General features: G+C 34.9%; 1 protein-coding gene and 1 pseudogene across 1 annotated transcript; one reads left to right on the top strand and one right to left on the bottom strand.

Annotated features, from left to right (window-relative positions):
• Positions 1-28,519: 28,519 nt before the first annotated feature.
• LOC113294062 (NAC domain-containing protein 68-like) lies at positions 28,520-29,834 on the top strand. The gene is made up of 3 exons (XM_026542487.1): positions 28,520-28,841; positions 29,090-29,780; positions 29,822-29,834. The coding sequence occupies exons 1-3, from the start codon at positions 28,520-28,522 to the stop codon at positions 29,832-29,834; spliced, it is 1,026 nt and encodes a 341-aa protein (XP_026398272.1).
• A 501-nt stretch (positions 29,835-30,335) lies between these two features.
• Positions 30,336-35,163, bottom strand: LOC113294061 (annotated as a pseudogene).
• Between the last annotated feature and the right edge of the window lie 36,926 nt (positions 35,164-72,089).

Below are 72,089 nucleotides of genomic sequence, written 5' to 3'. Positions count from 1 at the left end.
ACATCCTATTATATTATAGGTGGGATACTTCATTTTTCCACTAAGTTAGAGTATCCAACCTAACTGTCATGGTCTCAATCAAAACATCTACTGAAAGGTGTGTATGAGTGTCTTAGGCTCTGTGGTTGCTGGAAAATGCGAAGGAGCGAACTGGACCATGGTGTGGTTGCTGCTGGATATGGATCATATAATAATATGGTGGTCCATATTGGTCTTGTGAGAAACTCATTGGAAAAAAAACAAAAATGTAAATGTACAAATTTCCTCAAACACAATTATATATCATTTTTTAGATTAATAGAGCCGAATTAATTATCTTCGTATGTATTGAGGCTCACATTCACTGTAACACAATTACGTGCAACATTGAATTATCTCCGAGTCTGGGTCTGATTTAAGTACAAAATACGTAAAAGGCTTGCTTCCTCAATGTCTTTGTTCTTTTGTAACGCATGGAAGCTAATACTCAGTAGTGTCTTAAACATGAGTTACAACAGAAATGACATCCCTTGATCGCAAATAGTTGGCACCACTTTTGCTTATTATGATCTTTAGTAGTGTAGTGAGAAAAATGACATCTCTTAATCGAAAATTTCAAATGCAGTAGATATCTTTAATCTACAAGAGCTAGCTAAGATGCTTCTTTTACTAGGAGTACTACATACTACACCTCAGTTCCTTTGCATTTTAAATTACTCTTCCCCGAATATGAAATCTATTTTGAACTTTGAACGGATGAGCATATTGCATACTCTTTCAACGAATAAAAATTAAATTTTAAAATCAAAGTAATTATTTACTGATCATTCAAGCATAATACGCTTTGAGCCATTTGTCGTTGATTATGCATCCTTCCACTCCTCTATAAATAGCCAAGACATGGCGTGATCAAAATGTAAGAATTTCAATATGTTATCAAAAATCATGCAAATGCTTTTATGTGGCAGCTCAATTGAAGTTTGGACCATTCAACACCACAAATTTAAAGCAAAATTTTTTAATGCAGGCTTCTGTATTAGTAGTAGCCTAAAGCTGCCCCAAATTATATATTGCGCCAACAAAGGTATAATTTCTGAATTGTTGGGATATATTAACTATGTTGATTATTGTTTTTCTGTATAAAGATGAAGTAAGATAAAGTAATTGGTTTATTTTCTTGTGATAGATTTCCAAGTACCATCTATTTTTACTTGGTTGGAGGACTGGAAATGATTTCTTCTCTCCTCTATGTGACCCTCACACTAATAGGGCATTATATGATGGGATATGAATTTACTAATGGTTCCGGAAGAAATAACGCAGATCCTACTAACTAATTAAAAAGGTGGTTGAAAAAACTAATTAAAAAATTGGATTTTTTATGGCGTTGCAGTTTGGGTTGCACGAACACTGCATTTTCTGCGTTGTGTCCACGTCCGACTCGCCTCGGACACGGGATGCGTGTGGGACGCTGATACGACGCGTGTCCGACTCAACAATGTGCACGTCCGGTTTGGACGCACTGATCACTTGGGTTTGAAGTTTTTTTTTTTGTCATTTTCATTTAAAATTTCTTCCTTTATTTTTACTATTATTAACTAAATAAAGAAATACAAATATTGAGATCAATCATTTAGGTCTTTATTAGGATTTTGTAATTGAAAATGGCATCACCTACACCTGTGGTTGGGCATGTGTTTTTTTTAAGAATGCATTTTGGTTGTGCCTTGTGTTTGATAGTGATTGATTGTTTGACCTTCGGTGTGTATAAAAAAGCGATCTCTTTTTTTTTTTTGAAATTTATACACATGTAGCATGATTTTAATTTTTAGGATCGAAAAACTTGACTTCATTTACAGAAAAATTGGATTTTTTGACGCAAAAATAATCATTAGATAACAATCTATTTTACCTACCGATTATATTCTGCAATTTTGGTTTCAATCAATTTTTTGATTTCAAACAATCAAATCCTAATTTTGGATCACAACTACTATCATTAATCGGTTTTGTTTGTCTAACTCGAGTTTTCTTTTTTAATGATCTGAATTTCAACTTTAAGATTAATGAATTTTGAGTGTTAATTTTAAATAATTAATCCTAATATTTGTTTGGTTTTAAGAAAAATCAAAACGATGAATTTCTTTTCCAGTCGGTACAATAAAAAAGGAGAAGAGGAATGCTATGATTACAAAAATAAAGGATATAACTTTAAATTTAGTATAAAGAAAAAGGAGAATATTACAATTCATATTTTTAAGTAGCCATTTGTTTAAAGGGTGGGTATAAAAAAATCGTCCTTAAAATGTATTTAGGTCCCTTAAAAATGCCAGGTTTATAACAAGACCATTAACTATCAAATACATGTATATCGAATCAAACCCCATTAATTTCATTGTAATCCTATATATGTTAGCAATTTACACGGTTCTTCTTTTCTAGGATGTTTATTAAATGGGTCTCACAATGTAAAGGAACATCCCCACCATAAAGATCACACAATTGGTTAATATCATTCATGTGATTTTGGATTGTGTCCACGCCTGTATTGCCTATATATTGCAGCTCAAAAAATCAAAAGGTTATTAAGAAAACTTTGCAAATATTCTTTTGAAGTTTTGTTCGATATGGCGGTGCTTAGGACTGTTGATAGTAAGGCTGTGTTTTATAATAAAGAAAGAAAACACCATGAAATAAGTTTTCCGAGAGAGGCAAGGAAAAGCTCTCTATTAAATTAAGTTTAAAACATATTTCAGACCACGCTTTTTTCTACAATAAATTTTTGACCAAACGACGGAAAAATACGTTGTTTCCATGGAAATAATGACCGATTCCAAGAAATTAACTCCTATCAATCAGTGGCTAGGATGAAATCCATCGATGGAGAATATTCATTTGCAATGTTTACTCGATTTTGATATCACTTTTTCCTTGACTAAATGTATTACATTTGGCGATGAAAAAGAGGATGTCTAAAAATGTTAAGAAGAAGTTCATTTTCATTGCATTGTCTCTTAAATTTGTTTTAGCCTTTTTTTGGTTCATTTGATTTTGATACACACCAACCTAGATATTTGGCTATTGATTTGTTGTTTATAAGAGAAGTTCGTTAATCATTTTTTAAATATTTTTCATAACAAGTTGTTGATATCTCATAAGCAAGAAGCAGACCCGTGCATCGCACGAGTGATAAACTAGTATATTCAAATGTGTGATTATTGGAAATGTGTGATTATTGGAATTTTTCAAGTTGATGCTGGTGGTGAGTGAAGTTAGAAATTCATCGTGAATACAGGATATGGGTGTGGGTGACGGGAACAGTTAAGGTAGAATTGGCTGTATAGGGTCAGCTTCACCTTAATTAAAAAGTCAAAGTAACAGTTTATATAACAGTCTCCGTTAGTCGACGACCCAAACGCATCAAATACATGTTCTACGATCCAGATTCTAATTAGACAATAAAGTTACGAGTCTTTTACAAAATATCTCTAGATTTTTTATCAGGTCTGAATGTATTCAAATAAGAAGATTTATCTCAATTGGGAGAATGGATTCTTATTGTTGTGATAAACGATAATTTTAACAGAAGTTGCTGATTTTTCTGTCTAATGATTGATGAGTGCCAAATATTGTATATATTTGTCCCTTTTTGTTGGCATTTAACTCATCTTTTGATCATTAATTCTACATTTTATCCCATATTCTGTATTTTCATTGTTTTCAAGAATAAATATTTTTCTTACTTAATTTTGCATTTTTAGGTAATAAATAAAGTCTGGATGACTTGCGGAGCAGAAAAGTAGTGAAAAGCCGGGAGAAATCACGCAAGGAAGCCGCGAAGAATGGTGCGCACAACCTCATTTTCTACACACAAAAACGCCTCTGTTTTCAGCCATCAGATCAGTTCTCAGAAGCATCCGATGGTCGCTCCTTCATAGATCATCAAAATCTGAAGTCTCTGCCAAGCACCACAGCGCTGAAATTCCAAGCCTTCAGATTAGATGGTAGTTGAATCCAACGGTCGCTCCCTTGATGTTCATCAAATCCCGATACTTCCGCCTTACACTACAACACCTAACCCCATCTAGAGCCGTTAACTTCGTTGTATCAAAAAATCTGACGGTCGCTACCAGCCTCTTCAGGAGGAACCATCCGATCCACCTACCAACTTCACATCCCACGGCCCATCTCGTGAAACATCATCTCTTGATGAAACCGACTCACACCAGAACATCCCATACCCTAAAAAACCCATCGAGAACTACCCATTCCATTTCTCTCCTTCTCTTTCTTTTCCTTCTCCTTCACCCGACAGTTGCAGAGCTCTGCAACTCGAGCTCCTTCCTCTCTTCCTTGTCGCAACAGCCACCACACCACACCGTACATCACCACCCCATCCCAAGTTTCTCCCTTGTCTCGTTTTTAGCATCAAACTAGGTGCTACAAGCTAGAACAGTGAGAAGCTAGGGTTACACAATCGAAAGAGGGGACAAAACTTGAAGAGACAGGAGCAGAAGAAGAAGATAAAGCGTGGGTTAGACGCAAATCAACAGAAATCAGTGAGTAATTTTGGGAATTTGAGAAAACCCTAATTTCAATTTAGGGTTTCGAAAATTTAGGGTTTGTTGTAAACTATAAATATGGATGTTGTTGCTACTGTTAGGGGTGTTCTTGGACTAGCCAAGTAACCACCCAATTTGGGTTAGGTTTAAATCTTTAGGGTTTAGTTTAATTTTAATGTTCAATTTCAGTTACAAATGAATCACTGTTAATGTTTATATTTGTTGTTTAAATGTCTGTTAGTATACTGTTTAGGGTAATGAATCATGTTAGTGCCATGTTTAGCTCAACTGTTGTTTTTAATTCATTGTCAAGAAGTGATGGAATGCTAGGTTAGAGCTTTGAAGCATTGATTTGATTGAGTAATGGAAGAAATCAGTGCTCATAGCAAGCTGATTATCTTGCCATTCCATTTTTGTATGCTTAACTCTCTTGCATTGTTGTGATTGAGCAATGGGAGGAATTAGTGCTCATAGCAAGCTAATTCTCCTCCCATTCCATTGGTATGCCTAGAGCCACTGCTACTACTTGCATTGTTATCACTGTTAGTTTCACCATCTTCCCTGCCTTAGGCTAATTGCCTTTGTGTCACTCTCACTTTGTTCCATTTTGTTCACTGTTTTGTTACTCATTACCTTGTTTACACTGTTTTCTTCACTGCCTTGTGCTGCTGCTACTTCTTTTCTTGTTACTTCCCTTGGCTTGCTGCAACTCTGTTGCTGTGCACTTGCCTCTGCCTTGCTGTGCACTTGCCTCTGCCTTGCTGTTCTTGCTGCTACTACTTGCATTGCCTTGTGCTGCAGCTGCCTTTTCCTCCCTTCTCCTGCATCTGAGTTTCTGCAGCTGTTGCTGCCACTCCACTTCCCTTGCAGCTGTCTGCTACCCTGCTGCTGCTGCTTCCTCTCCAATTCTCAATTCACAGTCACTGTTAGCCCAAGGCCCAAAAGACCAAAAGCCCAGGTTTAATCCCAAGCTCAGTTCACTACACTGAGCCCAAGCCTAAGTTCAAGGCAAAGCCTAGTTCACTGCTAGGACAAAAGGTCAAGCCCAGTCCATTATAACTGTTAGTTCAAAAACTCTGAGCCCAAAGCATCAGTTCACATTACAGAGCCCAATTCATTCAAAGGGCATTCAAACCCATTAGTACTCAAAGCCCAATCTAAGCCAAAAGGCTTCATAGCCCAATAGCAACTTGAACCCAAAATAGCTAGAACATTCCAAAACACACCCAGTCTCTGTGGATCGACCCGTACTTGCACGAGCTACAACTGACGACCGTGCACTTGCGGTATTACTGTAGGCCCGCGTTTTATTACGCTTAATTTTATACACGTTCCCGGGCCCACCAAGTTTTTGGCGCCTTTGCCGGGGATAATTTTTAGGACCTTTTAGAAGCCTACCAATGATGCCGTAGGCTTGTAGCCTACACAAAGACAATTGTTTCCATACAGGTTAAAATAGGTTTCCCTACAGGATAAAGTAGGCTCAAAGTGTGTAGGAACAGCACATATGGGAAAGTATAAGGCGTGCCGTGGGTTGTGGTATATGTTCTGTTCAGTTATGGTTCTTTTCTTAAGTCCTTTTTGATGTTCGAACCCCTAGAACTTTGATTGTACAATCTTTAGTTTGATCAAGATGTAAATCTGAGAGATCTTTATGTCTACTGAAGTACGAAGTTGCGTTAAACAGCGTTAAACACAAAGATAATTTAAACATAAAAATAATTTGGTTGGGAAAGCCAAAGTACATGGTGAAATAACAACCTGAAACCATTGAAAGCTCCCTTTGTGGGCGACGGAAAAACTCAGAATGCAACAGGTGCTTGTTAGTTATTGAAGACTAATTATTATTTTCTAAAGTTAGCCGTGGTTATTTAGGGAAGGGGTTTCCTAAAACGGCTAGAATTCTTGGTGGCCAAGTTTGTAACCTATATAGATAGGTAATTAGGCCTTGTAGAGTTGTATTGTGTAGAAAACGATTAAGAGATCGGTGAGAGATTTCTTGTATAGATTTTAGGGCTAAAGCTAGGGTTTCGTGGTGAGAGCATATTGGTGAGGAACAAGAGACAAGGTTATCTTCTCGGGTAATTGTTAAGGTGTAACCAAGGGGTAGCTGGGATTCACACGACGTTGTAATCGTTTTTCTTCATAGTGGATTTGAGTTGGTGAGGCTCAAAGTGGACGTAGACAATATATACACGTTGTATGTATTGGTCGAACCACTATAAATCTTGTGTCTTGTGAGTTGATTTATCTTTCTCGTATTTTCATAGTTGCCTGTGCTTGGTTTACTTATTATTCATCATAATATCTCAAGATCCGTTATTCCGCGGTTGTCAGTGATTCCCTAAGAAAATCCTGACAACTGGTATCATTGCTCGGGTTAGAGATTTAGGGTTTATCGTAGTACGATTGGAGTGGGAGTTATGGGTGATAATAACGAAAGTACGGTATCTAGAGTTAAAGGTTTTAATGGGAAGAACTTTGCGTTTTGGAAGTCTCAGATGGAAGACTACCTATATGAGAAAGACCTTGCTGATCCATTAGGTCAAGTTACGAAAAAGGGAGCACGCAAAGACGATGAATGGACAACTCTTGATCGCAAGTGTGTATCCGTTATCCGTAGATGTCTAACGGAGGAAGTCTACAATAATGTACAAGAGAAAACTAGTACGAAGGATCTTATGGATAAACTCGAAAAGTTGTATCAAATGTCATCAGCCTCGGGGAAGATTATGTTGTGTGAACAACTATTCAATCTGAAGATGCAAGAAGGCGAAACGATTTCAGCACATCTTGGGAAGTTTAAATAGATTATTTCTCATCTTTCAAAAGTTAGTATTACTTTTGATGATGAAGTTCAAGCTTTACGGTTGTTGTCGTCATTACCAGAGAGTTGGGAGACTGCAAGGACAACCATTAGCAATTCCGTAGGGAGCGAGAAGTTCAAGGTTGATGATGTGCAGCAAAGGTTGACCGCAGACGAGGAAATAATAATAAAACGAGGTTATGGTTGTAGTACTTCAAGCTCGGCCTTAAGTTTGCAGGAAGAAGATAGAGGAAGGAAATCAAATAGGAGAAACCAAAACAAATCTAGATGGAAGTCTAGAGGGAGATCTCAATCTCGGCCCAGAGGTGTTGTTGAGTGTTGGGCGTGTAAGAAAGTAGGACACTACAAGCGCGATTGTCCGGAAAACGAAGGTGCAAATAATGGTGGAAACAAAGGTAATCAAGAGGAGGTCAACGTAGTTGCAGCTGCGGAACCAGTGAAGGTCCTTTTTGATAACAAAAAGGTGATTACGGAAGGTTTTCTACTACTCTCTGAGGACAAGCAAGATGAATCTTGGATTATAGACTCGGGAGCTTCTTTCCATGAAACGGGTGATAAGAGTATTATGATCTCTTATAAAGAAGGATATTATGGAAAAGTATTCTTAGGTGACGGTGAATCATGCGACACCATTGGTTTGGGTGATGTGATCTTTAAAGTCAACGGTTCGACATGGAAATTGAAGGATGTACGACACGTTCCAAATTTGAAGAAGAACTTGGTGTATGTGGGCCAAGTTTGTGATGATAACTGTGAAGTTGTGATTACAAAGATAATTTAAATATAAAGATAATTTGATTGGGAAAGACAAAGTACATGGTGAAATAACAACCTGAAACCATTGATAGCTCCCTTTGTGGGCGACGGAATAACTCAGAATGTAACAGGTGCTTGTTAGTTATTGAAGACTAATTATTATTTTCTAAAGTTAGCCGTGGTTATTTAGGGAAGGGGTTTCCTAAAACGTCTAGAATTCTTGGTGTCCAAGTTTGTAACCTATATAGATAGGTAATTAGGCCTTGTAGAGTTGCATTGTGTAGAAAACGATTAAGAGATCGGTGAGAGATTTCTTGTATAGCTTTTAGGTCTAAAGCTAGGGTTTTGTGGTGAGAGCATATTGGTGAGGAAAAAGAGACAAGGTTATCGTCTCGGGTAAATTTTAAGGTGTAACCAAGGGTTTGCTGGGATTCACACGACGTTGTAATCGTTTTTCTTCATAGTGGATTTAAGTTTGTGCGGCTCAAAGTGGACGTAGACAATATATACACGTTGTATGTATTGGTCGAACCACTATAAACCTTGTGTCTTGTGAGTTGATTTATCTTTCTCGTATTTTCATAGTTGCTTGTGCTTGGTTTACTTATTATTCATCATAATATCTCAAGATTCGTTATTCCACGGTTGTCAGTGATTCCCTAAGAAAATCCTGACAACTGGTATCAGAGCTCGGGTTAGAGCTTTAGGGTTTATCGTAGTACGATTGGAGTGGGAGTTATGGGTGATAATAACGAAAGTACGGCAGCTAGAGTTAAAGTTTTTAATGGTAAGAACTTTGCGTTTTGGAACTCTCTGATGGAATACTACATATATATGAAAGACCTTGCTGATCCATTGGGTGGAGTTACGAAAAAGGGAGCATGCAAAGACGATGAATGGACAACTCTTGATCGAAAGTGTGTAGCCGTTATCCGTAGATGTATAACGGAGGAAGTATACAATAATGTACAAGAGAAAACTAGTACGAAGGATCTTAAGGATAAATTCGAAAAGTTGTATCAAAAGTCATCAACCTCGGGGAAGATTATGTTGTGTGAACAACTATTCAATCTGAAGATGCAAGAAGGCGAAGCGATTTCAGCACATCTTGGTAGTTTAAATCGATTATTTCTCATCTTTCAAAAGTTAGTATTACTTTTGATGATGAAGTTCAAGCTTTACGGTTGTTGTCGTCATTACCAGAGAGTTGGGAGACTGCAAGGACAACCGTTAGCAATTCCGGAGGGAGCGAGAAGTTGATGCTTGATGATGTACAACAAAGGTTGATCGCTGAAGAGGAAAGAAGAATAGAACGAGGTTATGGTTCTAGTACTTCAAGCTCGGTCTTAAGTTTGCGGGAAGAAGATAAAGGAATGAGCTCAAATAGGAGAAACAACAACAAATCTAGATGGAAGTCTAGAGGGAGATCTCAATCTCGTCCTAGAGGTGTTGTTGAATGTTGGGCGTGTAAGAAAGTAGGACACTACAAGCGCGATTGTCTGGAAAACGAAGGTGCAAATAATGGTGGAAACAAAGGTAATCAAGAAGAGTCAACGTAGTTGCAGCTGCGGAACTGGTGAAGGTCCTTTTTGATAACAAGAAGGTGATTACGGAAGGTTTTCTACTACTCTCTGAGGACAAGCAAGATGAATCTTGGATTATAGACTCGAGAGCTTCTTTCCATGAAACGGGTGATAAGAGTATTATGATCTCTTATAAAGAAGGATATTATGGAAAATTATTCTTAGGTGACGGTGAATCATGCGACATCATTGGTTTGGGTGATGTGATCTTGAAAGTCAACGGTTCGACATGGAAATTGAAGGATGTACGACACGTTCAAAATTTGAAGAAGAACTTGTTGTCTGTGGGCCAAGTTTGTGATGATGACTGTGAAGTTGTGATTACAAAACACAATTGGAAAGTGAAGAAAGGAGCTATGGTATTATCTCGTGGAGTTAGAGTCAGTAATATATACTGGACTTCAAATAGAACTACTTTTGTAGTGGCTAGTAGTGGTGAAGACACTAACTTATGACATAGAAGATTAGGGAACATGAAGATTATATGTTAGGTAGGATATCTACCTAAGGTTGATCGCTGAAGAGGAAAGAAGAATAGAAAAAGGTTATGGTTCTAGTACTTCAAGCTCGGCCTTAAGTTTGCCGTAAGAAGATAGAGGCAGTAGTTCAAATAGGAGGAAAAACAACAAATCTAGATGGAAGTCTAGAGGGAAGTCTAGAGGGAGATCTCAATCTCGGCCTAGAGATGTTGTTGAGTGTTGGGCGTGTAAGAAAGTAGGACACTACAAGCACGATTTTCCGGAAAACGAAGGTGCAAATAATGGTGGAAACAAAGGTAATCAAGAAGAGTCAACGTAGTTGCAGCTGCGGAACTGGTGAAGGTCCTTTTTGATAACAAGAAGGTGATTACGGAAGGTTTTCTACTACTCTCTGAGGACAAGCAAGATGAGTCTTGGATTATAGACTCGGGAGCTTCTTTCCATGAAACGGGTGATAAGAGTATTATGATCTCTTATAAAGAAGGATACTATGGCCAAGTATTCTTAGGTGACGGTGAATCATGCGACATCATTGGTTTGGGTGATGTGATCTTGAAAGTCAACGGTTCGACATGGAAATTGAAGGATGTACGACACGTTCCAAATTTGAAGAAGAACTTGGTTTCTGTGGGCCAAGTTTTTGATGATGACTGTGAAGTTGTGCTTACAAAACACAATTGGAAAGTGAAGAAAGGAGCTATGGTATTAGCTCGTGGAGTTAGAGTCGGTAATATATGCCGGACTTCAGATGGAACTACTTTTGCAGTGGCTAGTAGTGGTGAAGACACTAACTTATTGCATAGAAGATTAAGGCACATGAGTGAGAAGAACATGAAGATTCTATGTTCGGGAGGATATCTACTTAAGGTGAAGTCTGTTGATATGAGTTTTTGTGAAAATTGTGTTCTTGGAAAGCAAAAACGGGTTAGTTTCAGCAGAGGCGGCAGAGCCTTGAGAAGTGAGAAACTTGATTTGGTTCATACTGATGTATGGGGACCAATTGATGTTTCATCTCACAGTGAGTTCCAATATTATGTCACCTTTATTGATGATCACTCAAGGAATGTGTGGCTTTACTTCATGAAGAATAAGTTCGAGGTGTACGAATTGTTTAAGAAGTGGAAATATTTGGTTGAAACATAAACTGGTCTGAAGTTGAAGTGTCTAAGGTCACATAACGGTGGTGAGTATGACAAAACAGAATTCTTACAGTTATGTGCTACAAATGGAATTCGTTTGGAGAGGACAGTTCCAAGGACGCCATAGGAGAATGGAGTAGCAGAACATCTGAATTGGACATTGAATGCACGTGCTAGGTGCATGAGGTTGCAGTCTGGTTTTCCCGAGACCTTCTGGGCACATGCAACAAAGACAGATGCTTATCTAATTAATAGAACACCTAGTAGTCCATTAGATATGAAGATACCAGAGGAGGTTTGTACCGGAAAAAAGGTAAATCTTTCATATTTGGAATTTTTGGTTGTGTTGGTTATGTTCACCTTATTCCCAGTGAGAGGTCTAACATAGGTGCTCAAGCAAAGAAGTGTATATTTCTTGGTTACGGAAATGACGCTTTTGGGTATAAACTTTGGGACTACAAGGGTCAAAAAGTGATTAGAAGTAGAGACGTCACTTTTAATGAGAATGAGATGTACAAGGATGGGAATAAGACACAAGTTGAAGATGTCGGATCAAGCAACTTTGATAAGGAGTTATATATCGATATTGATGATGTTTCTGGAAAAAGTGTGGTACAAGAAGAGCACGATGTTGCTGATTGCGGAGAAGTACAAGAAGGGACTTCTGCTGCAGAGGGAGTTACTCCTATAGTTCCACAAGAAGTACGAAGATCATCAAGAACTCCAAAACCAAACCCAAGGTATGCCCTGAATTATCTATTACTTATGGATGGAGGTGAACCTGAAGATATTAAAGAAGCACTAGCGGCTAATGATTCAGGGAAGTGGCAACTTGCTATGGAAGTTGAGATGAATTCACTTGAGGAAAATGTCACTTGGGTGTTAGTAAAATTACCAAGAGGTAAGAAGGCGTTGCATAACAAGTGCGCTTATCGGATGAAGTCTGAAGAAAATGAAGAAATTCGCTACAAGGCGAGGTTGGTTGTGAAAGGTTTCCAGCAAAAACCTGGTGTTGACACTAGTAGAAAAGTGACATTCACTAACAATTCAAGCTTTTATAAGGTAACAGTTCATAAATCACCTGTTACTAAATGTAAGGTTGTTAAATAATGGTAACAGTTTTTGTAAGAACTGTTACATGGTATAATCTAGGTTATACACTATAACAGTTTTTATAAAAAGTGTTACTATATACCCGTGTTACTGTAACAGATTTAATATGTTACCATATTTGACATTACCGTCACATTTATTTAGACCAACTGTTACTATATACCCATGCTACTGTAACACATGTAAACTAATACTGTTACAGAAATAATACAGTAACAGGTTTTAACTGTCACCGAACATCATTTTTTTACTAGTGTGATTACAACGAGATATTTTATCCAGTTGTGAAGATGACTACTATTCGAGTAGTGTTAAGTCTAGTGGCTTCTGAAGATCTCTACCTTGAATAGTTGGATGTAAAGACAGATTTTCTTCATGGTGACATAGATGAAGAAATTTACATGAAGCAGCCAGGATTCATAGTAAAAGGCAAGGAAGAGATGGTGTGCAAGCTAAAGAAGAGTTTGTATGGTTTAAAACAAGCCCCGAGACAGTGGTACAAGAAGTTTGATAAATTCATGCATAGAGGTGGTTACTCACGGTGTAATGCAGATCATTGGTGTTACTTCAAAAGGTGCGGTTTTGACTACATCATATTATTACTGTATGTGGATGATATGTTGGTTGCCGGAACATCTCTACAAGAAGTTGAGAATTTGAAGAAACAATTAGCAAGTGAGTTTGCTATGAAAGATCTTTGTGAAGTAAAGCAGATTCTTGGTATGAGGATCATAAGAGACAAAGCTAAGGGTGTACTTATGCTTAGTCAGGCTGAATATATTGAACAAGTGTTGAAAAGGTTCAAAATGGAGAATGCTAAACCAGTTATCCACTTGGAAGTCAAATTCGTCTTTCAAGTATGCAGTGTGGGAAGACAGATGAAGAAAAGGAGTACATGGCTAACGTACCATATTCTTCGGTTTTTGGGAGTCTAATGTATGCTATGGTGTGCACGAGACCGGATATTGCATATGCAGTGGGAGTAGTGAGTAGATATGCAAGCGACCCAAGAAAATAACATTGGGAAGCTGTGAAATGGATTCTCAGGTATTTGAGAGGTAACACAAACGTACCATTGTGTTACGGAAGAGGTGGTTCTATCTTGAGGGGTTATGTGGATGCAGACTTCGCAGGTGATGTAGATAAAAGGCGAAGTACGACCGGTTATGTTTATACTATGGGGTCAGCTGCAGTGAGTTGGAACCAACGGTTACAGAAGTTGGTAACATTGTCTACTACGGAAGCGGAGTAATTAGCAGTAACAGAAGCGATCAAGGAGATGATTTGGTTACGAGGTTTGTTAGATGAGTTGGGAAAAGAACAACGAGATAGTTTTCTGTTTGGCGACAGTCAAAGAGCTACACATTTATCCAAGAACTCTGCCTATCATGCTAGGACGGAGCATATAGATATTCGTTATCATTTCATTAGGGATCTCTTAGAAGAATGGGAGTTTAATCTCGATAATATTCTTGATTCGAAGAATCCGACGGATATGTTTACCAAGGGAGTTACATCAGACAAGCTAAATCTCTGCAAGAATTTAGTTAGTCTCTCAGAATGAGGATCTGGGATGGGAGCCGCACTGACATGAAAATGTTTTAGCACCGTCAATCCAAAGTCGAAGAAAAGGAGAATTGAATCTTATAAATGAGTCTTCAAAGTGGGAGATTGTTAGTTATTGAAGACTAATTATTATTTCCTAAAGTTAGCCATGGTTATTTAGGGAAGGGGTTTCCTAAAACGTCTAGAATTCTTGGTGTCCAAGTTTGTAACCTATATAGATAGGTAATTAGGCCTTGTAGAGTTGTATTGTGTAGAAAACGATTAAGAGATCGGTGAGAGATTTCTTGTATAGCTTTTAGGGCTAAAGATAGGGTTTAGTGGTGAGAGTATATTGGTGAGGAACAAGAGACAAGGTTATCGTCTCGGGTAATTGCTAAGGTGTAACCAAGGGTTTGCTGGGATTCACACGACGTTGTAATCGTTTTTCTTCATAGTAGATTTGAGTTGGTGCGGCTCAAAGTGGACGTACACAATATATACACGTTGTATGTATTGGTCGAACCACTACAAATCTTGTGTCTTGTGAATTGATTTATCTTTCTCGTATTTTCATAGTTGCTTGTACTTGATTTACTTATTATTCATCATAATATCTCAAGATCCGTTATCTCGCGGTTGTCAGTGATTTCTAAGAAAATCGTGACAGTTCTGTGAGCTTCATCTCTAACAGTTACTCTAGAATCACTTTGACCCATCTCAGAAGCATTAGTAACTGCTTCAGTTGCTATTGATTGTTCCTCATAACCCAAGAGAGACGGCATTCTCAAAGTCATCAATAATATTTGAAGTATTTATGTATACCACAAAAGAGTCCCCGGGCATTTTAATAAACTGCTTTAAATTTAAGTTGGAAAGCTTTCTAAAATGCTTGATCAGACGATCTGTTGTGGTACCATAATATTTGGCATATAATATGTCAATCTCTGCCTTAATTAGTGATGGAAATTCGCCGAATACAAAGTCTCCCATTTGATTTTCTTCGTACCTGATGGTCGACAGATTAGCTGCACAAAGTTTCACTGTCCTAAAATTACAGGAATCAATGTACAACTTCTTCAGTGCAAGATTTTCAATGACTACAACTCGAGACGCCAAATAAGTACAGCTTATCAAACTCAGCTCTTCAAGGATGCGACAGTTAGGAAGTAGTTTGTTGGCGATTCTATCCACATAATTAATATTCCTTAGCTTAAATAATTTGAGCCTTGGAAAAGAAACCATATTTGGAACACTGGGACTTGCCCGGTCTAATTTCAAACATCGTCAACGAATCACAGGTAAAAAATGATGGAGGGAGTTTGAAGAATGTTTGGGATCCCACTTCTGAAAGAAAAAGTTCTTTAACTCTACGCTTTATAAGAATACTGATCCATTTATATACTTCGTAGTCATTAATACTGTCATCCAAACTGAGACAGAATTTTTGGATATTAGGCTTCTCATGAAGACATAATACGGTGTCCAAAAAATCCGTAAACCTTGTGGCTTCCAGCTCTTTGTTTTCTATAGTATTCACTCGCCAGTTACCAAAATCAAGAATAGGGATAGAATAGACTACGTACTTCCATCTTTTGGATAAAACGCAGGTAGACATGACACATTTAATTGGAAGGAAAGAAAAAAATGTAATGAATTAGTTCACCAGGTAAATTACTTATCTTATGCTCTCCCACGCCCACATTGCTGTTGCGCAAAATTTTGTGTTTCTTCTTGCTTTTCAGCATCATGATTCCAAATGATCTTTCCTGAGAATAAAATTGAGAGTCAGTATGAAAGAAGCTGACCATTAAGTTTCCCGGGAAAAAAATCAAACACGAAGAGAACAATCTATGCTACTTATTTTCGATCAAACAGTTGAGTTCTTGAAACAGAAAAATCAAAGAAAACAAAGGGTAAACATGGAAAAATGCTGTCAGTTGTAGGGTGAGCACACATCACTAGAACAAACTTCAATACAGCTACTTTTGCTCTATGCATATGATGTGCGTAGATGTATGTAGCAACCGCGCCATTCTCAAGTTATCAGCGGGGAAATTTTTGTCATAGGGCAACCACTACAATTTTTGTCTTCGAGCCAAGTCATGAACACTGGATAATGGCAGTCTCGGAAACTTATAACAAAGAGCTATTTATCAAAAATACCGTACGTAGTTGGAACAATAGAAATCCAATTTAGGTGGGTAACTAGTAAGTAGTAACTCCATTAATCTCTAAATTCAAGACTCGAAAATTAATCTCATGTACACCAAACCAAACCTAAGCATAACAAACTTAACAAAATTAATTTCATGATTTCAACAAATTAAAGAAACAAGCTTAATTCATCAGAAAAACAAACTTAAAAAGATAGAAGTAATATGAGTATGTACGGCCAACTAAAACTGGTTTGCAGCTGAAACCCTAACGACTAAGTTATCAAGATATAGCTATAGATTTCTTAAAATCTCATGTAATTAAATTATCATGACTGAAAAGTAGACGAACCCGATTGCCAACGTACGTCTTCCTCGTTCTGGTTCCTTTCATGGAAATCACCATAGTACGGCCCTTCTCTCCCTCGACAGAAAGAAGCAAAGAACAATCCTTATCGAGAGAACCAGTCCCACCAAGACTAGGGATGGTCATGGGACGGTGATCTTGTATCCCAGTCACTGCCCCGTTCAAAAAAAAAAAACCCATATCCTCCCCATTACCCGCTTGATCTGGGACGGGGCGGGTATGGGAAATACCCGTACAGGGCGAGTTTTTTACGGGTTACTCATAACATTAAGCTCAAATATGATGAGTTAATTTAATAATCAATACCTAAGTTCAACCAATAATAATAATAATAATTTAAAATTTCAAACTCATAAATTTCATCGTAAAACAAGCAAACAAAAAAAAATTGGTTTATAAACGAGCATCACTCATTTTAGTTCTTAATTATTTCTTATCAAGTATCTTTCTTATAATATAATATAATTTCTTAGTTTAAATATAATATAAATAATTAATGATATCTTATACTTTTATCTTTTCTTTTCTTTTATAATATAATATAATATAATATCTTAGTTTAAATATAATATAAATAATTAATAAAAATATAAAATCCTAAAATGGGAACGTACGGTGCGGGTATGGGGCGGGGACCTAGAATCCCATCCCCGTCCCATCCCCGCTTCACTAATTTCGGGTATTATCCATACCCAACCCCAACCTCGTTTGTACGGGTAAAACCCTACCCAATAAAGACGGATATCCACGGGGATGAATTTGGTTGGGATAAATGGCCATCCCTAACCAAGACGCAACATATCACAAGAGGAGAAGCATACATATATATATATGTCCGTAAGTCGGCCACATAAAAAAAATCTGTTCTCCAAGTCGGCTGGGTTGATGGCTGGATACCACGTAATGGACTGGACTACAACTTTTGGCCCGGGATAAGTGTTCCTGTGTCCCGGTGTCTGGTGTGTCCCGGTGTCTGGTGATATCTCTGCCTCTATATTGGTTACAAGTATCCCGGTGTTTCGACCCAGTAAATAAATGCACTCGTCTTTTTGGGAACGGGAAATTAGACTAACGCCCAATATAAATAGTATTATTATACTTGTTGTATTATTATACTTATTGTTGGACTTAAAATATTTTTTAGTTTATGTGAGATCAAAAATTATCCTAAATTATAAAAAATCGCTACACAACTCATTATGCATCCTATTTTTTTAGGGGTATAATTGTTAAAGAAACTTAAATATAACATATGCGAAAAAAAAGCTTTGGAAGTTTACAAATCTTATCTCGTTGTAAAATTTTTAAAGAGATTTACACAACGAGTACAGACAACAATATCAAATTTTTGTTTTTCACGAACAAATCGGAGGTGATCATTTAGGAAAAAATTTCAAAAACTGACTACATATTCGTTATGCAGTCTCCAATAAAGATGCATAACACACACTACACCAAAACCAGGATTTTGTAACAGTGCAACCTGTCACAGTTTATTTTTCAGTCACAGATACACCTGTGATAAGTCCTGCAACAGTTATAACTGTTATTAAATTTTGTATTCGTGATAATAATTAGGAATATTAAATTCTTTTATTAGTCACAATAATATTTGTTGACAATTTTACAGACAATCACAATTATAATTCAAAGTGATGATTCCATCCAAATATTTCACCACATCTAAAACAACCCCAAAATTATAACACTTTGAATTTTACTTGTCACTAATTTTCCCACATTTGTACAAACTAACAATTATATTTCATTTCTATAAATCAAAATACATTTTCCTTTTTCTTTTTAAGTTTCTTAATATTAGAAAACAGGATTAAGACCAGGTCAACAATTCATGACTTTATAGAAATTTGACTTTGACATATCCGCTTCTTCCGAAGACGGTGAAAATTATCAGATAACCTTTACTAGAATTAGCGCAATAAAAATTTCGAAGATTGTGAATATTACCCTTATCGGAAATAAGTAAAGTAAATATTACAGACTGTTAAAATGACTATATTACCCTTAATAGAAAAAAGTGCAACAAAATATTATACAGACTTTGAAAATGACCAGACTATCCTTATCAGAAATAAGTATAGGAAATATTACACATTTTGAAAATGACCATATTACCCTAACTGTTATAATGACCATATTATCCTTACTAGAAATAAGTGCAATAAATATCATGGAGACTATGAAAATGACTATATTACCCTTACAAGAAATAAGTGCAATAAATATCATGGAGACTATGAAAATGACCAAACTACCGTAATCAGAAATAAGTAAAGTAAATATTACATACTATGAAAATGACTATTTTACCCTTATTGGAAATAAGTGTAATAAATATTCTGGAGACTATGAAAATGAGCAAACTACCCTTATGAGAAATAAGTAAAGTAAATATTATAGACTGTGAAAATGACCATATTACCCTTACTGGAAATAAATGCAATAAATATCTTGGAGACTATGAAAATCACCAATCTACCCTTATCAAAAATAAGTAAAGTAAATATTACAGACTGAAAATGACCATATTATCCTTACTGGAAATAAGTGCAATAAATATCATGGAGACTATGAAAATGACCAAACTACCGTAATCAGAAATAAGTAAAGTAAATATTACATACTATGAAAATGACTATTTTACCCTTATTGGAAATAAGTGTAATAAATATTCTGGAGACTATGAAAATGAGCAAACTACCCTTATGAGAAATAAGTAAAGTAAATATTATAGACTGTGAAAATGACCATATTATCCTTACTGGAAATAAGTGCAATAAATATCATGGAGACTATGAAAATTACCAAACTACCCTTATCAAAAATAAGTAAAGTAAATATTACAGACTAGGAAAATGACCACTTTACCCTTATTGGAAACATATGCAATAAATATTATGGAGTCTTTGAAAATGATCAGACCACCCTTATTGGAAATATGTGAAGTAAAAACTACAGACTGTGAAAAATGACCATATTACCCTTTTTGGAAATTAGTGCAATAAATTATTGAGAGTGTGAAAATGACCAGATTACCCTTATTAAAAATAAGTAAAGTTAATATTTCAGACTATGAAAATGACCATATTACCCTTACTAGAAATTAATGCAATAAATATCATCGAGACTATAAAATGACCAAATTTCCCTTATCAAAAATAAGTCAAGTAAATATTATAGTCTGTGAAAATGACCATTGTACCCTTATTGGAAATAAGGTTAATAAACGTAATGGAGACTGTGATAAGGGTAAAATGGTCATTTTCACAGTCTATAATATTTACTTAACTTATTTTCGATAAGGGTAGTCTGGTCATTTTCTTTGTCACCATGTATTTATTGCACTAATTTCTAGTAAGGGTAATTTGGTCATTAAACTGTCAGTGATATTTACTTTAATTATTTCCGATAAGTGTAATCAGGTTATTTTAACAGTCTCCATAACATTTACTGCACTTCTTTCTCCTAAGGGTAAAATGGTCATTTTCACCTATTGTAATATTTGCTTTACTCATATCCGAAAATGGTGGTCTGATCATTTTCAAAGTCTCCATAATATTTATTGCACTTATTTCTAGTAAGGGTAGTATGATCATTTTCACTGTCCATAATATTCACTTTACTTATTTCCGATAAGGATAGTATGGTCATTTTTACAGTATCCACAATATTTATTGCACTTATTTCCAATAAGGGTAAAATAATCATTTTTACAGTCTGTAATATTTACTTTGCTTATTTTTGATAAGGGTAGTCTGGTCATTTTCACAGTCTCCATAATATTTATTTCACTAATTTCTAGTAAGGGTAGTATAATCATTTTCATTGTCTGTGTGGTATTTATTGCACTTATTTCCAATAAGGGTAGTTTGGTCATTTTGACAGTCTCGATAACATTTATTGCACTTAATTTCCAATAAAGGTAAAATGGTCATTTAAGCAGACTGTAATATTTACTTTACTCATATCCGATAAGGGTGGTCTGGTGATTTTCACAGTCTCCATAATATTTACTGCACTTATTTCCAGTAAGGGTAGTATGGTCATTTTCACTGTCTGTAATATTCACTTTACTTATTTCTGATAAGGATGGTCTGTTCATTTTGACAGTCTCCATAATATTTATTGCACTTATTTCCAGTAAGAGTAAAGTAGTCATTTTCACAGTCTTTAATATTTATTTTACTTATTTTTGATAAGGGTAGTCTGGTCATTTTCACAGTCTCCATAATATTTATTTCACTAATTTCCAGTAAGGGTAGTATAGTCATTTTCACCGTCTGTGAGATATTTTTTGCACTTATTTCCAATACGGGTAGTTTGGTCATTTTGACAGCCTCCATAATATTTACTGCACTTCCAGTAAGAGTAAAATAGTCATTTTCAGAGTCTATAATATTTACTTTACTTATTTTCGATAAGGGTATTTTGGTCATTTTCACTGTCTCTGTGATATTTATTGACTTATTTCTAGTAAGGGTAATATGGTCATTTTCACAATCTGTATTTACTTTACTTATTTCCCTTAAGGATAGTATGGTCATTTTAACTATCTCCATGATATTTATTGCACTAATTCCTTGTAAGGGTACTATGGTCATTTTCACTGTCTGTGTGATATTTATTGCACTTATTTTCAAGTAAGAGTAATATGGTCACTTTCATAATCTATAATATTTATTTCACTTATTTCCGATAAGGGTAGTATGGTCATTTTCACTATCCCCATGATATTTATTGCACTAATTCCTAGTAGGGGCAATATGGTCATTTTCACTGTTTGTGTGATATTTATTGCACTTATTTCTAGTAAGGGTAATATGGTCATTTTCACAATCTGTAATATTTATTTCACTTATTTCCGATAAGGGTAGTATGGTCATTTTTACTATTTCTGATATATTTTGTCGTCAGTTCATCCGAACGAAAAACTCAGGTCTAACTCTAGCAATCTTTGAACCTGTGATGTTCGAATCTGATATATTTCGTCTTCAGTTCATCCGAACGAGAAACTCAGGTCTAACTCTAGCAATCTTTGAACATGTGATGTTCGAATATGATATATGTCGTCTTCAGTTCATCCGAACGAGAAACTCAGGTCTAACTCTAGTAATCTGATATATTTCGTCTTCAGTTCATCCGAACGAGAAACTCAGGTCTAACTCTAGCAATCTTTAAACCTGTGATGTTCGAATCTGATATATTTCGTCTTCAGTTCATTCGAATGAGAAACTCAGGTCTAACTCTAGCAATCTTTAAACCTGTGATGTTCGAATCTGATATATTTCGTCTTCAGTTTATCCGAACGAGAAAATCAGGTCTAACTCTAGTAATCTTTGAACCTGTGATGACCAAAACTGATATATTTCATCTTCAGTTCATCCGAATGAGAAACTCAGGTCTAACTCTAGCAATCTTTAAACCGGTGATGTTCGAATCTGATATATTTCGTCTTCAGTTCATCCGAATGAGAAACTCAGGTCTAACTCTAGCAATCTTTGAACCTGTGATGTTCGAATCTGATATATTTCGTCTTCAGTTCATCCGAACGAGAAAATCAGGTCTAACTCTAGTAATCTTTGAACCTGTGATGACCAAAACTGATATATTTCATCTCCAGTTCATCCGAATGAGAAACTCAGGTCTAACTCTAGTAATCTTCAAACCTATGAAGTTGGAATCGAATAAATTTCATCTCAGTTCATCTGAATGAGAAACTCAGGTCTAACTCTAGTAATCTTCGAATCTGGGATGTTAGAATCTAATAAATTTCATCTTCAGTTCATCCGATGAGAAACTCAGGTCTAACTCTAGTAATCTTCGAATCTGGGATGTTCGAATCTGATAAATTTCATATTCAGTTCATCCGAACGAGAAACTCAAGTCTAATTCTAGTAATCTTTGAACCTATGATGTTAGATTCTGATATATTTCGTCTTCAGTTCATCCGAACGAGAAACTCGGGTCTAACTCTAGTAATCTTTGAACTCGGGATGTCTAAAACTGATATATTTCATCTTTAGTTCATCTGAATGAGAAAATCAGGTCTAACTCTAGTAATCTTCAAACCTGGGATGTTGGAATCAGATAAATTTCATCTTCAGTTCATCCGAATGGGAAACTCAGGTCTAACTGTAGTAATCTTCGAACCTGGAATGTTGGAATCTAAGAAATTTCATCTTCAGTTCATCTGATGAGAAACTCAGGTCTATCTCTAGTAATCTTCGAACCTGGGATGTTGGAGTCTGATAAATTTCATCTTCAGTTCATCCGAATGAGAAACCCAGGTATAACTCTAGTATCCTTCGAATCTGGGATGTTGGAATCGGATAAAATTCATCATCAGTTCATCCGAATGGGAAACCCAGGTCTAATTCTAGTAATCTTCGAACCTGGGATGTTGGAATCAGATAAAATTCATCTTCAGTTCATCCGAATGAGAAACCCAGGTCTAACTCTGGTAATCTTCGAATCTGGGATGTTGGAATCAGATAAATTTCATCTTCAGTTCATGCGAATGAGAAATTCAGGTATAACTGTAGTAATTTACGAACGTGGGATGTTGGAATCTGATAAATTTCATCTTCAGTTCATCCGATGAGAAACTCAGGTCTAACTCTAGTAATCTTCGAACCTGGGATGTTGGAGTCGGATAAATTTCATCCTCAGTTTATCCGAATGAGAAACCCAGGTCTAATTCTAGTAATCTTCGAACCTGGGATGTTGGAATCTGATAACTTTCATCTTCAGTTCATCTGAATGAGAAACTCAGGTCTAGAGAGCATAATTGTTATATGATTATCCAGAAATATTAAGAAATTGAGAACCAAGAAATTGTCAATAGTAAAACTGTAACTTTATAGAGAAATATTGATTTATCGTGTCAACTCTTTTCTTTTGTAAAGGGTAATGATTTCATTTTTTTTTTTGATGAAATAGGTTTTTTCAGCCGTAAATGTTATCTTTGTGCGTCAGAAATGTGTTATGTCGGTGTCCAATGCGCATCTGACAAAAAGACGACAGTAATACTGACATGTCAATGCTTCACAGAAAAACAATTAATTATATTTAAGGGTGTCCAACGTGCCGGCAGGCTTGTAGTTCTTACTTCCCGTTAAGTTTAACCGTCCAGGTCGGACCGGGCAGGAAAAAAAAACAAAAAAAATAAATGCGATGGATGCTTAAAGAAAAGTGTCAATTTTCATAAACTATAAAAACCGTTAGATGTATCTGTGTTTGCATTCAATAGCGTAGCCTGTTTTCATAATTGTACTCATCCCAGATACAACATCACAAGAGGAAGATATAGCATCAGGTTCAAGTTCCACAACAAATATCATAAAGAGTCGCAAGTAAAGTTCAGGTACATCATCATGAATATGAATTTGATGTGTGACTTCAGGTACATATATAAAGACTTGGCTAGGGAATCTTGGTTATAGCGAGATTCTTGTAGTTAAGAGAGAAAACTGTAGCGAATTTTACTGTGCCTTCTCCTTATGTGTGTTTGGTTGTCATGTGCAGATTCATGTTCTTGAAACTCCAGATGGACCTATTTTCGAGAGTAATGCCATAGTACGCTATGCTGAGGCTCCGCTCTTCTGTAAACACCTTAGGGATGATTGTTTTGCAAACATGTTTGCAACTCATTAATTTATTTTATTTTCTTCAGTTGCAACCCTCTCCTTGGTTCGTCCTTGATTGAATATGTAAGGCATTTTTGTTATTGTTTCACTGGCTTATTCTTTCTTCTCTTGTATTTATTTTTCTGTTTCCTTTCGATGATTGATATGCTCTTAATTCAGTTTATTGTTTCCTTTCTTCTCTTGTATTTATTTTTCGCCTTTGGAGGTCGATTCTAATATATCGCGTGGGATGTATCCACAATTGGGTTATATGTCATTTGTGCCGCAGGTTGGTTGAAATCCCTTCCGAGTTTTCCCTTTTTTTTCCAGTTAGATCTTGTTTGTTCCTATTTGACTGGATAAACTTATATGCAAATTTTATTCCTATTGCGATTGCAACTTGTCGTGCACTATCTTGTAACCTATCAGAATGTCAAACAATATCTGTCATATATAGGTCAAGTTGAATGGTTTTATTTGCGAACACTGATACATATATGAGCCCTATCCTGTGAATGACAATTGCTTAAGAAAGAATTGAATTCACTTGATTGCATGCAATATATTATATAACTTCTACTGTTTTCAGACCGAAATGTCCATGAAACTTGATTTGTATGTACATCTGTTGAAGTATTTTGTTTATGGAATATCAGTGTTATTTCCTGAACATCTGCATCACCTTGATATTTTTGGTTTTGTTTTAGAACCATGTCTAAATTTACTTGTACGTTAATGTACATAAATGATAAACTAGAGATAAAATGGATTATACTAGACCTAGCTTGGACCTAACTATTCTTTTATGTAAATGAATTTGATTTAGGTTGCACCTGACTTCTGGCAAGGTTGGTTCTTGTACAATGCAGTTTTTTACCGAGTCGATCAAGGCGAGTGTTCTTTGCGTTACTTTTTAACTTTGTCAGCTTAGGATTATGTGTTTCACATTTACTCTGTTCAAGGACTTAGAAAAATGTTTGTAACTTGCTCTCCATTGTTTTGTTTCTTCTACAGGAATTATCATGCCAATATCTAGAGAGGAATTAGTGCACAGACCAGGGATAGATGATTCCTTGAGCCATTCTCTGTCGAATAGATGTATATTACAGTGGCGACTTGTGTTGATGGTTTGTGGTCAGGCTGTGCTTCCGAAATGTAAGTTCTCCTTCACTTTTTCTTTCTTCAACTGTTAACTTCTTGCAATTGTAGTCCTTTTATATTATTTGGGTCTGTCTAGCTACGACACCTTAGGTTTTATGTGCCTTTTGTTGTTCATTGTTGCAAGTTTTGTTGATTCTTTTTATTCTTTTCTTGTGAAGATTCCTGGATGTGAAGAGTTGCAGCTGGAATAAGCTACTGATAGGATGACAAGTTCAAATTTCTTGTATGGTATTTGCTGCACTTTTCTGCTATAACCATATATTGTCATCTAACATCTCATCTTGAACAATGTCTATTTATTTATTTTGCTTATGCAACTTTCTGTCAACCTTTATACAGTAATGCTCATGTGTGAGAGTACTGAATGAGATTGAACTGTAACTTTTACAATGAAATTGAATACTATATTTTTTTATTTATTTTTATTTTTGTGTTTGGTTGAAGACTGTATGGATAGTTTTGAGGACTGAGAATGTATAAATGGTGTTTCAATTATTATTTTTTTGTATTGCAGGCCTGTAAACGGAATTCCAGGTCATGGTGACCTGTATTGCAGGCCTGTAAACCGGAAGCCCAGGTCCATGATAATGACCTGGACTATCCATTTTTTTTAAACGTTACTGAAGTTTTGTCACATTTTGAACTATAACAACAAATGTAAGGAAAAGATACACGTGTCATCATATCAGTTGTAGCAAATGAGAGTAACAATCCAAATGTTACAATAATCGTGAAGAGTCGTCCAGTGAATTGTTATAAATACGGAGTAACAGTTAAAACAGTTAAGATAAATGTAACAAATATGACACGTGTCGCAATCGTAAAATTAGTTCAATTATTATTGGAACGCTTTTTATATGTGACTGTATCTGGGTATTGTCACAGATAAAACTACCAAACACCATCAAATTTATTAATAATGGCCTATTTATAACAGGTTATAACCGTTACAAATTTAATAAGTAACAGGTATATCCTGTGACAAAATCCTGAAAATGGTGTAGTGACACTATGCGTACACCACAAAATATGTATAACACGCACTAAAACGTTGTATATGGCTGCCATTTTCTCTACTGCATAATAAGTCATGCATTTATAACAAGTTAATTTTATATGTAGCTATTTTTTTGGTTGATTTTAGTGCGTACAAATAAAAATTGATGCATAAGGCATTATGCAGCCATATTTTCGGATGCATAGCAGTTTATACATCCATTTTCAATGCATAAAAGATTATGAACAATTTTCAATTTCACAGCTAATAAAAAGTTAAGATGTCGGATAATGCATAATCCATTTTCTCGACTACATGACATGTTATGCAGTCATAACAACATCTTCTTCTGCTTCTTTGTTTTCTTATCCTTGAACTCCTATTGGCCATAAAAACATCATCTTCTTGTTATTTACCATCTTCCATGTAACTCTAATCAAAAATTCAAAACGCCACACATGCATCCATACACCCACCAGGACCATTACCTTTCTTCGAACCTAACTTCATAATTAAAGTATCAAATAAATAGGTTTCATTCTCAATAACCCCAGGGAAACCAAATCGAAAACCCAACAACATCATAGTAGATTCACGCAAAAAAGATGGAATTAGACCTAGAAAACCATCGAATCAGCTCTACTCATGGAAAATTAAAATAAGATCATAGAATTAAAACCTAAAAATCATATCACTTTGATTCTTATTCCAAAAATCTTATTAATTAATGATAACATGATTATCCTTGATTAATTTCACCATGTTCAAAAGAGTAATCATATAAAAGGAGAAGACGAAGGAAAAAGAAAAAGAAAAAGAAAACGAGGAAAAAAAACGAAGAAATAATTTTAGAAAATATGGATGTAAGGAAAAATTTCATCCAGAAAATGAGCGTGCGCGTGAAGGTTTCTTCCCGTGGGTTTCACGGTGAAAAAAATCTAACAAATGAATTTAACAGTAGTTTTTATTTTTTGGAATATACCCATACTGTCAACATTTCCACCGATCTTGGTTAGGTCCTACTACAATTTACTTATCATTGGTAATTTATAAAACGAGTACACGGTTTTGGGATAGCTTTTCTGGTGGTCCAAAAAGAAAAACTGTGTACTTATTTACCTTCTCTTGTCTCCGTATTGACTGTGTATATTATTTTACAGGTTTGTCGAGCTCGATTCATAATCGTTTCACCATTTTCAGATTTGCTATATCATTCCCAAGTATTATGGTAGACTCCAGTGTTAGGACATAAACATTTAAACATTTTTTAATGGACTATATTGTTAGTGTTTATCAAAGTATAGACACTGAGAAGCACATGTCGTTTTCACACCTATTCTTAATTCCCAACTAGTTACGATCTTATGTGTATTATGTATGGAACAGTAAAGATCCACCAACTTGAAAAATTATAGTTACAGGGTCCACCTAGGGTATTCTAGTTTATAAATTTATTCATAGAAACTCCATTCTACTCTCTAAAGCCGACAAATCAATCTCATGTCCAAGATGGTACTTACATTCTGTCGAAATAGAAGAAAAAAAAGCACGTAAGCATAAACTTCATGCATTCGAACTGATAATTAACTAAAAAAGGATTAATATAAATTTATACGGAAAGCTAAAACTGGTTTGTATCTAAAACCCTGACGACAAAGTTATGAAGAAACAGCGGTATATCTCTTAAAAACTCCTGTAATTGCATTAACATGACTGAAAAGCAGAGTAACCCGATAGACGTCTTTCTGTTTCCGGTTTGATTACCGGATATCACCGTGGGTCGCCCCTCCTCTTCCTCACCGGAGAGGAGAGAAAATATCACATAGCTATATATTATTTGTCGGCCCAATTAGTCACAACATAGCACCAATGGTAATGGATTGGACTTATATAGTTTTGGCCCGCGGTAAGTGTTCCTTTGTCCTGCTTATTTCTGCGCGTCAAAAGGGAAACAATAAGAAAGAATCTTACCGGAAAGCTTACACAACAAAAACGGTTTGTTAGCTATTATCTTATCCCAGGAGGAAACTAATTAGTATCCTAGAAGGAATACATAATTGCAAGGGTATGTGACTGTATAAATACGAACCTGAGAGGCTCGGTACATGTGATTAATTGTGAGTGCTTGGGAGATCAGTACGTAAGTTTTTTTTTTTGTTCTTTTTGGTTCTTGGTTCTTTCAGTTTATTAGTCACCAGCAGAGAAAGAAAACATGACTGAATTACAAGCACCAATTGGTTATCGTTTCAAGCCAAGCGATGAAGTGATCATACAATACTATTTGATTCCTAAGATCGAAGGTAAACCCCTTCCAAGTAAACATATTTACGAGACTGGGGAAATTTATGGGAAAGAATCACACGACTTGGAAAATACGTTCCAACAAGGTAAAGAATGGTATAAACAATTTGCGTCTTATGATGAAAATTCCGATGATTCGTTGTATTTCTTTACTAAGTTGACGAAAAAGTGGGACAACGGTAGTCGGATAAGTAGAACCGCCGGAGATGGAACGTGGACAGCCAACAATGCAGGTAGTGCATCATAACTTTTGTCAACAATTTGAAATCTTGATAATAAATAGTATTCTTTTTGGTATTGATTCTTGGTCATAATTTTGTGCATGCATGCAAAATTAAATTATAGACAGAGTGCGGCTTTAGTTTTTTATGCATTGACCCTATTTGAAATAAGCCAGTCTTTTTGAAAACAAAGAGTATATATAAATTATACAATTCTTGTTTAATTATACTAATGAAAATTTGGAAATTTTGTGTTACAGGTAGACCAATCTATACAGACGTATCATATACAGTAAAGTATAGGACTTATTCATTCACTGATAATTCTGTTACGGGTCACAAAAGGAAGAAGGAAACAGTTGCGTCTGATGGAAATACCTTTACCTGGAACATGGACGAGTACTCAATCCTAAAAGGTGAACAAAAGTTAGATTATGCGATTGTTAAGATCAGAAGGAAAAGAAGCAATAACGGAGGATCAACATCGTCATCATCAAAACAAGCGTCCTCATCATCTAAGAAAGTAAAGTCATGTAATTATGAGGTTATCAATGACGCTCTAGCTTGTCAAGATGGTTTCGAAGTTCATAACACGGCAACTGAAGGTCAACATTATGCAAATACGAGTTATCATCCCACATTGGACAATGTCGCGGGGTTCCAATACTGCCAGAATTCAAGTATTTCCTTCGGTAATGTAGTACCATCTCCTGAATATAATCATCTGCAGTATCAACCATATGCATCCCCATCCACAACAAAATCAAGTAATAATACTGGTCTCCCAGGATTTTGGTTGAATAACTGTGTATTTAATGAACAAGCCGCAGCATTCCAAGGTTTTTCTTCTAAATCAGTTCTCCAAGATGACGTGTTGGAAACTCAGCAGCAACCGCAGGCATGGGGTGATCCTATGAACAAAAATATCCCAAATTATTATCAAGGTCCACCGTTTGTTTATGATACTTGTTATCAGTACCCGTTACCATCAGGTTGCCAACATGAGACAGAAAACAATATGGATTTATCGGCTAACTCACTGGAAGCAGCTGTTGAACCAGTGGCAGCTGATGGTTCCATAGCCAATGGAGGGGATAATGCTTCTGCTCAAGATCAAGAGGGTACTAATGACACACTAATGCCCAATTCTGATGAAGCTGTGCATCCTCAAAATAATTTGTGGGGAGTTTCTGACGAAGAACTTATGTCTGATTTAATAAATGGTTCCGAAGAAAACTTGTTGAAGCTTGAAGATATATTTTTTCCTGATCTTAGAGGACTGTTTTGAAATTTGGGAAATAATATTTGATGTGCTTCTGATTGAATTGAATTGAATGAAGATATATAAATTTTGGGAAATAATATTTGATGTACTTCTGATTGAATTGAATTAAGTACTTAAGCAAACAAATCTACTGCAATTACGAGTATCAAATAAAAATACAAGAAAAAAGATAAAATTTATAGCTAGAACATTTGATACATCAATGACTAAGCTTTAAGTTTCTATTTTCTATTCATCAAAGTAGCTTTTTGCCAAGTAAAAATACCAGTTCCATAAGTAGACCGGGCTATGTCAATGAATAATGGGAACTGTAAAAATCCAAATAAAGCAACAGGTACAGTCGCCAGCAAAGTCACGGGAATGGAAACCCAAGTAACCCTATTCTGCAGAACAATAACAAGAGTTGCTGCAAAAACAGCCATCATAGCTGCTATAGAAATGAAAAGGGACGCGAGACCGATAATCAACTTTTTTGGTAAAGATTTTAAGAAATCCTGTTCTGCATAACGTGCTGTTAATATTGCAAAGAACATCAATATGGATGTGCATGACGCGAAGAGCGAAATTGCATCTGATACTATAAAGATGGTGAAAGCTGTTGTTTTCAGGAAGAAAGGGGTTCCTGTACTTTCAACATTTCCACCGGTACTGTAAAGGCCGCTGCAAACATTACTGTGGCAATAAGAGCTGAAACAAGCATACATGCATTTGCTGTTTCTTTCATCCATGCTTCTCCGTCTTTCTTCAAGGCTTTATGTTCTTTCGTAAACAATTGTGCAGGTGTTATACACTCTTTGTTAACAAACTCTGTAAATTTTGATTGCACAATCTTTTCAACCTCCTGCATTTTAGTTTGATCGAGAGAAAATAAGTCAAAGATCGAACACGCAAATAATTTGTTTGGAAACGTGAAAGTAACCAAGTGCAGTAACAACCTGAAACCATTGTAGCTCCCTTTGCATTTGGAGAGCTGCACCGGATATTTTATCTAATTGGGAGGGCGATGGCAAAATTCCAGCAAAATGTAACAAGTTGTTTTGAGATTCATCCAAAGCAGTTACTCTAGAATGTCTTTGGCCTATCGAAGATATGAAATTAAAGATATTTACTTGGCGAGACATAACAGCTTGGTGATACAAGGTCCTTTTGCTTGAAGATATGGAATAGACCAAAGAAATATTTCCATCAAGAAGCTCCATGAAAACTTCGATATTCCCATTAGTTGCGGTTAGATGGATTGCGTCATCTATTTTTCCATCTTTGAGTTCTTCAACAGTCAGGAGACCGATAGCTGAGCAAACAACTTTTAGTAGTATAAGGACCTGAGCATGTTTTAGCTTTCTCTTTTGCACGTCCTTTACACCTGGAACTACACATAAACCTGAAAAGAAATGATTAAGGTGGGAAGCAACTTTCAGTAGTAACTACTTAACCAACTCATTAACAAAGAAAAACGACGCCGGAGCAAATCAAAATTTTGATGCATAAAGGATAAAAAGATGGTATAAAGAGAGAGGTAACCAACAGGATGAGTACAAGTGTTGCAGCCAGGATCCAACACGACTTCCACTTAGGGCCCCTCGTTTGATCATATGAATGATTTCTTCAGAAATGCCTCTGCTGCAGGACCGTATTGAGGATCGTACTATGGGTATGGGGATTATTATTTCAGGGGACGATTTCACATCAGTGCTTAATTCTCCAGAAATACTTTTGGAGGACCGTATTCTGGGGGACGATATTCCGGCAGATACCCAATCATGCTGCATTTGGATGTAATCTATAAGGAAGGCCACAATTGCCTCAAAAATGACAGAAAGATGGACAAGACTGAAAAATTGATGGGGCCAAAGAAGGTAACACAGGGTCTAATGCCTGAAGCTCCGGGCCACAATTACACTGTCTACCATGGTTTTGCCTTCTCATAATGGTTCTCATAATGGTTCAAAAGTAGAGACGGCAAGCAGGTTTAGTTAACATTGAGCATCAACAGCAGATGTTGGTCAAAGCAAAAGGGATGGCATGAAAGAGTGAGGCTACAATCATCGTTTTAGAAGGCTTATTGATAGTTACACTAGCAGATTTCATATTTTTTAATAATTATTGTCAGTTAGGCAATTATTGTTACATAATATCGATTTTCCAAATGTATTCTTCGCTGAAAGGGTTGGATAACTTGGATTCACACATGTGACGGAAGATATTGCAGGATTAGCTCATGCACATCAAAAGTGGCAATGGAATTTAGAGTTTCATGCATATGTGTTCTAAATGCAGATCTAGAGTTCTAATTTGAAAGGAAATCAACCTAGAATTTTAGATAACCATACTAGAATTATATACTTCAAACTAACAGAGAAAAGCACATATATGTGGCTACAGACAAATGCTTACATCACTTTAGACAACTAGCACTATTTAGATTCAGAGTCAAAAACAAAGCCATTTATGCGACCAGGTTGTATCCCTAAAACAAATTACCAAAAATCTCTGCAGATAAACAGATTTATACATGCAATAACAGTGGATATGAATATATTTCTGGAATAAACCCCTTACTTTCATTTAATTAATCTAGGGTGGACTTTTCTTGTAAGTTTTGGATGTTCAGACATGTAATCAGTTCACGAAAAATAGGAAATAATGATAACAGAGCAGTACAAGATACAAGAGCTTGTGCAATATAATTTGCACAGAAACCTGGTTGGAAGAGAAATTTATACGATCTAAGCTCAAGAGTCCTAAGAAGATTGATCAAACTCTTGCCAGATATCATAACTTTTATGTGAATCGGATCCAACAATTAACTATACATATGTCATTATGTAGGCAAGCATGCAATTAAACATTGCGATACATTTTGTTCAATTCCAAAGACAAAAACGTCCCAGAAGTAATGTATAAATCAACGTTAAAACACTACTTATCTAACAGTAATTACCAGTTTATAAGTGTGTATGCAGGGATGTCATCCTCATAGATCTACTTCCACGTGTTGGTCGAACTCTCGCCACGACATCATTGTTCTTCTGTCAATCAGATTCAATAATTAACTATACATTGTCATGCATTTTGTTTAATTCCAAGGCAGAAAGGTTCAGAAAGTACACGTACAACTCAAAGTTAAACACTACGAATCTAACAGGAGTTATCATATAGTCTAAAATGAAGCTCAACGAAGTTTACCAGTTTACCAGTGTGAATGCAGGGATCTCGCCCTGGTACGGCTGCTTCTGTTAGTAATTTGATTGAGTAGGTTTGATAGTTTGGATTGATTTTGTTTGAAATGGAGATGGGGAAAGTATTTCCTCTCTATCTCTTTGATTCCATTAACATAAAGTTTCTTACATTCTCTTTCCTCCCAAGTAGAGAGATACATGTGGATCTCCTTTGTCCATTCATTTTCTACGCTAAAACAAATGCATTCATAAATGCATGATAGATATGTCTTGTACACAAGACTTGTTCACAAGACTAAAGTAACCTTAATTCTAAGATGCATGTTAAGTAAAGCTTGTACTCAACACCTGTGCACAAGAACATTACATTAACTCTTAACAACCTCCTCCTTAATGTGATGTTCTCCAACTCATAGTAGCTCATGGAAATTTTGAAATTTACCTTTGGGAAGTGCCTTGGTGAATATGTCCGTAAATTGGTCTTCCGTCTTGCAATACTTGAGTTCTATTTCACCATCTTCAACCGCTTCTCGAATGAAATGGTACTTGAGTTTAATGTGTCTTGTTGTACAATGCTCTACCGAATTTTTGGATATAGCAATTGCCGATTTGTTGCGACAAAAAATTACGGTGCTTTCTTCTTGCTTCTCTTAAATGTCTTCCATGATTCTTCTTAGCCATACAACATGAGATGTAGCTATTGATGCCGAAATGTACTCCGCTTCCACCGTGGATTGAGCTACGGTTTCTTGCTTCTTCGATGCCCATGTGAATATACCCGAACCAAGATAAAAAGCATAACCTGATGTACTCTTCATGTCATCAATACACCCTCCCAAGTCTCTATCACAATAGCCAACTAATTTGAAATCCAAATTTCTTGAATACATGAATCCAAAATTCATGGTTCCTTGTATGTACCTTAACAACCTCTTTTCCGCGCCAAGATGTAAATGACTAGGTGAACTCATGAACCTAGAAAGCATACTTGAAGCAAACATGATGTCGGGTTTTGTATGTGTAAGGTACAACAAGTTTCAATAAGACCTCTATAATAAGTCTCATCAACTTTTCTTCCTCTATCATCCTTCTTGAGTTTCTCATTCACTACAAGTGGTGTAGATGTGTGGTTACAACCAAGCATACCAAATTTCTTCAACACCTTTTCGGCATACTTGCTTTGGGATTTGAACAATCCAGCTTCACTTTGATGAACTTAAATATAAAGGAAGTACTTGAGCAAACCCATGTCACTCATCTCATATTTCATCATCATTTCTCTCTTGAATTGCTCAATCATATGAGCATCATTACCCGTAAAGATAAGATCATCAACATACAAGGAAACGATGAGAATAGAAGTACCTTTTGTCTTCACATATAGTATAGGCTCACTCTTGATTTTGTTGAAGTTTTTCCTTTTGAAGTATCTATATATATCACTATACTAAGATCTTGGTGCTTGCTTTAGACCATACAAAGCTTTCTTCAACTTGTATACTTTGTCTTCTTCTACTTCCACCACAAAATCTTGTGGTTGTTCTACATAGACCTCTACCTGGAGTTCTCCATTCAAAAATTCCGATTTGGTATCAAGTTGACAAAGTAACCTACCTCTTTAGGAAGCCATAGCAATCACGGCTCTAATGGTGTCAAGACGAGCAGCCGGTGAAAACATTTTACTGTAGTCGATACCGGGTTATTGTGAGTAGCCCTTTGCCAGCAACCTTTCTTTGTATCTTTCAACCGTTCCATCCGCATTGTGCTTAACCTTGTAGATCCACTTCACACCAAAAACTTCTTTGTCACTTGGCCTTGCTACCTTCTCCCATGTATCGTTCTCGTCAATGACAAAAACTTCTTCTTCCATAGCTTTTATCCAAACCGTTTCTTTTGATGCTTCTTCAAAATTTTACGGTTCAACCACACAATAGTTGCATCTTTCATACGGTTCACTCAACCTTCGCAACTTCTTTGGTGCCGACGGTGGTGATGTTTATGCACTAGTACTTGGAGACATGCTTGGAGATGCTCCTTTTCTTGTATTTGGTGGTGTTTGAGGTAGTTCTTCCTCATCTTCTTCACCTTCTTTAACTTCATTTGTTTCTTAATTTTCTTGCTCTTCATCAACAATAATGGTTCTGTTCTCAATTTTACCTTCTTCCCAATTCCATGAAGCTCATTCATCAAACAACACATCACGACTTGTAATCATTGTGCTGTTCTTCAAGCTATACAACCTATAACCTATTGATTGGAGGCTATAGACAAGAAATATACACTTCTCACTTAATTCATCAATCTTTGTTCTCTTCACCTTTGGAATTTGAGAATAACACACCCTACCAAAAACTTTGAGATATCTTACCGATGGCTTTCTCGCACTTCATGCTTCAAAAGGAGTTTTATCCTAGATGGCTTTTGTTGGACACCTATTCATCAAGTAGACGGCGGTGTTGAAGTCTTCAACACAAAAAACTTTAGGCATACCCTTGTCATGAAGCATGGACTTCGCCATCTATATCACGGTTTGGTTATTTCTCTCGGAAACACCATTTTGTTGAGGAGTATAACCCACGGTTAGTTGCCTTTCCAAGCCTTCATCTTCACAAAATTTATCACACTCTTTGTTGTTGTATGCTTTGCCTCTATCACTTCTCAAAACTTTGATGTAGTGACCACTTTGCTTTTCTACAAGGCTCTTGAACTTTTTGAAGATGCTAAAAACTTCAGACTTTTGTCTCATGAAGTACACCCAAGTCATACGAATAAGATCATCAATGAATAAGATAAAGTATCTATTACCTCCATGAGTTAATGTCTTCATTGGTCCCCACACATCGGTACGTACAAAACCAAGAAGTTTTTTTGATCTCCATGCTACACCTTTTGGGAATGGTTGGCGATGTTGCTTCCCAAGTGCACAACCTTCACATACTCCATCTTTGTGGTTGATATGTTGTGGAAGTCCTTGCACCATGTTCTTGTTGGAAAGCACCTTGAGACCATTGAAATTCAAATGCCCAAGTCTTTTATGCCATAACCATGTTTCATCAATGGTTTCCATCCTCAATGCAACAGTCTTGTCCTTTTCAAAGATAATTGGAAAGCTTCTATTTTTCTCCATCTTGATACTCTTTATGAGTTGTATCTTGTTGTTGTGCTTCTTGTCATAAATGGTGCAATATTCATCTTCAAAATGAACCGCATACCCAAGATTCACAAGTTTCCCAACACTAAGAAAATTTTGTGCCAAATCCGGAACATATAACACATCTCTAATGTATTTTGCTCCATTGATAGTTTACACGCAAATTGTACCTCTTCCGTTAGCTTGAACCATGTTTCCATCCACCATCTTCACTAGAGAGTTTATGGATGTATCCATGTCAACAAACAAGCTCTTCACACCAGACATATGAGTTGTACAACCACTATCTACAAACCACACTTCACTCTTAGAAGTCTGCATAGCACTTTGGCAAGCATAAAACAAATTTTTTTTTTCTTATTTCTTCGGATCTACCGACATGTCCATACTTCTTACAATGATGACATTGGGGTTTTCCTTTGTTCCAACAATTCTTCTCCAAATGATCATTTTTCTTGCAAAAATTGCATCTTGGTACTTGAGAGGATTCACTCTTTGTGTAGTTTTTGGAATTTTCTCCTCCTTTCTTCAATTTTCCCTTTCCTTTGAAGTTAGATGAAGCATCACCCTTGTACTCATTTTTCTTCATTGCTGAATTTTTTGAGTTCAAGTTCAATTTTGATTGAAAAGCACTTTCAATTGATTTTTCCGAGTGCCTCGACACCCTTTGTTCATACACCTTCAAAGAAGCCCATAATTCTTGTGACTTTAATGTAGATAAATCTTTAGTCTCTTCCAAGACCGCCACAATGGGTTCAAATTTTTCCGGCAAGCAAATCAATATCTTCTCAAAAATTCTTCTTTCTTCCATCTTCTCACTACACATCAACATATTATTAACAATTTCAACAACTCTTGAAGAAAATTCATTCATTCAAGCATTCATTCTCATTCATTTTAAGATTCTCAAAATCCCTTCTATAAGAATGTAATTTTAACTCTCTTACCTTCTTATTACCACCATATTCCTTTTGAAGAATATCCCAAGCTTCTTTAGCTTTAGGAAAATGAATTACTCTTGGAAGAATAGTGTCTCCAACTCCTTGTTGGATGTACATGGATGCTTTAGCATTTTTCTTCCTACTATCCTTAAGTAAATTCTTTTGGTCTTAATCTAGAGTTGATGTATCTTCAATTTCATCATACCCACTTTCTACAATCTCTCACACATCTTGTGACATGAACAAGGTCTTCATTTTGATGTCCCAAAAATCATAATTTTCTTTATGGAAAAGAGGTATTGATGGTTGTTGAATGTATAAACTTTAATTGCTAGTACTTGCCATTGATTTGATTGATGATTGATTGAAGAAATTGTTGTTTTTTTTTTGGATCTAGTTTTTGAGAATTTTAAATGTTGCTGATTTTTGAGATTTAATGGATAGGAATCGATTTTTCTTCACTCTCCAAGATCAGATTCACTTGATCAATGCTCTGAGACCAATTGTTAGTAATTTGATTGAATATTTTTGATAGTTTGGGTTGATTTTGTTTGAAATGGAGACTGGGAAAGTATTTCCTGTCTATCTATTTGATTCCATTAACATGAAGTTTCATATATTCTCTTTCCTCACTTGGTCAATATATGACCCAAGTAGAGAGATACATGTGGACCTCCTTTGTCCATTCATTTTCTATACTAAAACAGATGCATTCATAAATGCATGATAGATATGTCTTGTACACAAGACTTGTTCATAAGACTAAAGTAACCTGAATTCTAAGATGCATGTTAATTAAAGCTTGTACTCAACACTTGTGCACAAGAACATTACATTAACTCTTAACATCTTCAAAGGTTGGTCATGGCTCTCTCTATCTCCTTAATCTCAATCAGCTCCATTATCTTCATGTCTTCTTCCCCTAGTTCTTTCAATGATACTAAGGTGTTCTTGTGGGGGAATACTCGATGAATGTGTTTCTTAAAATCCACAAGCATTTTCAAGGTTGAAGTTTTTGGGTCGTAAATGTTGAGAGAACTGTGACGGTAGGTTAAAAGATTGTCCGCCTTAGTAACGGCAAAAAAACTTCTTTTATCAGCTCTAAACTCTTTACTCCAACCCAATGACTGATTTTGCTTTCGATCTTTCATCCCTTGATTATCATTCTTGCTTTTCAATATCCATATGTCATAACATCTTTTTAATGTAAGTATGTCAGAAAATGTGGCTCCTTCAAAAACTTGACCAACAACTTTACCAGCAGAAAGAAACAAAAACCCATCTAAAATCCCTATCCCCTCATAGAACCAATTACCCTTCCAATGGCAAAGGAGGTAGTGATAGACGTTCATAAAACTTTTCCTCTGCCAAATCAAAGGTAATGATCATATTTTAATCTGTGTCAAACTAATAAATAACTCCATTGGAAAAAACACCTATTCCCCACCCTTCTTCTTGGGATTCAAAATTGAAATTCCCAGTATTTCTCCAACCATTTCCACTACCTAGAGTGTATATGGACTTCTAGAAACTTGGTCTTATTCTTCAACATTATGCTTAAAACATTGTATTCATTGGTCGAAGAAATGTAACCAAATCCTATGGCATAACCATTATCAACATCACAACCTGTCTTAAAATATATGGAAGCATGAGAAACTCCTTGGTGATTGGGTTACAAATTTAAGCTTGTGATTGTACAGGTGACAATCGATCAAAACAGATTAAACCATTAGACGAACCAATAATGTCAATACTCCTAGTCGGAAGGATGAAATTAAACATTCTAATTCTCAGAATCGGTGCTGTTGTTGACTCAAGATTCTTGTTACATTCAAAATAATACAGATGATTTTTCACAACTAAAGCAATAAAACCCAACATACCAGAATCGTGATTGAGATGATGTAGGTGCCACTTGGATAATAATGGATGCTGAGAAATGACATTTCTTCAATTTGTGCAAATTAATTTGCAATCGAGCACATATTCAGGTAGCAAACGAGTCAAAATGTCTAATGTAATTTCTTCCTGTAGATTCTTGAAATACTCCACGGGTGAAGAAAAATGGATTCACATAGGGTTTAGAAAATCAATCTAGGGTTCTTGAAACAGGGAGAGATAGAATTGGGGATTTTGCCTGCATACTAAATGAGTAAATGTTGCTTAGAAAGACGGATTCATAGAGGATTGTGGCTTAGATTGAAAGAGATCTAGGGTTTATGGAACAGAAGAGATGGAATGGGGGATTTCGCCTGCATTTCTGGCTACTAAATGAGTAAAGTGGGAATGAAATAGATTCTTAGAGAGGGATACGTTTGTTTTTATTCAGGAAATAAAGAAAAACCCGAATATTGTGGGAACCGAACCAAAACAGTTTTGCTTTTATTATTGGTGTTTATTTTTTTTCTTTTTCATTTTGAAGCAAGTTGGTTCACATTTCTGTTCCTTTTTAATTTTGAAGCAGCTTGGCTTAGAAAGGGAAGAAATTTAGCTCTCGCAGTGCTAGATCAATTATGATCTAGCACCATCCATGCTAACCATTTGGAATTGTTTGACGTCACCAAACAATACTTTAATCATAGTTTAAACCATAGTAATCTCCACGTAAACTACACTCACTTCCTCTTATCCAGGCTCACAAAAATGTCATAACTCTATCATTTTGTGTTTCTTTTCTTTCGCTGTAGATTCCATTTCTTCCGACTCTTCCATAACTTTGACCAATAAAAAATTTGGTCCACCACCACCAATTGCATATAAACCGTCACATAAATCACCAATTTCAATCGGAGTTATTGGATCTTCACCTTCATACCGAGCAACAATCAAGGGATTTGAAGATTCTGGTAATTTATGTTCAAGACCAATCACACTTTTTATACATCAATTCAAAATCATTACAGCCCCACATCTTGGGTTTTAAGAACTCCACCCTTCACAGTACTTCTGTGATGCCAAGGAAGTTAAAATTAAAAACCGTCACCACACACAAAATTCCCACATAAAACGAAAAAAAAAAAAAATGTTGGAACACAACATTAGAATCCGTTTCTCACTGACACTTTTCTTCTCAATCCAAACCCAACAATCCCGGGAAAGAACAAACAAATCAAATCCAGGTTACCCAAAATCACAACAAAAAAATATTCAAATTCGGGTTTCAAGTATGAAGTATCAATTAATGTCTATAATCAATGTTATAAAAAAATGTGGTGTTTGTCTTTGTGATGAAAGAGCAAAGAGTGGACAGGATTTAGCCGGAAGGGCCATCCGGCGGCCCAGGTAATCCGTATGGAGTTTGACTTTGACGGTCAGGAAATTTTGGTATGGGTGGAAGAAATTCGGGACGGGTGACGATCTGAGGCTATTTGGGCCATATGAAAGGTGATTTTATCTTTCCACTCTCATTTTTTCCTTTTGATCGAATTATCTCTGCGATCCCTTTGCTTCTCCATGAAACCCTAGATTTTTGCTTCTTTGTTCTGAGTTTTGATCGTTGGTTGTTGATGTTTTCAGTATTAGAATCAGTCTGGGTTCCAAACAACAATCAGATTCTCACTTCGATCCATTTTCTCTTCCGAACTCTGTAAGTGGTACCACCATCCAGACCCATCACCGCACCTTTCCTCTTCTTTTTCAATCTACATATATTCACAGCTCTTTCATCGAAGGAGAGAAAACAGGAAGGTGATTCCCCGAACTTTCAATCAAATCTCTCAAATCCCTTGGTCTCACTTTAAGACTAGGGTTTAAGTGTTTTTGCAACTATTGTTGTTCACTTTGGAAGGCACATAGGAAATAATGCACTACAGAAACATGATTAAACTTAATAGGGTAAAGCTGATAAATATATTGAGATATTCTTGATTGAATTGAATTCTACTTTTTTTTAGTAGGGTAAAGTTGATGAATGTAATGAGAGATTCTGGATTGATGTTTTAACTTAATGTTGAATCCCTGATTGTTCAATAGGTCCAAATATCTGCGCTACAGAAACATGAAAGGTTTACTGCTTTCCCTGGCTTTCTTATAATTATAGAAGATGTTTTGTAAATTTCTGTCTTGGATTGCGTCTTCTTTTGAGTTACGAAGCATTACAATGACAGAAAAGTTGGTTGTCTTTTAGGAACAATGGAACATAACTTTAAAACTCCGATGTCTGCAGGAACAGTTAAAGCACGCATCCATGTCGTCAAGTCTTTGTGAAGCTGGAAGATAGTGCTTCTAGATTAAGGTAAAAATGTGGAATATTGTTGAAGTATTTTTCTTTAAATATGAACTCAAACTATTTTTGAAGTTAATACGGGTTTCACTAGATCGATATCGCGAGAGATTCGATAAGCAAGTATGTCTATGCACGTCCACATATACAATTAACGAGAATAACACTGTTACCAAATCGTTTTCATTCTCAGCTCTTACGTATGCAATTGGCAGGCAAGTACACTCCCACAAAATTTTCTATTGGGTTAACGAAATGTGGGATGGGTATTCTGGACCGTCCACGAGATGGATAGATGGAGGTTCCATTTTATGGGTGTTTCGTTTTTTTCCTTTAATAGAGATCTCTAGGAACACGCACTCTCTTCCCCTCTCTGAAAACACCTAAAGCGAACAATACCGATCCATGTGATTTCTGAATCTTACTGTTTATCGCTTCTTCTTTTTGGCACTGATGGTTTAGTTTTTAGTATGTTTAATCTCTAGGGTTTTTTCTAAATCTTTTCAAAATAATTGCAACAACAAACAAGAAATCCTTCTTAAAAGATGATGATCTAGAGAAATGTATCGGACCCTTACGATATCTATGTTAAGCATTCCATCTCGGCTGCTAAAGACACGCAACTGAACCAGCTACCGAACCGTGGATAGAGCTAATGACCGAGTATTATGTGACTATCCTTATGGATTTTTTGTTAGCTTTATTATAGCATCTGATGTTTTTGAATAAGTTGAATAAGTTGTAACAAACTCTGTAATCACTTATATAAATATCAGCGCAACTCCACAGGTTCAAGTGTGGAAGTATTCTACCAAATATGTTATCTAGCTTGGTATCAGAGAAGGCTATTTGCGACGAGTCTTTGACCACGCCTTTACTCCGCGTCACCCGATTTAATTATTCACGTGTTATACCCAATGAGGCTACACGTGAGGGGACGTGTTGAGATTATTAGTCCCACATTATTGGGAATTCTAAGATCCCGCGGTTTATAATTCTTAGGGCCTCTCCACCCATAGCCAATTGGTTTTGAGTTGGACGTCCGTATTCTAACATGGTATCAGAGCAGGCTATTTGCGACGAGTCATTGACCACGCATTTAATTCCAAGTCACCCGATTTATTTTCCACGTGTTAGACCCAACGAGGCTACACGTGAGGGGGCGTGTTGAGATTATTAGTCCCACATTGTTGGGAAATCTAAGATCCTGCGGTTTATAACTCTATGGGCCTCTCCACTCATTGTCAATTGGTTTTGAGTTGGATGCCCGTATTCTAACATGGTATCATGAACCTCATATCAAAACAAATCTGTTGTCAGTAAGTCAGTTTTGTAAGGACAATAATGTGTTCTTTGAGTTTCATAAATCTCATTTTCTTGTGAAGGACAAGCTCTCGGGGATCACTCTGCTACGAGGACTGAATAAGAATTGGTTGTACATTTTTGAAGGAGTTGACATGCTAGATCGTTCAGTAAAACCACAGGCACACATTTCATCTTCCTTACCAGTATGGCACCAAAGATTACGGCATCCAATGCTAAGAACTGTTTCTCAAATTTGTTCTCAAAACTCACTTTCAGTTTCCAGTAAAAAGTTCAACTTCTGTCACTCTTGACATCTTAGTAAGAACAAGAGGTTGTCATTTTCCTTAAGTATAACTGTTTATGACAAACCTTTGAGTTTGGTTGTGTCAGATATTTGGGTATCCCCTATAATATCTAAGTCTGGTTTTAGATATTATCTTCTCATAATAGATGTGTTTTCTCATTACACTTGGGTGTTTCTACTTATACAACAATCTGATGCTTACCAGACTTTTATTCAGTTTGATAAACTAGTTGAAAATCTAACAGAACACAAGATAAAAGTTTTCCAAAGTGATAATGCATTAGAATTCAAGAAACTTACATCATATCTCAATGAATCTGGTATTCAACATAGATTCTCATGTCTTCATACCTGTCCACAAAATGGCTTAGCTGAACGTCGAATTCGACATGTCACTGAGTCTGGTTTATCGTTGTTGTTTCATGTTCATATGCCTAAACGTTTTTGGGCTGATGCTTTTACTACGGCTTGCTATCTGATTAACAGATTACCAAAATATGCTGCTGAATCTAAAACTCCGTTAGAACTTCTTTTTGGCATCAAACCAGACTATAAATTCCTTCGTGTTTTCGGGTGCTTAGCCTATCCCTGTCTACGTCAGTATAATACCACAAAACTCGAACCCAGATCGCTTCCATGTGTCTTGTTAGGGTATAGTACTGAGCACAAGGGTTATCTGTGTCTTCATCGAGAAACAAATAGGCTATATATCTCGCGTCATGTACGTTTTGAAGAAGGTACCTTCCCATTTCAGTATCTCAAGCAGAAGGATCCGAGGCTTTCACAAGGTAATATTACATCCAGTACTAGTGTCTTGCTATCTCCACCTTTCACTTGTACTACAGTTACAACATCTGAAGAGGCTTTCGCACATCCTACATCGGTGCACATGCAGTCAGATCAACAGTCTACACCAACTGCATCTTCAACACAGAACTCAGTGTCACATCCATATTTATCAGAAGATGTTAGTACTGCTAACTCTGCAACTTCATCTGTGTCAACAGCTGTGCAACATGGTGTTGTTGTTGCTCCTGCAGTCCAACCAGATACTGTGAAGCATTCGATGGTAACAAGATCAAGGGATGGAATAGTGAAACCCATTAACATACTGTGTTTAACAGCCTCTAAACACCCTCTTCCTAATGCAACATTCGTGGAACCTACTTGCTATAGTATGGATTCAAAAATTCCTAAGTGGAAGGCAACAATGAATGTTCAAATAAATGCGCTGATTCGCAATGGAACCTATTATCTTGTTAAATACGAGAAAGGTATGAACATGGTTGGTTGTAAATGGGTGTATTGGATTAAGCATAATCTTGATGACAACATTGACAAGTGAAAGGCTCGATTGGTAGCAAAGGGCTATAACCAACAAGAAGGTCTTGACTATGGTGAGACTTTTAGCCCAATTATTATACCCTCCACAATTCGATTGGTTCTGTTAATTGTTGTTATGAATCACTGGGATATCAAACAACTTGATGTGGAGAATGCATTTATCCATGGTCAGTTGGAAGAAGAAGTTTACATGCTGCAGCCGGATGGTTATGTAGATCCGGACCATCCAAATCATGTGTGCAAGCTGCATAAGTCGCTTTATGGACTGAAACAGGTGCCGGGGGATTGGTTTTCTAAGCTCAGTAACTATTTGCTACAACTAGGGTTTAAAGGCTCCATTGCAGATAGCTCTCTTTTTATTTTGCAGAGTAAATCATCCATCACATACGTGCTGATTTATGTGGATGACATTATTGTCACGGATTCAGATCCAACTCAAATTAAACAACTTATATCGGATCTGGGAGCAGTTTTTGCTTTAAAAGATATGTGAGATTTGAGTTTCTTCTTGGGTATTGAGGTATTGCGCCAAGACAAGCAGCTTGTTTTAACTCAAAGGAAATATGTCACTGATCTTGTGAAGCAAACAAAGCTTGATGGGGTGAAGCCTGTTTTCACACCACTTGCTCCTAATGCAAAAATACATAAGATTGGATCACAGAAATTTGAAGAACGTCTTTATACCGCAGTGTCGTTGGCGCACTGCAATACCTACATCTCACAAGGTAGGATATATATGTTGTTGTTAACAAGGTCTGTCAATATATGCATGACCCTTATGTTGAACACTGGGAATTAGTCAAGAGGATTCTGCGCTACCTTAAAACCACAGTTGATTATGGATTGCATCTAAGGTGTTATACCGATATTTCCCTCCAAGCATACTTAGATGCTGATTGGGATGGAAGTTTGGATGACCGGCGTTCCACAAGTGGCTACTGCATTTACTTTGGAGGCAACTTAATCTCTTGGAGCGCTCGCAAGCAGAAAAAGTGTCCAAGTCAAGTACTGAGGCAGAGTATCATGGAGTTGCCATTGCGACATCTGAGCTAATATGGATTCAGTCTTTGCTGAAGGATTTAGAAGTGGCTCATTCTACTCCTATGATATGGTGTAGTAATCTAGGAGCCACATATCTCACTGCGAATCCGGTGTTTCATGCTCGGACGAAGCATATCGAAATAGATTATCACTTTGTCAGAGAACTGGTTGCTGACAAGACACTGCAATTGAAATTTATTAGCTCAAAGGATCAACTAGCGGATATCTTCACAAAAGGCTTGGCTGCACCGAGGTTCCAAGGTATACGTAACAAGTTGCACGTTCATCAGATGAAGTACAACTTGAGGGGAGGTGTTAAGCATTCCACATCAGCTGCTAAAGACAAGCAACTGAACCATCTATCGAACCGTGGATAGAGCTAATGACCGAGTATTCTGTGAATATCCTTACGGATCTTTTGTTAGCTTTATTATAGCATCTGATGTTTTGAATAAGTTGTAACAACCTGTGTAATCACTTATATAAATATCAACGCAACTCCACAGGTTCAAGTGTGGAGTATTCTACCAAATATCTTTTCTAACTATCTAAGTATATGATTTGTTGTGATATCAATTTGGGGTATTGGGTTTAGGAAAAATTAGTGTTTTTTTTTCTTTTAATTATTTTTTTACAAATTGGGGGCGAATTCTAGGGTTTTGTACCTTTCTGTCTCAGCCTTCAACTGTTGTTGGAGATGATGCTACTTCTACTCCTCCACCCTCGGCACCTACAGCTGTTGTTGAAGAATATGTTCGAAGTGCTGGGTTATCTGTCATCTGCAAGTCCTTATCTCATTCGGAGGTATTCATATACTGCTGTGTTTATAGTAAGTGGATTCACGGATTCATATTACCTTTGTTTTTAGCTTAATTGAGTTTGCATTGCCTTTATTAGTTCCTTGCACATGCTACTGGAGGCTTATTGTTTGCGAACAACATTCGATAATTATTTAGTACATTTTAGTTGTTTAGCCTAAATTTGTTAAGAGCATGTTTCTTTTAGATTTGGAAAGCATGTTTCCTAGACGTAGCGGTAGCTTGATGATTGTTACGTTAATGGATCAGAATGCCTATTTCTTAGGTGCTTTGCAGGAAACACTCATTATCAATTAAGTTTATTGGAGATGGGTCTGGGAGTGGGGACATGATGAGGCTCTCTGAGAACAATATTTAGTAGTTATGCATTTGATCTACCTTTAATCCTGCTCAGATTTAGGTAGATTTGTGCATTCATAGAAAAAACATATAAATTTCCAAGGTTTTAATATTTTATTCTTCCAATACAGAGACGACAGGTTAGAGATTGGAGTTTGGTCCCCGTGCATACTTTTGGATGAGCTGTCTAAGATAGGATCTCTCAAACACCTCTACACCAATCAGAGGACACAAATGAGAAGATTACTTCCCAATGATTTTCAGGTTGGTTATCTGTCTCAATTTTTGGTTGTTAAACATGTGATTCAACTATTAGTTGGGGTTGCTTCATATAGACTCTGAGTTAATTTAGTCTACGTAGTTTAAGTTAGGGGGAAGTCATTCGATGTCTCAGAGTTTATTATCCGAATGTGGGTTTGTAACTCTAAGCAATATGCACGACACACGTATATGGTAATTGGGGTGTTCCTGGGATTCAATATCGAAGGAAATAGAAGACCTCTTTTAAGCTTGATTTACTCTTCTTAAGGTTGTGCAGGAATTACTCTATTTATCCTCTAGCATTACTGCAATTTGTTCTTTTATATCTTTAATTATTTACTCTTGATGTTGTCGTGTTGTTTCTGCAAAACAACCATGTGTCTCGCTTAGACTCAGCTCAGGATAACTTGCACCCAGGAGTTAATAGTTGCCTTAGCACTACTACCACATCACATGGAGTCACAAATTGAACAAATAATATGGCACGAGTAATGATAATTGTTTATCGAGTGACGGTATTTTATGCTAATTCCTAATATTATTGGTATTCTAATTTTAAATGTGTGTGGATTTTAAGATCAGAATAGTTAATAGTTGCTTGGTTTTTTGTCTTATTTCATATGTGGATTTTGAAACTATTGGTAGTTTGCCTACAAAGTTAGGTTTATCTTTAGTATATTGGTGGAAGAAGGAATAATTGTCGATATAAGTAGACATTGTCAACATTATATGTATGACCAGATGTGTGAATATAAGAAGATATTTCCCATGTGAATCAAGACAAGTAATAATATGGAGCTTGAAATTAAGTTTCACAAGTGGGTGTTGTTGTAAACCACTGAAAAGTTTGTTAACCGAATAGAAAAATGATGCCCCCTATCAACATGTATTACACTTTAACTGAATGTAGCAATGAGAGGATACTACTGCATTTTGCAGACATACATAAGTCATTGTTGTTTCTTAAGCTCTTAGACAAACGATTGATTGTATGTAGGCATCAAACTTTCTCTACTGTCGCTAGAACATTCAGAGAACAACACTCAATATAAAATCCTATATGTAAACTATATGCTGCTTAGCTGAAAATGTTTGCCAAAAGTATAACGATGAAAAATATCCCAGGAGGATGGAGTACCATATCTACATGTTATATGTGACAATTTCCAGGAGGATCTGATTCAAATCAACATGGAGGAACATAGAACCACGGGGATATAAGCCCAGAAACATAGAGGCAATTTATACCTTCAAAAGTTCTAAATCTAAATTGAACATAATTGGATATATGTTAACCAAGTTCCTTTTATGGCCTTCGCAGGCAAGTATTTACGTGGTTGAAGATAGGCCGCTGCAATAAGGTGAAACATACATACTGTGTCATCCTTATTGAGATGAGACGGGGATTTGGGGGCGGATTCTGAAAATGATTGGTTTCTTTTTTTTTTAAGTGCAAGGAATACATGGCATATAAACAGAATCGTTGAGCTGGGTAGTACAACTAATGGAAAGAGGAAGTAGGTTCTCCCTCAGAAAGCTTTTATGCTAGAAAGATATTTGGGTTTAAGGATGGGGTGGATAAAGTATATAGTGCCATGGATACACTTTTGTTCATTTTTCTTAAACTTAATATGAATTTATCTCGAGTATTATTAAATGCGAACGTAATTCATTTTCCTTACGGTATTAACAAGATCATATGATTGATGATTATCATCAAGTAATTTAATCGTTCGAAGCATATATATATGTTGGATGAATACAATATTTTTGCTATCATTTTTTATTAGTTGAATTTATGACATTGTTACAATGGTCATGCAGGAAATGCATCAACAAAGGAGGGAAATTTGTATCGAATCTTTTTAGCCAGGCGAGTAGAAAGAGTGCTTTTAGTGTCTGATCCATTCTCTTGATGATGGTGAAGCAAGGAAATATGAAATGCAGGCATAGAGGCAGTGGGAAAACAAGATATGTCAATGGCATGGCAAATACTTTCAGGTTCAACATAACATCAGCTTTTACTAAACTGATGTAGGCTTAGTTTGGTATTGATGCGGTTTTTATAAAAGCACTTTTCTGTTGTGCGTTACTGTGTTGTGCTGTGAGAAAAAATCAGTTAGACGTTTGGTAAAATATTAATTAAGGTTAAAGCTGATTAAAAAAACAATCAAAGTGTGTTTGGTAAAATATCATATTCAACCATTGTTGTTGTGGCAAATGACAAAAACAGACATATCTTTGAAAATATTTTTATTCAATTTTTTGGGTCTAATAATAATTAATTTTTTTACTATTAAATATAAATATATAAAATATTAAATTTACTAATTGTGGGTATTATTGTGATTGTTAAAAAATTTGTTTTACTTAACCACTTTTTAATATAATATATATATATATTTAATTTTCAAACAAAAAAAAAACTAACATTAAGTAATTATTTAATATTTATTTTTATTTTATTCTTGACAAATTAAATGAAATGGTATCATAAAATAGTTTGAAAATAAAATATAATGATATTTAAAGAGTAAAATTAAGAAATAAAAAATTGATTGTGTATGTATTTAAGGGTAATTTTTGTCATTTACAAAATACACTAGGGACAAAAAAGATAATTCCAGCATTAAATTTTGGTGGGACCAAAGCTTATGCTTTTGTAGCTTTTAAAAGCTCCTCCTCCCTAGCTTGATGACTTATGCTAATGGATCATAATACTTGATTTATTATATTAATGTTACTTAATACAGTGGTGTCTTCAGTAATCTAAATCCTCCAAATGTTTTGTAAGAGTACAGGCACGTAGTTTCCAAGGTTTATATTTTTTTGCCACTACCATGAATATATATAAGCGAAGCTTAGAGGTGATCATCTGCTGCGAGTAGTAGACTTCCATATAATTTTTGCATCTTTGTTTGTATCAGTAGCATGTATCCATCATTGAAAGTTAAACTACGTATGGTGTGTTTTCCCAGCTAATGAATACATTTTCTTTGTGTGCGCATGAGTTAGCTATGGACATTAATTTTCTCTAATGGTCGTGGGGGGACCACATATTCAGATACCTTTTATGGGAATCAGCGCTCTTCATTACTGTATTGAGCGAGAACGTAATACAGGCCTAGGTCGTACCACTATTGAAGGGGAATGAGGGTGAGACCGTGTATTTCCCGAATCCCACCAGACCTGGCCTGCTATATTTCGTAGAAGATAATTCCCAATAGAAGTTGCATGTTATTGATGGATGCTTTCTACCTATTATTACAATATTATGCAGCATTATAATTGTTAGAACGACCTTTTATACATTGGATGATTTTTTTATTCTTTTTTTTCGTAGATAGTTTTAGTCTGCTTGGATTAAAGACCTTTCTCGCTTATTTATGTGGTTGATTCATTTGAGTTGTTTCTTTGCTTACTCTCGGAAAGAAAAGAAAACTTATTGCAGTCAGTGTTTACATATAATTCTATTTTGGTTGGTAAATATATCGTATGCCATGATAAATTAGGAAGAGTTGGTGGTGTTTTAAATTTGTATTGTGAAAGATCCATGGCGTTCAATTTCTTTCCCAGTATAATAAGTACACGCGATATCGGTTTGATTAGTCTTATAACCCACCGATATAGGAGAAACAAATCACATTTGAATTATTTTCTATGGACTCTCTATTTTTGTCGATCCTGATCGAAAATGAATTATGATGTGCATAATGTGTATATGTGTACAAATGGAGGTACAGTTGGGGCGACTAAAACATCGCTGCTTTTCAATTTACATGTTCTATTAGAGTCTTGGCTATGTTGGTTTTTAATTTCAATTTGTCCACCTTGGAAATCGGAAGATGTTTGAAATTAGGGTCAGTTTGGCACGCCTGTTAATACAAGACGTTACCAATTACACGTAGTTATAATGTCATGCGTAAGAACTACATGTAGTTCAATGTTCAGTGTTTGCCATGAAAATAAAACGGATATAATTAAAGATGAAATTCTAACTTTAAAATCTAATTACGAGAATTTAAGTATAAATCAAAAAATAAAAGAATTATAAAAAGATTTTTATTTAAGAATTAAAACTGAATATTTAATAAGAAAATAAATTATAACATTAAAATACTTATAAAAATTTGAGAACGGAAATTAATAATAAAAGAAACCAAAAACTCAAATAATAAAGAAATTAAAGTAGGAAATATCATATAGTCCTATGAATAATATATTAGAGTGAGTCTAGTCCAATTGACCTAGTCAATTGTCTGTTTGGTCCATTTTGTAAATATAATTTATAGTTTGGTCCTAGAAATAATGATTTGGTCCTAGGGTGGACAATACCCACACGGGATGATGTCATGAATGATGTAATTGTCAAATGGTAGTTGCAGAAATACCCTTTTGGACCATATATATACTCATTATTAAGAAAGAAGAGAATAATTTTCAGATTTATTTTCTCTCACCTCTATTTTTCCAGATCTACTTTTTTTCTTCTTCTTTTTTGTTTCTGCTGCTACTGTTGAAGATTAAAGATGAAGATTTATGTTTAAAGATTGATTTGATTATAGAGACCGATTTGGTTTTTGATTACACAAATTTTGATTTTTGAGTACGAAAATCTTGATTTGATTATAAAAATCGAAGATGAACTCATGTTGAAGATGACGAAGAAGATAATGATGAAGATGAAGATGAAGATTTGTGTGTGTTTTCGTCGTTTTTGTTGCTGCTGGTATTGAAGATGAATGACGACGATGATTTTGATGAAGTTCATTGTTGCTGTTGTTGTTGAAGATGACGAAGAATTTATTTATACTACTGTTGAAGACGATGAAGAAGATGACGATGCAGTTCATTCCAGAAACGAACTCTATTTTTTTAGGTTTTTATATGGAGTTCATTTCTGGAATGAACTCTGTTTTTTTGGTTTTATATGGAGTTCATTTCTGGAATGAACTCTGTTTTTTTTAGGTTTTTATATGGAGTTCATTTCTGGAATGAATTCTGTTTTTTTAGGTTTTTATATGGAGTTCATTTCTGGAATGAACTCTGGTTTTTTTTTAGGTTTTTATATGGAGTTCATTTCTGGAATGAAACTCTAGTTTATTTAGGTTTTTATATGGAGTTCATTTCTGGAATGAACTCTGTTTTTTTAGGTTTTTACATGGAGTTCATTTCTAGAATGAACTCTGGTTTATATGTTTTCTGAAAAAATAAGTAGAAATTAACAGGAGTTCATTTTGACGAATGAAATTTTACAAAAAAATAAGTAAAAATTAACACGGAAGGGTAATTTTATCTTTTTAATATTTTTAAATTATTATGGACCAAACAGTAAAGGCGTTTTCCCAAAGGACTAAACAGACATGGGCCCACCTAAAAAAAGACCAAACGATATTTTTCCCGAAATTAAAACTGAACACTTGATAAACAAAAAAAAAGAATAATAATAAAAAGTTAAAAAATAGAACAAAATAATAATAAAAGAAATTGGAAAACAAGAAATATATTAAAATTGTATATTTAAAAATTAAAAAATGTAGTTTAAAAAGAATAAAATAAAAAGATATCAGATTATACAAATAAGCGGTCAATATTGGTCAATGATATAGTTGGAGGGGGTCATACATGGCCGCATTAGATGCACACCTCAAGAGGTGAGTATCCAATGTAGCCCTTTGGAGGTAGTAGGAACTACATGTAGTTGCTATGTCGTGTAACTGGATCCATGCCAAACACGCAATGTTTGAATACAACACTTGACTACTCCCTTTGACTGCACTACACACTCCAATTACCTCTGATTTAAGCACGCCAAAAGGACACTTAATTTTGGGTTTCAAGTGATTATTTTGTTGTTCTTTTATTCAGTTGAACTAATTAATTTAGTTTGGTACTGTTAAGAAGATGGAAAAAAGAGAAAATGCTATGGATGTATATGGCTCTCATGAGTCTGACTTATGACGTCTCCGTATTTTTTCCTAAACATACTTATCAATTTATTTTGGCACAATCTTCTTAGCATAACTTCGATGTTCCAAATACCTCCATGTTTATCAAAAAAAATTGTAACCAAAACAAAAATGCGCAGGTAAACAGGTAATTTCAAGTATCGTGCAGCTTTTAAAAAGTTTATCTAGGTTATTTACATGCCACTTCTGACGATTTTGTACCATTGCAAAATAGAATACAATTATGATTATTTAGGTTCCTCGCAATTGATTTTTCGCAAGGTTGATTTCCCCCATAATAGCAATAAAATCCATTTTTTTATTGTCCTATGCACTACAATTTAGCGTAGACGAAAATTTCAATGTGGTTGCAAAGTGTGATTATATTTTAATTTGGGTGTTGCATTGACTAATCATCCATGACATGTGATTCTAATTTTAACTAAGCCTCAATATTATTATTCATCGGTGAAACATGTCCTCGATTACCAAAGAAGGATAATCTGCAAAGCATGACCATGGATCAAGCAAACTCACTGGATTGATCCTTACAATTACATCTAACGTGGAACTTAGTGGTCCATGTTGTTGACTAGGCATAATCTGGGTGAGTAGAAATACGATGATGCATGTATGTATATATTGATGATGCTTGTATGTATTTATTCTAATATGGTTAGTACATTAAAAGATATAAAAATTGAAGACCAGGAATGCAAATTGTATAAAAGCGATATAAAAGAAAACCTTTAATCATTTCTTCTGTGGAAACAAAAAATCCCTATTAGGTTTCACAAATTTATTACCATAACGTATAAAAATATACCACAAAAATACCAAGTTTCACTATTTCCCCCTCATCTTAGTACATTTGCAACAAGGAATAAATCATGCTAACACTTCTTAGTTATCGCAGATATCCTACCATTGTTGATGTTGACATTGTCATTTTTATTATGACAAACATGCAACGACTACCACCAAATGAATCAGCAGGTGAGAGACCATAGCAAAATTAGGTGGGAAACTTATTTCGTAAAGCGTTATAGATATTGGAAAAAAATTCCTATAATGAGAATTTTATTGATGATTATGTCTGCATAAATCTTGAGCATATTAATATTTAATTTTTTATTATAATGTTTTCATGGTAGATGATAATCTGATACATTACATCATCATCAATTAACATCTACTATCAAAATATTGTCATTTGGTTCGCATTATATATTTTGGGAAACGCCAAATTTTAGTTGTTAAATGAATTAATTCCTAATGTGGTAAGGTAAGTGCATCTTGATATATTTGGAATTTGGTTTATTTTGTTAGGTATAGAAAGTTTTACTTTTCTTGGGTGGGGTTCATATTGATAGAAAATAACAATACCGACGTGTGTTTCACAAAATTAAAAATTCCACAGTAAGTACAATATTAAAGACGTAAACTGTTGAAAAAAAACATATATGTATATATTCGAGAATGCGAGAGAATTATGCGGAAAGAAAATTAAAAAAAGTTATCGAATTCAATAAAGATAGTAAAGTAGAACTACCAAGAAACGTGAACACTTCCTTGAAAGAAAAGTCAATAAGATATCCATGAATAAGTGATGAAATAAACATAATGGAGAAACAAATTGAGGATCCAACGAAAAGTATCTTTTAAGTGGAGAGTATGGTCGAAAATATATAAATCACGTTTGAGTTGTTATCTGAAACTTACTTGTAACCTAATGAATATTTGGGTTTATTCCCTTAATAATATGGAAAACGCGAACATGTTAAAGAAACAACTTAATGAATATTGTAATTAGTTAAAACATGTAAGGTATTCTATTATAAAGCAACTCACGGGAAGCATCTTAAGTTAAACTCTGAAATCAGAATATATCCAGGATCTGAAGTCGAAGGATTCACATCCTAAAAATATGGATCGAAGTAATAAATTAAAGCGTACTAAGTTATTTGAAACTAATATATAATTTAATAAAGATCATACACTTTTGGTGGATAAAATAAAATCTCTATAGACATCCTCGCATCCAGATGTTTATTCTAAGAACATAAGTTATTAGTACGAAAATAAAACTAATTATTGAACACAAATATATTATAGGTAGGCTTAGTGTTTATGGAACAACGAAGGTTATGACCAACTATCAGGTATTGGGGCATAAATCTGAATACTTATATATGAATCTCTCCGTAACACATCGAATAGACGAAAAACAAATTTTACTAACAAATTAACTCAATACATTAACTTGAGTACCCCAAAAAATATTTTGGAACTAAATACTTCATATGCTTCGAGCATATTCAAATATATGAAAAAATTTCTTTGATAATGGATTTACTGTTCAATTAACATTAGAGATGATCTTTCAACAATTATGAATATAATAAAACATATATGAAGTTCCTTTAAAATAGGAAATACTTTTTCTAAGTTACACTGACGAACACTGAAGCAAAATTGAGTGTACAAAAATGCTTTTTAGTTTACCCCAGTGTTCTACAATATTTAAAGTATTACGACATTGTATTTATTGAATTCAATGTTAATTGATATTTGATCTTACTGATAAAGCATTAATAATATGGATTTAACAAAATTGAAGAAGCCTTAAAAAAAGGTGTTCGGATCTTGGTGAGAAAATTAGGCATAATAAAATCAAAGCCAGAGTAACTAAAATACACTTTACAATTTCCACTTAAGATGGTGAAAATATACCTATTCTAGGAAATATGAGATTACACCTGAATAATCATACATATTTAACCCATAAAGACTGAATCTTGCATGATATTTTATTCACTACACGAGTAATTCATCACAAATTGCAAATTTGTCTATATTATTCTTATTTTATCTTTAACTGGATTCTGTTCATTGATTAATTACATTAATATGCTTGCAAATCTAGGGGAATATTGATGGGAATACCAGAACCTGAACTCAGGTATGAAACATCTAATCAAGCCGCAAATGATTAATCCAAAATAAAAACAATAAGTAAACCAAAATTATACATTTGGGATACGTTGAAAGATAAATTGTAGCCAAAATGTTGAAAACTAAAGGCATGTAAGTCGTACTTATGGTAACTTCTTAATTTTAAGCCATGACACAACTAATTTTAAAAAATTAAATTGGATTTTATATCATTTCGTCGAATGTATTATGATTGGATTTTCAATCATCTGCAAAAGACACAAAAATGTTTACAGTTTTAGACATGCCGGATATTGAAGACATAGAGAAAAGGTTTGTGCTCAACTAAAAATAAGAGTTATACTATAAAGTTTTTGTGTGTAAAGTAATGACAATATCTAATGAATAGGATAGAAATAAGAGCAAACAGAATAAATGCTTTTAGAAAGAGGCTTAGCTAAATTACAAGAAAGGATGCAATGTATTCTAAATTGATTTTTTTTTTGTAAAATCCATGAGTAAGAAAGATAATTGATATGATTGAATAATCATGCTAGCCATTGACATACCGTGTATAACAACGAGCGACGATAATATATGAAACAAGAACAGATCATAGTATACCAAGTTCAAATATTTTATGGCGTCTCCGAAGTGCATCTTTGAGGATAGAAAACTTAAGTGGAGTGAAATGGTGATTCACATGTAATTGCAAGATTAAAACACAAATATCCATTGAGATACTTCTTGATTATTTTTTAAAAGCTAACGAACTGAGTTTGATTTATAAACAAGGGTTAAAACTTAAAAGTGCATGGTTACACTGAGATGGAAATAATATTAATTGTTTTAAGAATAGTCATCGAGGTTTTTACTCGGCGATAATATGATGGTATCAATTCACTAATGGGAGAGGTATGGAATGAAGATGTACACCAATGCTCAACATATTTTACTAGAAGATAAGTACTCTAAACTAAACAATAATAATTGTGGGAATACCTCACAGAGAATGTACCTTAATTATATCTTCCAATTATAGATCATCAATATATTAATTACTTGGCTATCAGAGTTCCGTCCTGCAACACATATATCATCTCACTCATGAATTAGAAGACTAAAAAAGGTAAGAAAATTACTTAGGGATCAAGAAGTGATATATTAAATTCCTAGATATGATTCTATGATTTCTATCGTGTTTGTACAATAGTTGATATTTATTTAATAATTAGAAAATGCACCATCATCAGCTACAAACACAATGCAAACCGGATGAGAAGGTTGTGTCATATTATGACTAATAATCGTATTTAAATCTGCCAACAAGATGGCCATATATATAAATTTTTTAATATAAATTATAACTTTTCCAGTTTTGGATTACATTATAACCTTACATGTGAAAGTTGTGTAATTCAAATTCAAAACATGTTAAACATCAATTTTACTTTTACAATGTTAGTTACACTATTTGTCAGAACCAGGCAGAAAACATACTCTTTCCGTGCAGAAAAATGGAACTTGAAAACCCCGCATAGTTGTAGAAGCAAGTGTAAAATGGATAGATCCGAAGAATTAGTTTAGGTATATGTATTTTATTCTTATTTTGTCTTATCTGCATTCTCTCATTTATTAATCTAATTAGAACACTATATATATGCAAATGTGATGGGTTCATTGATTCGGACATATCAGAACTTGCGGAATCTAATAAAGCAGCAACAAGAGATAGATCTTGATACAAAATGTAAACGATAGGCATGCCACAATTACACTCTAAGAAGATGTTGCAAGACATATTACAGGTATAAATTTAAAAGATGAAAACAAGTACATTGTTCAAGCCTTAATAATGGCAGAGAAATACAATGGCAATATACTGGTTGTTTGTTCGATTCTTTTAAATTAATTTGTTTTTTTTCATATGTACTAGGTTAGATTATCTATCTTCTAAAAAGAAATAAGAACGTTTTTAACTAAAATGAAGAGTTGTTTTGTAAAGTTTTCGTGTGTATCTAATAAATAAAAACCTAAACAATTCAATAACAATGGTAATAAAACAAATTATATTAAAGAAAGAAATGCAAATACTTTCAAATTTGTATGGAGGGAGATCAATTCATGTGATTGTGATTCCAACACATCTCCAATACCACAGAGAAATGCTACGAGAGCAGAACACAATCTAATTGCGAGCTTTTATAGTTAAATAAATATAATGACCTTAAAAACCAGTAAAAGGAGACAATGTAATTGTACTACATGCTATTGACTCATACAAAAGCCTCTGAAGTTGAGAACACGAATATTACGAGCAAGGTTCACATATTTACGAATATAAGATCTCATAACAAGAATTCGAGACATAAAATACCCAATGGGTAATTATTATAATTGTATATAAATAAACATTTGGAAGGTGTTGTTTTTTTGTTGTACATCTTAAAACAAATAATAAAAGTTATAATTATATTGATGCAGATGTAAAAGGAATTGATCTCAATTTCAAAAAATTGAATTGAAGAAATATAGAGGGGCATAAAACAATGTTGTGAGACAAGATGAAAGAGGCAAGAAATATACAACAATTCTATACGGTTATTCAGCCAATCGGACCACACTGGAAACCAATGACAATGGAGATGACGAGAACATGATAATTGCAACCTCAACAAGAGCTGTATTTGATTTTATGAAAGACAATCTAAACAGTTTCTGCATTACAAAGACATATTTCCTAATATATACGGTTCATTCCAAGATTATTTCAACTAAAGTAACAAGGACAGAGAAAAAATTGTACAGATTGAACGGGCATGCAACAAAGTCTTGCATAACTCCAAAAAACTCGAAATAATACAGGACCATATATACATTAAAAAAGGAAAAACCATAGGCATATAATGCCATAACTAATGTCCACACATACATCAATTTCACCACTAGAACTTGAGGAATGTGATAACAATAAACAACAAGATCAAGCCAGTAATGCGACGACAATATTTAGACTAATGAATTATCAGGGATTTTCTTTTTACGAGTATATAATAACTTTGTGGTCATTATCAAACTATTTATTACTCATTAATATACATTTTATGATATTCTTCAAGTATAAAAACCGCAACATGTTATTCAGATAACAGTCATTTCATTGTGGAATGAACAAAATCAACTTATTAAGAAAACTTTAAACTCATGCATTTGTGAGTTTCTGAATGCGGCATTCTTTGCAATCTAAACATCAAATTATGGGTAGTGGTGGAATAGATAGGGTACTGTGGACTGTAGCTTCATCGTATTTGAATTTCATATTTTAGAAAATTATGTATTTAAATTTTTCAACATTATTACATAGATATAACAACTCTCACTTGAGCACCATGTTTGTCCAATTGGGTCAAACTAATTTGGCTAAGCATCGATCGAGGCATGAAAAATGATTCTCATTGATAACCAAAAACATATTGCACATGGGCTTTCATTGAGCGTTAAATGTCATTACATGTTGATTGTCAGTTTGCTTGACCATAATCAAGTATTTTACTTAGCCCTATGTATTGAGTATTTACCTAGGGAGGAAAAAACTAAACTTTAAAATCAAGTAAATATATTTAATTAAGAACCCTTATATTGGATAACCACAAATATGTGGCAAAATACCAAACCATAAGTTGAGAATATAACAAGTGAAAACAAGTTGCATTTTGTCTTCCAAATTAAATAGGCTTATTACGGATTGAACTATTATTGAAAATATAAATGTGAACTTAGCATTATTAACTATTGAATTAATAAACAATATACTAAATAACCATAGATAAAAGAAAATATACAATGATGAAACATTGAGCGAGGGACATTAGGCAGAGTGATGATGAAGACATAAGAAAATACAATCATTGCTTGAAAACAAAGGTATTAAACTTTATGAAGGATTAAGATCTCTGATAATGATGCTGCGAAAGAAAAATAACGCGTTAGGCAACAAAAGAAAGAGAAATCAATTCTTGCAGGATTCTTATGGGTCCTTAATCAACAACCAAAAAATTCTGAGAATGAAGGTAAATCGGAGAACTTATTGAATCTAGATCAACAAAACGATATTGATTTAAACCTTTTGAGTCATTAGAATCTAAAAAAATAATATTTAAACATGAATTTAAAACAAAAAAGTGTATAGAATATTATGTGAAAAAACAAGAGAGTGCGCGCCACAAAATATAAACAATATAATAAAAAAATTGGAATGATATTACATTTATTAAGTTTTTGACGTTGCATGATTTTGATCAAGTTAAGAGTGAAAAGAAGTATCATCGCTATTATTGATACGTAGATAACATAAACCGGACAATATCAATGGGTACACCTATATAACAACCATATCATTGAAATTTTATAATATTTTTACGATACATATCAAGCTAAAAATTATGTGTCAAATACCGAAGACTACTTGATGCTTGACACTAATGAGAGATTTAGCCGGGGTCGCAAGGTCCTGGTGATACCTAGTTAACTAACAATCATACATGTTGGAATTTTGGGAAAATCTTCGATTATGAGTTTTTGGGAAACCCATGTTCCATATCATATCATATTATATGTGAGTGCTTTATCCGTGATGATCCTTACATTTTTCTGAGGAAGATAATGTTCCTTTGAGGAGGTAACCGGTGAGGTGAGTCATGAGCATAGTTTAGGTGATTCAAACTATGGTTTAACATACAGTTGGATGACATCATAGAATTCCAAACTGATGGCCTGGGTGCTGCTAGACCATAATTGATCTAGCACTGCGAGAGCTAAATTTCTTCCCTTAGAAAGATGGATTTGCACTTCTTTGTGTGTTTTTTTTTTTGAATCATCATAGTATAAAACTATAAGTATTTCATCCCACAAGAGAGTACATCATAACATCAAACAAATACAAAGAAAGGTACAAAATGCAAATTAATAAATTCCGAAGAAAAAGAGCGCCACCATAGCACTAAAATCTTGTACTCTGAGATTGAAGAAGAAATGATATTCGAAATTAAACTTCGAATATTTTGATAGATTATCTTCTTGGCCTTTATCAAGAAAACCAACCACGAACAAATCGACAGGAAAAAGAACACTATAAAAATGTAGATAAAGCGAAGACTATAATCGCTCTAATAGTGAAGAAATTATCGGAAACAACATAAATAACTAAAAGCAATAAATGTTTGCTCATATCTTGCCCCTAACGGTATGCCACGAGAACATCTCACCAGTCTTCTCCTGAAAAAATTCAATATGATGTTAACATTTTGGAAGAAACATTTCCTTAAAATTGCTGGAAGCTGTTTTTTTTTTTTCTGAAAGAAACGGATTTTTATTGATATTAATCCTCTATAATGAGGTGTTGCGTAATACAATTAGGTGGTTCATCATGAATCACCATCTGTTAATAAAATTATAAATTGCAAATTGAACTAAGTCATGAGCAATAGAGTCTAGGAACAGCTGGAAAACTGATTTCGCTGAAATATTTGATGCGATCTTGAATCGAGAGAATAGTGGAATGAATATTCCATATAATTTCATTCATATTCCCTATAATAACTTTAGGAATGACTTCTACATCCCTTTCTAGAATGATTTTGCTTACTTGTAGTCTAATATTCAGTTGAAGACCAACACCATAAGCCTTAGGTTTTGCGACTGTTGAAGAGAAGGAATCAAAACAAATTTCTCCACTTCCCAGGTGATTTCCATAAAAATCCCTTGCAACCGCCGCTGCTGCACTTTTCCATTATCGTAAGCAACATCGACATTGACTTTAATGTATAAAGAGGGCGGAAATTGCCAACTTGCTAGATTAAACTGATTAACTGGGACTTCAACATAAAAATTCAAAGCATTATGGATATCAAATACCTTGAAATATTGTAAACCTTTAGAAATACAGAGGGACACTGATGGTGTTACATTATTAAAGATCAGATTTTTCCTTATCTTCCACATATTCCACAGGAAACACGAACCCAGATTCAACATTATTCAATTATCCGCATATTGCAACCAATGTTGAATAATATATATAGCTTCTATTTCTTCCGGTATATCAATGAAAAGTGTACTGCCCTTAAATACCGATTTGAAAATTCACAGGAGAATAGAAGATGATGGATTGGTTCTTCATGTGAGTTGCATAAAGAGAAAACAGTGTGAATCTGTGTATTGAATCTTGAGATATTAGAATAAACTTCTAAACCATTATGAAGTACCTTCCACATTAATATATGAATCTTAGGTTGCATCTTCATTTGTTTCCAAAAAAATTTCCAGGGAAAAGCTGACATCGATGAAGTTGTTGCAAAATTATTAGCCTGCAGTTTGTAACAAGATTTTGAGGTAAAGTTACCTGAAGGAGTTTTTAACCAGACTAATTTATCCGTCACCTTATAATCCTAAGAGATATAAATATTAATAATTTCCTACACCTTATTTTGTGGAAAAATTTACGGGAGAAGCTCGACATTCCATTGCTTTTGTCCTTGGATGAAGAGATCTAAAACCATTTCCACTTGAACTATTGAATCTGGTAATTTAGTTGGTCTGAAACCTAGTAAATTTGGAACTCGAGGATCATTCCATATGTGGATGTTGCAACCTGAGCCTATGAACCAAACACAGATGTTTATGAACAAGTTTCTTACAGACAGCATATCTCTCCAGGTTTTTGAATCACCTAGTTTTGGGTCGCCATCTCCAAAAGAGATTGATTGCAGATATTTACTCTTGTATAATTGCACCCAAGAAGCATTTGTACATGTTAAAAACAACCATACCAATTTGATACCAAAGAGATATTCACTTGTTCCATATTTCGTAAACCCATACCTCCATCTTCTTTAGCTTTCTCTACCTTTTCCTAATTGATAAAATGGCATTTTCTTGTGCTAGTTTCATGTCCCCACAAAAAGGCACGTTTAACACATGAAATTAGATTTGTAACACCCTTTGGAAGTTTACTGATTCCCATAGAATAATTAGGTGTAACAGCCACCACATTCTTCGACAAAACAGTTCGACCCGCGGTATTTACATAGAAAGATTTGTAACCAGAAAATTTGTTTCCAAACTTCGATACTAGAAGCTCAAAAGTATCAATGCTGCAATCATATTTCAGTGGATAAGTACCTAAGTACTTTTCATTAATTTCCATTTCTCCTACACCCAAAGTCTGAACAGTTCGCCATTTATTATAAGGAGAGCACTCATTATTGAAGTGAATCAAAGATTTTGAGAAGTTAATTATTTGACCTGAGAAAGAAAAGTACAAATCCAAAATACACTTCAATTGGTTCACATTCAATTTTGAGTTTCTCCCAAAGAAAAACAAATCATCCGCAAACATAAGATGACTAACTGATGGTGCATAATTGTTGAGACTTTTGTTCTCAAATATAGACATGAGTAAGGATAATCCTTGTGAGCAGATAATGAATAAAGATGGTGATAAAGGGAAGCCTTGTCGTAATCCCCTTCCACTTGAAAAATTCCCATGTAGTGCTACATTGAGAACTATAGAGAAAGTTGAAGTAGATACACAGTTTATTAATATCAACTTATGATCATGATCATGTATCCCCATTTGATGAAGCATGAAACTCAAGAAAGACCAGGAAACTCTATCATACGCCTTCGACATGTCTAATTTGAGTGCAAAAATACCTTGTGTGGACTTAGACTTATGCATTGAGTGAAGTAACTCTTTAGCAATAACAATACTATTAGTTATTCGTCTATACTTTACAAAGGCATTTTCAGACCAGGATATAAACTTATTCAAGTAAAGACTTAGTCTAGCAGCTAGGATTTTTGCCACAAATTTGTACAAAACATTACACAAAGATATTGGCCTAAATTCCACAGCGTTATTTGGATTCTTAACCTTTGGAATTAAGCTTATGTGAGTATGATTCAACTTACTTGGTAATTCTCCCATCCTGTAGATTTGTTGTATGAACTTTGTTAGAGCATTGCTCGTTTGAACCCACCAAGCATTGGTATGTCAAGTTTGGTTATCATATTTTAGTGAATCAAAACTCATGTTAAGAGTTGCTTAATTATGTACTAGAGTTAAACTTCGTATAGGTTAGATTGAAAGTATTAGGATATGAGACATTACAAGTATTGCGAAGTCTTGAAGATGTGAAGAAGCAAGGAGCTACAACGACAACAACCATCCTTCCACTTGAGGTTAGTGATATTTGACTTGAACCGTTTCATTCCGTAACGTATCTTTCAAGTCGTTCATATTGAAAACATAACTGCGATGCATATATGAACTCTAGATAGACATAGTATTAAGGAATACAATACGAGGTTTATTGCTTAACCATTAAACTTTGTAAATAAGACATCGCCATAATCATTTGAATGTTATTGTGATTATGTATAGGTATGAGGTGTGGATTTCATCATAGGGAACAATGTTTATATGTGTTCTAAGGAAGTAAGTTCATAAACTTGTTTGTGAAACGAGAAGGAAATTGCCAGGAGTTATTGGTTTTGTTATTCATTGCATATCTTATGAACAACCAATATGTGTGATAGAGTATAACCGCTCACAACTTGGTAGAACTATTCACAAAGTCCTGACTTATGTATTGGTATAACTTTTATTAGTAAAACCAATCTTAAGTAATCACCTGTGGTATGATCGGATTATGTCTGACCTTGGGGAAAGGGAACCGATCCTAGTAAGGTAAAGGGAACTGATCCTTGTAAGGAGTGCAGTACATCAAGGGGAACCGATTCTTGTATGGGGTGCAACAAGGTTTATAGCATAAAGGGGAACCGATCATATGGACATGTGAAACACATATAAGTTAGATATCATATCTATGTGGGGAATCGATCCTAGTACCTAGTCAACCGAATCTTTGGGAAGCTAGTGTGACTATGCGTAGTACTCACATGGAGGAAGAACCTAAACTTGTTTTGGTAGAACCGTTAAACTCATGATTGTGATTGAATGTTGGTTTGATCAATCACATAGTTCTTGAAAGTCAGATGAACCAATTATAAACTTGTTTGGAAGTGTGGAAAATCGGTTTCAAAGTTGTAAGTGTGAAAGAGAACTTACAAAGTAAAGATGTCGACAAACTTTGAACACGTGCTGTGGATGTTTATTTCTATAATTGTTCAAAGATATTCCTTAACGGCTAAGGGAAGAGAATCCCAGGACCGAAACATAAGTAAGTTAAGAATCTTTTAATTAAGGTTATTAATTTAATTTTATAGGGAAATTACAGAATTAGTAATGTGCATTTACTAATTAGATTTTCCGAGAGATTTCGATCGTTATTTTTGGACAGAGCATTTCCAGGAATTATGGAAACCAAATTTTTTCTTTAATGAATATCTTGAAAATATTTTCAGTTTTGAAAATTCATTGGTGTCCAAACTTCCTTGTCTATAAATATACGAGGTTTGCCTTTCTAGCAAACTAATCCTTCGTAAAAACAGATTTACTCTTTTGTTGTTGTTACTGGTGTATCCGCCTATCGGAGAGGAGAATAATCTAATCAGGTGAAATCTCTTACGACCGCTCAGTTTAAAGTCTTCTTTGGGATTGAGAAGGTCTAGCGCGACCTATTGGTGGGAAACTAGATAATTGGGGTTTATCTTTTCTTTTCGATTTATTTGATTGACTAACGGTGGTTGAAATCTGATTGCACCTAGTTTGTTTATTCTTGAGAATCTTCTCATCTGATATAAGATTCACTCAAACTAGTTCAGAGTTTCGACAGGGATCTTTAGACTGTTGTTAGTTCTAAAGACGATCTTGTGATAATTCAATATTAACAGACTCCGTTCTGTGCATGATTGATCTCAAGAGATTCAAATGATTGTGTGCAGGTTTTTATTGAAGATTTAAGAAGATTTGAAGACAAAGAATATATTGAAGATCTGACTTGGGTTTTACAATCTTTGGTGTGCACAATACATGTTTTGGTAAAAGAAGATTCAACTAATAATCGGTTTATCCTTGTGGTAGATTGGATTGATTAATTGAGTAGATCGGCATCAACACGGTTCTTCGGATTTAACGTGTTGTTGGATTAATCTTAATCGATTACCTTTGGGTGATTGAACATAAGATAGATCTAGACCTGACGAAGGAGTTTATGTTGAGATAAACGGAAGAGCCTTTGTCCGACTCATATCACTTGGTTGAATAGAGTTGATACCAAACATATTTCTTGTTCCTTTACTGTTTGGAATACGAACCAAAGGGATTGATCCAAGTATGTGACTTATTTATAAGTTGGAGGCGTGGGAATACAGACGGAACTAGTTGAACTATAGGGTTAGTTACTTGGTATCAACTATACGAAGTTAGGGTAATTTTGTGTAGCGGCTTAATCTTGAGAGTATTCAATTATGGACTAGGTCCCGAGGTTTTTCTGCATTTGCAGTTTTCCTCGTCAACAAAATATTTTTGTGTGATTTACTTTTATTTTCCTCATTATAATTATTTTATTATAATTGAAGTAAATTACACAAACTTTAATTCCTATTTACTTGATAAGAAATCTTATTGTGTTTGGTTAAGTCCGAACCTTTGTATCAAGTAAACTTACTTCGTTGTTTTATTGTTTCGATGTTGTATCCATAGACGATCAGACGAAGTGTGAACCGATTAGTTGTATTTTCTCGACTTAGTCCATAGACAATCACTTTCAGAGAAATGACTTATAGGTAGGAAAAGTTTTAGCTTGAGGTATATTTGGGTACCCTCTCCTTTTAAAAATTGATTGTCTCTTCTCCCACTATGGACCAACTTTTCTTATAAAAAACTACCGGAAAACCATCCGGCCCTGGAGAGCCAAAGGAATTCATATTTTTCACCACATTCCAAACAACCTCAGTTGTAAGTATCGAAGAAAGAGAAGTATTTTCATCTGCTTCAAGAGAAAAAGAAGAATCTTGAAGATTTGTTGGAGCTTGAATTCCCATATCCCCCTGGAAATAGTTATTTGAAGAAATAAATTAATTCATCTGCTACATCAATTGGTTTAGCTACCCATTGTCCATTATTTCCTCGTAAGCAAGAGATATTGTTTTGCTTCCTTCTTCATTGTACTGATAGGTGTAATTGCTTTGTGTTTCTATCTCCTGTTTTCAGCCAAGGGATTTTCATTCTTTGTTCCCAATAAGTAGCCTCCATAATGATATACTCATTTAATTGATAAACAATATTTTTTCCTGTTGAAGAGTTGCAGTCGTCGGGTTGAGACTTTGTAGATTAATTAACTTCTTTTTCAAATTTCTGACCTTATTTTTTATACAACCAATCTCATTTTTACTCCAACTTTTTAAAAAGCTTCCCAGAAAATTCAATTTTCCAATCCAATCAACTGTAAGATTAATATTCCAACTCTCAAGAACCACTTTGAGAAAATCCGGAGTATTTCTGCAGGTACTTAATATGATAGGAGAATGGTCACTTGAAAGTCTCGGTAAATGCAAAACTCCTGAATTTTCGAAAGTGAGACACTAGTCTGGAGAAGACAACACTCTATCCAATATCTGTTTTATTAAGCTATGAAATTTTCTTCCATTACTCCATGCGTATGCAGGACCAGAGAAACCCAAATTCAAGAGATGATTGTCACGAATGAAGTTATTAAAGTGAGTTATTGTATTATTCGTTGATTGATCACCTCCATATTTTTCCCTGATAGATGAAAGAGAATTGAAATCACCTATGAAGCATTTCGGCCCTTCTACATATTGTGAGTAAGTAGATAATCTCTTCTAAAAATTTGCTCTGCCCGTTCTATTAGGTGGTCCATAAACACAAAATAGATTCCACATTGGGTAAGGACCTTTCTGTTTCACTTGAAGATAAAATAAGTTCTTTAAAAAGAAATAACCTCAACCTCAATCTCATCTTTCCAGAGTAACCATAAACCTCCACTACGAACAATAACTGGAACAATACAATGCTTTGAGTACCCAAGTGTACGAAGAATTGGAAGAGAAGCAGATTCTGATAATTTTGTTTCAGAGAGGAAAACAATATTATGATTAGAGATCCTCAGGAAAGATTTTAAAGTTTGAATTGTTGGGTCATTCCCTAACCCCAAACAATTCCATGGAAATACTAACATGGACCATGCGGCCTATTAGGGATAGCCGCCACCTCTGTTGATCATCCTTATTCTTGTTGATTCTTCCAACCACAGTCGATTGTGTTCCTCCAGAATTGATTCATAATCCATCCTCATTTCATTTAACACCTCTAGGATCACAGATGGCAATTGGTTCTATAATAATGGCATTACAAAAACCCCTAGCCATCGATTTCCATTCCCGCCTGTTGGTAACCTTGCTTGATTGTCTGGGATTCCATAAAATCCCAGAACTGTTATTATCCTATGGTTCGGAGTTTTCCATGGATAAAAGTTGCTGAAGGTTCTCATTAATAGAATTATTAGCTACTTCTGCAACAGATGCTTTTAGTTTCTTTGTAAAAAATTGGAATGACTCTGAGACTTCCAGTGATTGAAAAGTTGAAAAGGCGAGGGTACCCAAATATACCTCTAGCTAAAACTTTTCCTACCTATAATTCCTTTCTCCGAAAGTGATTTTCTACGGACTGAGTCGAGACAATGCAACTAATCGGTTCACACTTCGTGTGGTCGTCTATGGATACGAGATCGAGACAATACAACAACGAAGTATGTTTACTTGATAAAAAAGGTTCGGTCTTAACCGAACACAACAAGATTGCTTATCAAGTAAATAGGAATTAACATTTGTGTAATTTACTTTAATTATAATAAAACAATTATAATGCGGATATATAAAGTAAATGACCCAACAAGATTTTGTTAACAAAGAAACCGCAAATGCAGAAAAAACCCTGGGACCTTGTCCAGAATTGAATACTCTAAGGATTAAGCCACTACACAAAACTAAACCAACTTCGTATAGTTGAGACCAAGTAACTAAACCTATAGTTCACCTAGTTCCATTTGTATTCCCAGGCCTCCAACTTATGAATAAGTCACATACTTGGAAAAATTTCTTTGGTTCGTATTCCAAACAGTAAAGGAACAAAAAATCTGTTTAGTATTAACTCTCTTCAACCAAGTGATATGATTCGGACAAAGGCTCTTCTGTTTATCTTAACATAAACTCATTCGTCAGGTTCTTAGATCTATCTTATGTTCAATAACCGAAGTAATTGTTAATATATTTCAATCAATACTTTTAATCACAAAGAGTTGTATTGATGCCGATCTACACAACTAATCAATCCAATCTACGACAAGGATAAACCGATTATAGTTGGATCCTCTTATACCGAAACAAGTATTGTGCACACCAAAGATTATGAACCCCAAATCAGAAATCTTCAATATCTTCTTTTTCTTCAAATCTTCTTAGATATTCAATAAAGACCTGCACACAACAACTTGAATCTCTTGTGATCAATCACACACAAAACGGAGTCTGTTAGCAATGGATTATCACAAGATCGTCTTTAGCACTAACAACAGTCCAAAGATCCCTTCCGAAACTTCGATCTAGTTTGAGTGAATCTTATATCAGAAGAGAAGATTCTCAAGCATCAACAAACTAGGTGCAATCAAAGATCAACCACCGTTAGTCAATCAAATCAATCGAAAACACAAGATAAACCGCAATTATCTAGTTTCCCAACAACAGTACTCGTAGAGCTTCTCAATCCCAAAGAAGACTTTAAACTGAGGGGACGTAAGAGGTTTCGCCTAATTAGGTTACTCTCCTCTCCGAATAGGAGGCTACACCAGTAACAACACAACCGAGGAAGTTTGCTGTCACGAAGGATTAGTTTGCTAGAAATGCAAACTTCAAGTATTTATAGACAAGGAAGTTTGGACGCCAAGGAATATCCAAAACCGAAAATATTCTCAAAGATATTCAAATATTCCAAATTCGGTTTCCATAATTCCTGGTAATGCTCTGTCCAAAATAATGACCGAAAATCTCTTTGGAAAATCTAAACTAGTAAATGCACATTACTAATTTTCATTTTCCTAAAATCAAATTAACAACCTTAATTAAAAGATTTTTAACTTATTTATATTTCGATCCTGGGATTTTCTTCCGCTAGGTAATAAGGAATAAATTTGAACAATAAAAGATAAACATTACTGTACGTGTTCAAAGTATGCCGACATCCTTACTTTGTAAGTCCTCTTTTAAGCAAGATACTTCATATTGTATTCCTTGATACTATGTCTATCTAGAGTGTTCATGCTTCGCAGTTTCGTTTTCAATATGCACGACTTGAAAGATACGTCAGGGAATGAAACAGTTCAAGTTAAATATCACTAACCTCAAGTAGAAGGATGATGTTTTCGTTGTAGCTTCTTACTTCTTCACTTCTTCAAGTATTCGCAATACATGTAATGTCTCATATCCTAATACTTTCAATCTAACCTATGCGAAATTGACTCTAGTACATAATCAAGCGACTCTTAAAATGAGTTTTGATTCACTAAAATATGACAACCAAACTTGACATACTAACGCTTGGTGGGTTCAACCGAGCTATGCTCTAACAATCTCCCCCTTTTACAACTTTAGTGATGAAACTCTTACAATCATATGGTTAAAAAAATTACAAGAATTCATTACACATACGCTTGATTCCCGAATTCAGCAGCACAATAACCTGCAGTCATTCAATCCTTAAATGCCGCTGTCGACATTATAACAAAGCTAATACTTCCCCTAAAGGTGAGATAGGTAGATTTCATCAATCCACACGTCTTTGTTATACCAATTAATATGATATGTTACTCCCCCTTAGTGTATGCTTTCACTCTTTCATTAGATAAACGTTTAAGCACAAATGTTATTTTCCTCAGTGATACCAATCAATATAAAATCAATACCAATATCACTTGTTTACTCCATATATTTTCCCCCTTTTTGTCACAAAATAACAAAGAAACGAAAAAATAAGGATAACACGAAAAGAATCTTACAAATCTCAAAATAGACTTACAAACTTATAGAGTTAAGCACGAGGGTTCCACACACCATTTCTGATAACAAATATCAAAACCGAAACTACAAAGTAATTTGTTTTGATATGTTATCAAGGAAACAAATTGCCCTAAGAAATTTTCCCAATTTAGTTTAGCAAACCAAAAATCAACTAAGCAACTTAGTCCCTTTGCTAAACCGACTGTACAACTACAACCGCTTCATTCGATAAGACCAAAATAAAGATAACTCTATTTTTCTCATCAGGTTCTAATTATCCATATAACTTATACCTTTCAATTTTAAACAAGACAAGTACTAGGTTAGTTAACTAGCATTTCTAATTAAGGCATTCGATTAGACTTGAATAACCGAAACCTCCACTTTGATAAGTTTAACTAAGATAAACTTAGCTTCTCTTATCCGAAATAGAATTGGACTGAACAACTCATCCCGTAAGCCTTTTCTTTCGTTAAGTTATAAATAATTCATACAAACCAAATAAATCAACTTGCAAAATTATTCACCTCAACCGGAAGCAATTGAATCAACATAAACATTAAAACACCTCAATTGCACCGAAATCTTGTAAGCCTAAATAATTGATACCACACAAAATCAAGATAACAATAATTTTTCTTAACCAGAACCAACTGAATCACACACACATGCATACACACATAATGGAATAAAACATCAATTGTACCGAAATTTTGTTAAGCAAAAGCAAAATATGTATGAAATAAAATCACGCTTTTCTTAAACAGGAAAAAATTAACTAACAACATTGTTACCTCAAATTTCGCATCCACTTCTCCAATGTGTTTGCATCTTCGTCCAGGGAGAATTGATATCAAAATATCATCATGTTGTCATACTCATGTAAAAACAAAAGAATAACAACAACCAACCTTTGCCAGAGAAAGGTTGAAAATCAGTTTTAACAATTGCAAGCAAAAGTTGAAAACCGTCGAAACACATATGCTTTTATGCTAAACCAAAACCGATTCAACATATTGTGACTTTTCACATATTGTTTCTACCAGAACCCCTCATGATCCTTTGATAAAGCCTACCAACATGGGCTAGAACTTAATCCTGCTAAATCAAAAAGTCATCCAAACCATAAGGGTTCCCAATATTATGAGA

This window comes from Papaver somniferum, chromosome 7 (assembly GCF_003573695.1).
Source record: "Papaver somniferum cultivar HN1 chromosome 7, ASM357369v1, whole genome shotgun sequence".
Taxonomy (NCBI): domain Eukaryota; kingdom Viridiplantae; phylum Streptophyta; class Magnoliopsida; order Ranunculales; family Papaveraceae; genus Papaver; species Papaver somniferum.
This window is presented reverse-complemented; position numbering and strand designations above follow the sequence as displayed.

Bases quoted from the DNA above. Each gene is read 5' to 3' on its own strand.
- LOC113294062 (XM_026542487.1), top strand. From the start codon at position 28,520: ATGACTGAATTACAAGCACCAATTGGTTATCGTTTCAAGCCAAGCGAT. The intron at 28,842-29,089 runs GTAGTGCATCAT...TTTGTGTTACAG, and splicing joins GTGGACAGCCAACAATGCAG to GTAGACCAATCTATACAGAC.